The sequence below is a fragment of the Caretta caretta genome, chromosome 13 (assembly GCF_965140235.1).
Source record: "Caretta caretta isolate rCarCar2 chromosome 13, rCarCar1.hap1, whole genome shotgun sequence".
Lineage (NCBI taxonomy): Eukaryota > Metazoa > Chordata > Testudines > Cheloniidae > Caretta > Caretta caretta.
The window spans coordinates 15,444,167-15,505,114 of NC_134218.1; the positions used below are offsets into that span (position 1 = coordinate 15,444,167).

Sequence of the window (60,948 nt, forward strand, 5' to 3'; positions counted from 1 at the left end):
TCCTGTTAAGAAACCTGTATTTGCATATCAGCTTCTCCCTTTATCTTAGCTGAGTTATATCAGCCTAGTAACTTGAACAATGAAAGAACCTGAAGCAATTATGTGACATCCTATTTGATATATTTCAGCGTGGTTGCCCTGTTAGTTTGTATCAGCAAAAACAAGGAGGAGTCCTTGTGGCACTTTAGAGACTAACAAATTTATTCACCCCTTCTTGTCAACTGTTGGGAATGCGCCACATCCACCCTAATTGAATTGGCCTCTTCAGCACTGACCCCCCCCTCCCACTTGGTACGGCAACTCCCATCTTTTCATGTGCTGTATATTTGTATCTGCCTACTGTATTTTCCACTCTATGCATCTGATGAAGTGAAAGCATGAAAGCTTATGCCCAAATAAATGTGTTAGTCTATAACGTGCCACAAGGACTCCTCCTTGTTTTTCCTATTTGATATAGTTCTCTTTCCTCCACAAGAAGAAAAAAAGAGCCTGGATCTCTTGGGGGAATCTGCTTGCTGAATGTCACATGGAAGAAATAAATCCTAAAACAGTAAGGAAGTAGTGACTTCCCTAAAGTCACCCAAACATCATGTTCTGAGTTGAGAATACTGGGGTTAGTGTATTGGTTCTCCTATATGGCATGATCAATTCAGCACAACTGGTGGTTTCAATTAGAGTGAACTTCCGAAGAGCAACGTAATGAATTCTCTAATCTGCTGGCAATGGGTGACTTTAAAGAGATGTGTGAGGCAGATGAACATGTCTCAGATTATTTTTATCAACATTTGAATGAGAAGTTGAATTATAGGCACAGCAAACACTTATGGACACACATAGCACAGCTGCAAATCTATACAAGTGAACACTAGCTATTTAGAATTCCAGAAATATGAAAGGTTTCAGAGTACCAGCCGTGTTAGTCTGTATTCGCAAAAAGAAAAGGAGGACTTGTGGCACCTTAGACACTAACCAATTTATTTGAGCGTAAGCTTTCGTGAGCTACAGCTCACTTCATCGGATGCATAAAATCATGAAAGTATGAAAGATTTCCCCCTCCACAGAACCTTGCCCTGAACTTAATTCCTTCTCATGAGGACGAAGGGAATAATTTAGAAAAGACTAATCAATGTACGAATGTTCCTCAGGGAATGTCCTGTACAGCCGTCCAACACAACGTGACATTGTTAAATACTAATGTAAGATCAAGAAAATATAGCAAGTAGGTAAATTTTCAGTGATAGCTTCTCTACACTCCATATGAAAAACAATCACAATGATCCTTTATGCCCCACCTAATGGAAAAATACTGATACAAATAGTCCTAAGATTTTGCATTTCCAGTCAAATGCTCCCAACTACTTACGTTCTTGTCTAGAACCCATAGCCAGCAGCCCAGTAAATTAAAGTTTTGTCTGATTCCTTTAGTGTATGTGTGTGTGTATATATTCTTTAAAACATTCTCTGAGGATGTTCCCTGATTACAAAGTTAATTTAAAAGGACACTGTTGTGGTTATTAGGCCCAATATTTGATTTGACCAACCATATGTGTTTTTTTCTTATATTTGTTTACAAAGTCTGTGCAATTTTTTATGTTTTTTTTTTCTTTCAAACCAAACAAAAGTTTTTCTCAATGCCATCAGCAGCTCAGGCTTCATGAGACGCCCTGCAAAACATACCTGGTGTTCATACGTAATGGAAGGAAAGCAAATCAGAAAGAGAACAGATTTCTTTCTCGCACTTCCAAAAGGGGTTATCTTAATAAAGCAACCGAATAAACAGGATATTTTTAAAAGTTACGTAAAACACTTTGACCATAAGCCTTTCAAATAAACAAACATTAACACAGCATTTGTCAGCAGACTATAGAGCGTTGATTGATGTTTACAGAAGTTCCCACACTTCTGATCTCCTTCTCCCACATATACAGACTACTTCCATATCTGCTCCACCCCCTCTGAATATAACAGTCAAGCCCTGACATCCAGACATGTCCACTGTAATTAGCATGTGCTCAATTTGTCAGTTATTCAGTCAATTATTCAGTCAATAACTTGTTAGATGTGTGCACGCGAAGAGTGTGGCTGGATAAACTTATTTATTTATTTAGCCATAAACAACTTCAGTGTTAGCTACATAGCTATGCAGAAATTAATTGCTATGGCATAATGAAAACTAAACATGGTGCCGTTTTCAAGTTCTTAATAGACATTGCCTCATGGAACAGAATCAGACCAACCCTACTGCGTATCTAGCATTTCTGGCCTAGGAAATGACAAAGATAAGTGCTGATGGAGAGTGAAAGACATATATATATGATCTGAATATTTTACTAAAAGAGAGATCCTACAATCCTTCCATCACATATCAGCTAAGTAGCCCCACTGAAATCATTAGGGCTGATTGTTGAGTAGAGAACCGTTCAGTGTGAGCAGTGGTACCCCCAAATAAGAAAGAAATGATCTCTGCCTAGAGTGGGAAATACCACAACCTCAACTGCAAATTTACCTACCCTGATGGTAGATGCTGATTTAAAAAAAAAAAAAAAGACTTTAACATGACAAAAAAGAGAAGTAACTAAAATGATTAGATTATTTTATAGACAGATAAAAGAGAATCCTAATAAAGCATCACATCTCTGGTGCCTTCAGCAAGGTGTGTCTCTCTGGTTGTGGCTTCACTGCACAGTTCACCCAGGCTCTTACCTGTATTTTAGCCCAACTCAGCCACCTCCCACCATCCACATGGAAAACCCTCTGACCTGGGTTTGGAAGTGCTTTAAATCCAGGGTAGTTTACACAGCTGGGGGCATACGTTAGAACCCAGGCTCCAGATTACCTTGGGCAAGCTTTGCAGTGGGGATCCAGACAAAATCACTTGAGTTTGATAATCCTCCAGTCCCTTTCCCACAGTTCTCCCCCTAAGGACAGACAAGTTCTCTCACAATAGAACAGGAAAGAATCCTAGAGCAGTTCAGTACAAAGAACTATGGGATATGTCCCCAGACACACATGGGTGAGTACAGAGTGAGGAAACAGTAACGCAGATAGGGCTTTGCTGAGGGGTTACTTGCACTTGGGCTAAGCTAACTTAGGTGCTCAGAACCAGGCGCCAATCTCCTGGCTTAACAGGTTCTGAGCACCTAAGTTAAGTGTATTTTAAATGTACCCTTCAATGCCCAGTACCTATTGGAGCAGGTTTGGTTTTGTTTGTTTGTTTGCATTTTCATTTACATTTTGACAAACCTCTCCCCCTCCCCCCATGGACTCTTCCTTCCCCATCCCCCTTTCTTTTCCAGTTTTTGAAGCAGCAAGAGCTGACAGAAATTTTTCCATTTTTGAAAAATGTTGTCAACAGCCTGGAATTTTGAAAAAACAGTAAAAATTATGAAAATTATTCTTGATGATTTTACTGGGCTTTTTTGTTTTTGTTTGTTTGTTTTCCAACTACCTCTAGTATCTAGGTATCAGCACAAGATGAGGATTCATATACAGTTTGTGTGTCCATTTTGCATGTGTAATTGTGCATCTTGCTTAAATTGTATAGGCAAATCAGTTATTTCTGCACAGAAGACATATAACTACACACTCAGGTGCATAAATTGAGTCTTTAGCCATTGAAAATCAGGCCCATGTGTTTTGGTTTTTCTTTTTGACACTTTTATCCTTCTTTTTCCCCCGTCAGTCTCAAAATAGAAAAAAGAGGAAAAACAAAACCATTTTAAAACACCACATTTTGGTAAAAACAAATTCACACACACACAATCTGTTCTTTTCAAAAACTTCAAAATGTAAGTGTTTTTTTAATTTTTTGTGTGTGATTTTTTGTTTGTTTGTTTGTTTTACAACTAGGCCATTCTGGAGTCTTTCTGGAAACTAAAGAAAGATGTCAGCTCAGCATACTCCTTTAGCAATTCCTGTATAGTTCCCTATTTGTCTATGTATCTAAGCAATCATCGTTGCAAAGTTCCCACTGACTTCAACGGGAAGAAGGGTCAAGCCCACAGTTGGAGGAGCATGCCTGGATAGGGATTTAATTTCACAACAGCAAAACTTAAATATTCTTTTCATGCATTGGAATGTGTGTCATGCTTCCCAGCCCAAAGCCATAAACTGGTCATCTGCAACAAATCTCAGGTCAATTTCATGCAGAATAAAAAAAGGAGAAACTAGGGAGCTGCTGTTGTAGCGGTATTGCTCAAAAGCTTGTCTCTTTCACCTATAGAAGTTGGTCCTGTAAAAGATATTACCTCACCCATATTGTCTCTCTAAACTGGGGAGCTGTCCAGCAAGAGGATAAAACAAAACAAAATAAAAGGGCCAGATTTTCAGAAAATCCAGATTTAGACACCTGAAACTAAATCCACAGCTGCTATAAATTGGCATAGTTCCAGTGAAGTCAATAAGTGGAGCTGTGCTAGCTTATCCCAGCTGAGGATCTAGACCTGTTTGTATCCATGCCCTGTAAATATTACATATGCCGAGTTGTCAGCAATAAGAAGCTATTCAAGGGAAACCTCTACTTTTTCAAGCTGATGAGACACCTTCCTCCTTTTATAGATACGTGCACACGCACACCCCCTCTCAATATTTGCTGTGAACAAATATATTATTTCAATGCCCTACATTCCATAAAAGTGAGACACTGGATGTTACCATTAACTTCAGATGAGGGTTATGGAAAGCACCCCTTGAAAATCAGCCTCCACGCAGCTCAAGTTGACAACCCAGGAAGGGCAGCCCTCAGCCCAAATACCTGCAGAGCAGTTTTAAAGCCCAGCAGCCCCAGCCTGAGTCAGCTGACACAGGCCAGTCATGGGTGATTAGTTGCAGAGTAGACATACCCCAAATTAGGAATCATTTTCAAAAATATAGTCCCTGACCGTTCTGTGTCTCAATTTCCCCATTTGTAAAATAAGGATAGCAGTACTTTCCAAACAGCATGTGAGGATTCATTGAGGCTATTGGCTGGGTCATGCACTTAAAATTAGGGCATTGGAAAATGATTAAATAATAGTTTCAATAGTGTCTTCACGAGCATCAAAGCTTCTTCCAAAAAAGCATAGGTGATCATAGGAATCATAGGAAGTGATCATAGGAATCACTTTACTTCACCTTCTACTGATATGTAGCTCTATTCAGGGCTAGAGGCCAACATGGCAGCCACTGTAGTTGTGCTGTAAAAGAAGCAAACTAAGGGATAGATAGAACTGATTGATCAGTGTGTGTGTGTATATATATATATATATTTTGTCCATCGCTAGGTACTTGAGCACATGCCTATCTTTAAACATGAGTTGTCCCAGGACTACTCACATGCTTAAAGTTAGGCACATGCTCAAGTACTTTGTTGCATCAGGTCCTAAACCTCCATATTATTTATCTGTATGTGTTCTACTTTACATTCTAGTTGTAAAATAAATTGTAATCATATATACTCACAACTAATTAAAAACAGTATTATCCATATTTTTCCTATAGTAGGAAGATATGTTGTACAATTACAGAGAATGACTAACCATACTCCCCACTCAACTTGATAATTAATAGGAATAGAAGAGAAAGCCTTGTATTCTGAGTGCTGATCAGGCGGCAATGGCACGCCAAACATCTGAAGGAAAAACAGTTTGTTAATTGCTGTCTAGACAGTTTATTGCTGCAATAAGATCAAAACACAGAATACTGAGGTTTGTGGTATGAATCATGCAGACTAAACAATTGTTTTATTGCATTTACAGAGTACTTGATTTATAACACAGTCAGATTGGTAATAAAATTCTTCCATCGTTTATACTGAATAATTTCACCCCTTTTTGCGTTTCCCTGTTATAATTCCATCTCACCATCTTTTAAAATGTGTTTTCTCTGTCATGTATAAACAGTTTCTTATCTTGCACCTCCTTTATACCATCACTAAACATACAGTGCTCAACCAAGCCGTAATCAGGTGATGATAGTGTATATTATGCACCAAAGAATAGGCTTATTGGAACGAACTCTGTAACCGAGTACATGTAGAGGAAATTTAGGACGGTGCCACATGGTAAATATCCTCCTGTGCATTCCACATTACAAATTTATCATACATGCCATTGAGTTATTTTCTTACCTTTTTGCCGTGCAGATCTTTTACTGAGAAGTTTGACTCCTCCTTCATCTTTGGGTGTCTTCCAAAGGCAGAGGTTTAAAGGGAGTTTCTTTGTGGACTCAGTGATTTCTAGGATATTGAAAGTTTCTATTGCCTTTTCTGAATTCTGAACTCAGGCTAGTTGAACTCATGTGGATGAAATGGGAGCTACCTGAACATCTACCCCAAAATGCCAGCTTTTTCTGAGGACCAAGAAAATCTGGTTGACTTTTTATTTTTTTAAATAAACTTTTGTGGCTTTCTCTTCAATTCTTGGTTTCAGCCAGTGCTGGAAATGCCAAAACACATGGGTAAAAAAAAAAAAAAAAGAGAGAGAGAGAGGGAGGGAATAATGGGCCAAAACAAAAAGCCTCCGGCTTTAGAGAATTCTGATTAGAGATCAAAACTTTATGGCTGACCATTCATTCAGTTATGGCCAAACCAAAACCGCAAAGCAGAAGAATTCCAGATCTGGAGGATTTTGAAACCAGATCCAATTTCATTACGTGGAAGTTGACATTCTGGCTCTATTGAAATCATTTGGAGTTTTTCTATTGACTTCAATGAAGTCAGGATTTCACTCAGGAAATTTAGCATAAATATGTTCCTATTGTAAATCTGACCCAAAGAGAGAAAAAGAAGTACTGGATTTCTCATTAAAAAGCTTGTTCCATATGATGTCCAGCCAGAACTCTAACCAAACAAAAAAATAGTTTGGATAAGTTCAGCTCAGCATCAAAATGGAATTGATAAATCTTTTGCAGGTTAACCCTCATCCCCCTTGACATCAGGAAAATTATACATAGCAAGGGCCTGATCCAGAGAAGCACTTACTCACATACATTATTCAAAATTCAAGTGTAGTCCCATTGCAGTACCTGACTTCAACGAAACTATCCATGTATAAAGTTATGCAGATGCTTAAGTGCATGCATTGGGCACAGTATTACACAGTTGTGTGGCTCACTTCAGTATGGAGTTCAGACAAAGCCATCTTGCATCCTCACAATGGTACTACACACAGCTGTGCAATATTTGACTTCTTTGTGCGAAAGAATAGATGAAACACATCCCGCTGGCACCAGTGTCAGTAGTGACCCTAAAGCAAATGGAAACTTGATTGGAGATGCAACCTTTGAAGCCTTAAAGGCTTTTAAAATTAGGAAATAGTTATGCGTGTTTTATTAAGGCAAGTTTCACTGGATAATAAATTGGTGGTGGCTGCAAATATGCCCATTTCATTGGGAAACAGCTTTCAGCATTCATCTTTTTGGCAAAATAGTAATCATGAATCATGTTTCCTTAATAACCTTCAGCTTGTCGAATCGCAAACTACTTCTATACATCACCACTAAAATTCAGCCACCTCTGGGGCAGATGGCACAAGACAGCCACTATTCAGGGATCCCTTAATCTTACTCAGCTCTCAAAACTCTTAAAAGTTCCATCAACTAGACAAGCACTACACAGGGCAGCAAATCCAATGGCTAATAATCCCAGAGAGAGAGAGAGAGACCATGAAATTTCCCTCTGACTCAAATATGTAAGATCCTGTGTTATTGGTATTTTTAATGTATTCATTGACCCATGATACTGTGAGCATTTTAAAGATGTCAAGGCCGATGCTCAGCAGTTGGTTTCTATAGAGCTACACCAATTCACACCAGCTAAGCATCTGGTCCTTCATCTCTGTCCTGATGTCTAACTTTGGGCTATGTGATCCTATCATGTAATTTAAAAACTGCAGAATGTTGGGGGTTGTTTACAGATTTGCACATTTCTTAGACTGTTCCATTGTATGTTAAATTATATTGGACTCATTCCTGATCCCTTTTACAAAAGGCCATTGTTTGGTTATTTATCTACATATAGCTAGCCTACTTGACACTGGAATGGCACTGCCTCTCAGGAGGATGCCATGTGGAATTATACTTGTACCGTGTAAAGAGTGGAGTGTTTAAGAGTGAGGATTATTTTCCAGAGTTTCCATTTGGGCTGAATTTTTAGTGATACTGATCCAGATACAAAGATGGAACAGGAGTCGTTTCGGATTTCAGCTAGAACAGGAGTTTTAATGTTAGGAGTGATTTCAGAAATTGTTGCTGGATTTATTCACTGTTAATCATTATTGTTTATTAATGGCCTGATCCAATGCTAATTGACGTAAATGAAAAGACTCTTGTTTACTTCAATGGGGCTGGACCAGGCCTTAAAGGATACGTCCTGCGAGAGGCTGAGCACTTGGGCCATTCCACTTACACATGTGATTAACTTTAAGCATGTGAGTTGTCCCATCACGGCTTCAGTGTGTCCACTTGATGTGCTTAAAGATAAAACATGATTAAGTGCTAATTCCTAAGTGCCTACAGTGTGCTCATCACAGAACAAGATACAGTTCCTGCTCTTTGGAGCCTAAATATAAAAGCCGTATTGAGGCATCAAAGTCACCACCGGAAGTCTGTGGATGAGGAGTTGCTCCATACCAGGACAGTGTCCAGCAGTATTATGCAAGGAGCTGGTATCATGTCTAATAAGGGAGCAGTTTGTTTATGCCTGGAAGTGAGACATTCTTGGACTTAGCCATACAAATTTGTGCTTCCCTAGAGCTCAAGGTTTATGTATATTTCGTTCTTTCTTCATGTAAGAGGGAGAAAAAAAGCTGTAACTTTATCTGATTGTTATTGGTTATTAGCAAACTTACATTTAAATTGAAATGCTGAAGGACATGTATTGGACTTGATTCTGATCTCACTTGAATCAATGCAAATAAGATGACAGGTTTCAGAGGAACAGCCGTGTTAGTCTGTATTTGCAAAAAGAAAAGGAGTACTTGTGGCACCTTAGAGACTAACCAATTTATTTGAGCATGAGCTTTCGTGAGCTGTAGCTCACGAAAGCTCATGCTCAAATAAATTGGTTAGTCTCTAAGGTGCCACAAGTACTCCTTTTCTTTTTGCAAATAAGATGTGGCTTGACACAATTACATAGAGTTAAACTAGCACAAGGGGGATCAGACTCAAGCTCCTTGTCCTAGTTTCTGTCACATAAACACCAAACTGTTGTAAATAACTAATTTCCAAACTGTTTATTATCCAGGGGAAGTAGCAAAACAGTTGTATCATCCAACACATCCTAAGAATGGCTTCTCATTTTAAGAGCAAATAAAACTAAATGGCACTGACTTGTTAGTGATGCAGCTTGTGGAACTGAGCAGAAACACACAAAAAAGAACTTAGTTGGACTGGGGCCCCAAGACAAACAGGGGAAGGGGTGGAAGAAAGACTGGACAAGAGTAAAGCTACCACATCTCACACAGATATTCCTGTTTACTATTAACATGGAAATTGACTCTGCTCATTAGGTGGCAAAGCATCACTTTGCTTTCATTGGAGATGCCACTGCCGTGTTATTGGATTGAGAATGGTTTCCACAGCTGTTGCTGCACCCACCCTCAGTCAACATTCTCACAGGAATAATGTAACACCTATCCACAGACAGAAAACACAGCACAGCAACAATTTAAAAAACAACATCTGAGTTAACTACTGTGTTGAGGAAACAAACTCTTTAAAAATTAAATAAATAAATTAAATAAAAGACCCGTATTCTAATGTGTTTATGCCATTTGTTGTCCTGAAGACTTTACTGATGTGGGAATGACATTAATTCAGATCTGAAAAAGATGCTGAGTAGTACTGGGAAGGAATACGGACTATTTTTATCCGTGGTGTAACTTAATTGAAATCAGTGTCCTACATTTTCAAAAGTGACTATTGATTTTGGACGCACAATCTCATGATGCTTTAAAGAGGCATGATTTTTCAGAAGATGGAGTATGCACCGCTTCCAGAAAACCAGGTCCCTTTACCATGTCTCCTGTTGGGCAAACAAAAAATTAGGCACCTGAAATCACCACTGGTCACTTTTTTGAAAATTTAGGACAGTGGAGTTACAAGTATGAACATGAGCTGAGACTTTAAACATATGTCACATAATGTATTTGATGGGATTCAGATGGAAGGTTTGGATAGTTTGAGTAATCAAGCAATCCACAGTACAGACGTCTGCTGGTCTAGCTATGTTGGTCAGGGGTGTGAAGAAATTCCTGATAGCTGTGCCATCAGAAATCCCTCATGTAGATTCAGTTAAACTAGCAAAGCTGTGTTTTTACGGATAAAAGCTTTTGCTATATTAATTATATATTAAGTTTTGCTGGTATAGCTGTGTCCAGACTAGGAGTGGTTTGATGGTACAGTATACTAGTATTCCTAGACCAGTAAAAGAGCTCCTTGTGGCCCTTCTTATAGCTATACTAGGAAACACTCCTAGCGTAGCTGCAATTTATACTGACAAAAAAAAGCCCTTTTGCTGTTATTGCTTATACCAGTTCCCCCGCAGCCCTTTTTTTTTTTTTTTTTTTTTGCATCTGCACTAGGGCTTTTGCCAGTATAGCCATGTTGGCAAAATATCTGACCATACCGGCTATGGTGAATTTTAGTCCACGTTATTTATTTTAATCTCTTTTGGGTCCAATATACTAGATATTGATGGTGGCACTTTTTTAGTTATTCTTGCAATTTCCCTCCAAATATTAGAAACACTAATTCAATCCTATAAAATGCACAAATAAGTTCCTCTTTACCATATGTTTTTCACATCACACAGGAAATATATTAGTGTGATGGATACCATGAACATATAATTAGCGCTTAATACAACAAACTAGATAACTCCCATTTTCCAACCAGGCTCCAAAACTTCGTGTGCATTTTAAATCTATTGCTGTGCTTAATCTGGACAAGCACCTTTGAATTCAATAATTATTGTTCAGTATGCCTCGTATATGTTGGATGTGGTAATAGATTTAGGCTGAGAATTTCAAAAATTGGAGCCTAAAGTTAGGCATTTAAATCCATATTTAGGCATCTGCCAGATCTGAAGTGCTGAGCACCCGATAGCTCAAACTGACGTCTGCAGGAAAATGTGCCAGAGGAAAAGCTGAGTAAAAAATTAGGATTTAATCCTGTAGGTACTAAGCACATTGGGCCAGATTTTCAAAGTGCCTAAATTTAGGTGCCTAAAGATGCAGATAAGTGCATAGTGGAATTTTCAAAAGCGTCTAATCAGGTTGGCACCTATTTCTTGATTTCAGTAGGAGTTAGGTGCCTAATCTTCTTAGACATTTTTGAAATCCCATGTCTATCTGCATCTTTGAATATCTAGCCCTTTGTTCCTGAACCAGCAAAATTCTTAAATACATGCTTAACTTTAATCCGATGAGCAGTCCCATTGTAATGGCCTAGCTTCTCGCTATTTTTCAATTGTTCTTCCCAGTGCCTCTGTATATATTTAGATATTTTAGGTGCTGAAGAATCTGCTTAGGAAGGGGTTGTGATAGTAGAAAACATGTCCACTTTATTTTTATTTGCAGCTAGTCCAGTTACAGAGACTGATCTCTTGCAATATGTTGTTGTGTTCTAATTAAAAAGCAACATGCCAGCCAGCATGGCTGCGTTTTCACAGAATGCACTATCTGAACAATGGCTGCTAGGGGAAGCAAAGGCAGGCTATTTATTCTCCTATTACAGACCATTTCTATGTTTATACCATCTTGTTTAACTTACGCTTAATGCACATCCTACGACATACCCATCCTCAGAAATGTTTATGAAAATTCTTTATAAGCAAAATATTTTACTTCCATTGAGTACATTCAGATACAGAACAGTCTCATTTCTGTAGGCTAGTTTAAATGCACTCTGGCTATCCCCCACTATGTATCTTTTTTTTAAATTCAGCCCACCCACATTACGATAGTATGACCCAACAGTATGGATTCTCCACCAGTCTTGTTTTGTTATTCCTGACATAGTTGCAAGCAGTAATTATCCTGCAAAAGGTTAAATACTTGTTAGGACTCCCAGAAGATAAATTATTAGCCCTAAATTTTTGTTTATTCGTTTTTTGTTTTTAATTTCCTGTACTTGTTAGGGAGTGATCCTGTAGCCCTTACTCACACAGATGGTCCCATAGGCCTAATCCGACATTTTCCTGCTAATTGTGTAGTCACTTGTGTAAAGTGGGTGCAAAGTCTTACAAAGCAGAAGAATACCATTTTACTCTCACTCTGTACTCAATCTGCAGAGGTATAAATGGCTGCACGGGATGCTGGACAGTGGGGAATCAGGCCCATAGACTTTAAAGGGGCTGCTCAAGTGAGTAAGGGTTAGAAAACTAGTGTCTTGATCTTAAAAGGTGCTGAGTGTTTACAGCTGCCTTTGACTCAGCACTGCAGAAAATCGGGTCGCAGGTTTTTGTATGGGGATTGGTTTCTTTATGCTGTAATCTCACTACAGTGGGAATTAAGATAGTTTACGATTGAACGGGGATGAATAAGGGCTTCTCTAATAGGGAATGAGCCCGGAATAGCTGATGTGGAATAGCTGTTCCACACTAGTTCCCTTGTGGATGAATTTATTCTGCACTGAGTGCCTTTGTGTGGTTAACTTAATGCACTTTGGAAGGAACTCTTAATGCAGACTGTGGCCTGGTCTACACTACAGGGTTAGGTCAACAGATGCTGCCCTGCGTCGATCTAGCCGTGAAAGAGTCTTCACTTAAATTTGGCTCCTGCCGACGTAAGTGCCTCTCTACACCGATTTAGTAACACCACCTCCTTGAGTGGCGGAGAGTCAGAGTCAATGTAATTAGGCCGACACAATGTCAGTGTAGATGCTGCGTTGTTTACGTTGACAGTTACTGGCTTTCAGGAGCCATCCCACAATGCCCCACACTGATGATACAAGTGCTCCTGGTGAGTATGCATACCTCCGACACAAGAAGCCAAGTGTGTACATGCTCAAGGGATTTAATAACTGCAGTGACTGTGTGCCGATGTAAGTTAGGTCAACATAATTTTATAGTGTAGATATGGCCTAAGAGTGTCTACATGGGAAGCTATTGTGAAATTGTTATTGCACTTTAAATGTACACTCTACTTTATTTCACAATAGTTTTACTGCGTAGAAAACCCCTAAAATGGGATATAATTAAAGTATGTAAAAGAGCGAATTATGCAGATGAAGTAGTTCAGGTGCTTTAGAGTAGCAGCCGTGTTAGTCTGTATTCGCAAAAAGAAAAGGAGGACTTGTGGCACCTTAGAGACTAACCAATTTATTTGAGCTCACTTCATCGGATGCATTCACGAAAGCTTATGCTCAAATAAATTTGTTAGTCTCTAAGGTGCCACAAATACTCCTTTTCTTTCAGGTGCTTTAGTTTTTCCTGTCTCGTAACACAAGAATAATGGGACATTCAGTGATTAAAATATATATATATATTTTTCATATAGTGCATAACTACACTGTGGAACTCATTGCCACATGAAGTTGTCAAGGTTATGAAAGTAGCAAGTTTCAGAAAGGGGTTGGATATTTATATGGACAGCAGGAATATGAAGTTATAATTGTTATTGGTAACAAAAATGTTGGAAGGAATATTAAACCCAATGCTTTAGAGTTTTAAGTCAATTTCTAATTATTAGATATCTGGATCTGACCTAATGGGCTGATTATACCACAGCTGCCTTTGCAAGGTTCTTACACCTTCTTATACTTTTCACCCATCATCTTACACCTTTTACTAACCATCTTACACCTTCTGGCTACCATCAGAGACAGGATATTAGATTAGAATCTAATGATTAGATGGACATCAGGTGTGATCCAGTATGGTAATTTTTATGTTCCTAGAATCAAAGAAGATAGTAAGGTTGGAAGCGCAGATATTACAGTGATTAATACAGTATATTTTTGTTCTCTGCTTATATAGCATCTCACACAATGGGATCCTGGTCCATGACTAGGGGTCATAAACGATATTGTAATACCAATAATAAACAATAATAAATGCCTAGATAGCTCATCCAGGCCAACGGAGGATTGTTCCCTAGAGCATGTGACTCTTCCCTACGGTATTATCTCCATAATGTGTATGGTATCAGGTCCTTAATGCCCTGTTAATCAGAATTCTGGTAGGTGTGGCGGGGGTCTTTATGCAGCTGCTGCAATGTTAAACTCACCCATCTCCTATGTTGTTTATGTTTACTGTGTTCTGCAAAATCTGTGTAAAAATATTTTACATGCTTTTAAAACTCATGAATATAATGAATATAAGGCAATCTAGCAAATTAGTTTGATGTCAGGAGGCCCAACTTGGATCCACATAGTGTAGCTGAGGCATCTATCTACCAATGAAGAATCTGTCACTTTGTGCCAATAGATCATGGTGGCATGCCATTCTCTTAGGGGGTTAGAATGCCTTTTTTAAATGATTATTGTTCAGTCATTACTTCACTTCCTGGCATCATCTCCTTTGAGATTTTCTTTTCCCTTTTTTTAATTCCCCCTGCAAGCTGTGCCAGTGCAAACGGGTGTGTATCTATGTGCAATATGCTTTATTTACCAGTTGTGAATGTCAGACTTAAACCAGAACTTGTGGAGACTTTGAGAGGCATGTTTCCAGTCAGGCTGAAGCTGAACTCTGATTTTCTGAACCCCTTGTCCACATACACCATTGATTGTGCCCTCAAAACTGGATATGCGCTTGGTTTGCGTATGCAAATCCCATATTTACGTGAGCAACCTGCAGTAATACCGACCCCAAATGTTCAAAAATCATGAGTCAGGTCCCTCCTTAAAATCACAAAATTGGCTTAAAAATCATGCAATTTCACAAACAATCCATTTTGGGTTCTTTTTATGTTTACTTAATGGGATTTTGAGCCTTTAGGGTGCACTCAGATCACATTTTCAAGCATTTTTTTGCAACCAGAAGTGCTACAAGCTTACAAAAAACAACAACTGACATTCTTATTTGTCTTCAGGTGCTGGGGCCTTAAGTCAAATGTCAAATACCATGACACTCGCAACAAAATAGCAGGAGTTGGCAACAGAAATGTAAGGAGCTGCTCAGCATGCACATGCAAGTGAAGTGGCTGGGTGTGCCAAATGGGTGCTCATCCACTCCGTAGATCCGGTCAGCTGCCCACGCAACTGTGGACTTCTATAATCAGGACCCGCTGTTGAAAATCTGGGCCCAAATAGTGCTAAGGAATTAAGATGATTTTTTTTCCATTCTCTTATATTCATTTGCTCCTATTGTTTTGATTGTGAACACCTTGAGGCAGGGACCTTTTTTTTTTTCCCCTGTTTTGATGCAGAACTGTGTACACTGACTGCTCCAAATAACCAGCAGAAAAATAATGAGGATGACTGTGTGAAAACTGAAGGAGTACTTGTGGCACCTTAGAGACTAACCAATTTATTTGAGCATAAGCTTTTGTGAGCTACAGCTCACTTCATCGAAAGCTTATGCTCACATAAATTCACATAAATTGGTTAGTCTCTAAGGTGCCACAAGTACTCCTTTTCTTTTTGCGAATACAGACTAACACAGCTGTTACTCTGAAACCTGTGTGAAAACTGATTATTGTTGATGGCATTACTTGTACTGAAAGCTTCATTAGCATTCAAAATCCAAGTCATTCAGCCTGATTTCACCATTACTCATATTCAGCTCAGACAAATGCTTACTTGTAAAGCATGTCTAGGAGAATCAGCATTCAATATTTTGTATATAGTGAGTAGGTGGATGTGCCATTTCTGGATTGGATTTTTTCTATCATTATGTCATTTTGAGGTAACATCCTGCAAAATGATGACACATGACCAAATCCTTCAGCCCTCAGGCAATAACCTTACTTCCTTTGTGACATGGCTGTAGGGCTGAATTTTGTTTTTAAGTTAACTTCAGAAAGTCTCCAAAGACCAAGTTCTCTCTAAGCTTTCACCCTGCTCAAAATCAAAGATGATTTCTCAGCCATTTAAAATCTGCACGAAGACCTGTGGCTTGGACTCAAATTACAACTTGAAAAGGTTTGCTTGGAACAAAGTCCTCAAATGTATTTAGTATATAAAAAATGATTTTCTAAAAAAACATACAAGATGTTCTATTTCACCTAATTCTCTGTATTGATCTCTGGATCATCATCTTCCTCTTCCTTTTTTTCTTCTTTTAATGCATTTCTATTTCTTATACACACACACATACACAAAGCTGTTTCTTTTACAAAACAGACACAAAGAAGTTTTCCTTCCCAATCAGTAATTTCGTTTTCTTTTGTAATTGTAAAAAGAAACCTCTGAAAAATCAATATATCATTGCCAAGTCATACACAAACAGGGAATGGAGCAAGCTTAGTAAATACAGGAAATTGCAATTTTTTCACCCTCTTTGGTCAGTCTTTCGCATACTCAAGGTGACTTCCAATCTCTTCCACTCTTCTGGTTTTTCAAGCAAAATAAAAGTTTTGAACTCAGGCATGGGAAAAAAAAAAGTTAGAGAAGCAAGTTGTAGAAGTCAAGATCCCTGCTGTCCTAAATTACAACCTAAACAACCCCCATCCCCAAAGTGATTGGCTCCTCAAGGTAATCTGACCTCTCTTAATTAACTACCCAAGAGATAAAGGTTGCTCATGCTAAAGCCATCACAGCAAAGCAGGCTTGAGAATTGGAAAAACATTGAGGAAAAGGTTAACTTTTCAGCTACAGATTGATTTTTGGCTACTTTTACTCTTATGATGTGCAAATTTGAGAGAATTTGCGCTTCTAAACCTAACAAGATGGGGCCTTTTTGTAGCATCTGGAGTCCATTGAATAATCACTTTAATTAAAACGAGTAAGAGGTCACGGAAGGGGTGAGCTTGCAGGGGCTGGGGCCCATCTTCTCTTTTTGCAGGCACAAGTGTCATCTACAAAATTTGCATGGAGGTTTTTGAACCTTAAAAAATGAACTGTGGGTACAAATGATATCTGGGGGTTTCTAACTACCTGATTTTGGTGGAGCCCCGGTTTCTTCCAGTGGCAAGGCAACCTCCTCCCTCTGGCTCCTCCTCACCAGGGAAATGAATCGTTTTTCTTGTAATGATTTGTTGCATCTGATGCCCCATCCGTCATGTGCTCACTGTTTGTTTAAACTATAAGTTCTTTGGGGCAGGGACCTTGGGTAGAATCTTGGCACTACTGAAGACAAAGGTGAAAGTCCCATTAACTGCAATGGGGGCAGAATTTTGTCCCTTGTCTCCTTATTTGTGTGAAAAGAATTTCACGTATTTCAGGCAGAGTGTGTATATCAAATAACAATGGGCCTAATCCTCAGTGCCTTACTCCAGTTGAATTCAGTGTGTATCTGTCCGGATAAGGACAGCATAAACTCCAAGTAAGGAATTTAAGATTTGGTCCATTAATAAAAATAATAATAATTAAAAATTATTAGTATTTGTTAGTCATATACTTTAGCTATTGAATGGACATTGAGTGCATGACTTTAATGAGAGCATTCAGTAACTTGGAACAAAATTACTATTTAGCCTACTATATATTGTCACATACTGTTACCGCAAACATATATTTGATTGTCTAATTTCATTTAATTTGATCTCTAGTTGCTCCTGTATCGCAAGAACAACTGGATGCATTAGGTGATTTGTTCATGTTGTCATTCCGGGAACCTACATAAACATTATGATTTAGAAAAAATAAATAAATCAGGAGCCAGTTATTTCTGGAGGGTCAAGTTACCTTTAAACTCAGGTAACATTAAGAGCTAAATGATCAGCAAAGGGGCGTGGGGAGTTATAGGCATGCAGCTCCCAGTGTTATCTTCTAATAATTGGAATTCCAGCAAGGTGGGACCTCCTTTTTTTGCTAAAGTTGTTTTTTGCTGAAGATAATCAGGATTTTGCGTGTCTTGACAGAATGGCTCAAGGAGCTACAGATTTGCTTTGGCCACCCTATTTGGTCTCGGGTGTTTTTGTAGTTAAACACTTCCTCCTGGATGATCCTGAGCTGTAATGTTCAGCTAGGAATTTGTGAAGTCGTGGTTTTGGGTTGGCCCATTACAGGGCAAGCTCCAGATACAGATGCAAACTTCCACAACGTTTCTGAGGCTCTAGGCTTCAGATACATCAGTGCTTTACAGGGAATTCTGAACTGTGCCGAGCACATTTCTGAAGCTCTCAGGCTCACTACCTATTGACCCTTCCTCCTTGTTCATTGCCAGCAAAAAAGTGTTTGTTAGAGTCACAATGAAAAAGAATCATTAAATATAGTTTGGAAAAAAAATGGAAATTCAGATTTTTTTCAGTGCCAGAAGCCGATTCAACCAGGTCAATGAATTGTTCCTGCTTTTGGCTGCACTGTTAATGCAGCATGAGGCAGGTATAAGACATGATGGAAGGCATTTCAGCAGTGGCGTTTGGCCCTCAGAAGGTGGTGGCCGGTCTTGGCAAGGAGATCATGTAGGCTGGATGCTGACATGGCACAGTGGAGACAGATGATGCTGGTTGCAATCTCTGTGGATTCCCCCATCAGATGCAGAACCACAAGCATGGAGTGGTGGGACTAAATCAACATGCAGAGCTGGAATGACCAGCAGTGGCTCCAGAACTTCTGCATGCAGAAGGCCAGTTTCCTAGACTTGTGTGAGGAGCTTAGTTGCAGCAACCCTCCAGCTCCAGGACATGCAGATGGGAGAGGCCATATCAGTCCAGAAGTAGGTTGCTATTTCCATCTGGAAGTTGGGTACCCCATGCTACTACAGATCAGTGGCTAATCGGTGTAGCATTGGCAAATCAACTGTTGGTGCTGTGGTAGAGTTTTGTCAGGCAATTTTTGTGGTTTACCCACCGGTGGTGGATATTGGTAACATTCCTGGCTTTGAGAGAATGGGGTTCCTGAACTGCACTGGACCTATCAATGGCACACATATGCCCCTTGTCTGCCCACCACAAGGAACACATGACTATGTCAATCGAAAAGGATTTTGGTCAACCACAAAGGCAGGTTCATGAACGCCAACGTGAGTTGCACCAGTAGGGTGCATGACTCAGAGCATTCAGGAGATACTGGTATTGACCTATTTGGACAAGAAGAGACGTACTTCCTCCAAATAATATGGTTATTAATGGAGTATCTGCCCACTGTTTTTTAGAGGACCCAGCCTAACCTCTACCTCTCTGACTGAGGAAGCCTGGCAGAAAAATAAAGAGCACCAGGCAGAAGAATAAAGTTTTGGATAAAATTTAATTACACACTGAGCAGCTACATGATGGTAGTAGAATGCTCATTTGACTGCTGAAGGCAAGATGGCACTGTCTACAAACCTGTTTGGATGGCAATGTGCCCAATGCCATTCATATTAATGGGACGGGCTGTGCACTGCCCAACATTTATGAAGATAAGGGGGAGAGCTTTTGCCAGGAGTGGCCTCAAGATTTTGCAGGCTAGGCACAGGCAACCAGGAAGTGCAGTCATCAGTGGGGCTAGGTCTAGGAGAACAAGGAATGCCTTCTGTGTACACATCCTTGCCTTGCAGAGGTTCTGCATGGGGAAATGTGATGCTGTGCAGTGTTGTGGTGCTCATACCATTTTATCAATTTGTCATTGCTTTTATGTGACCTATTAAAAGCTTTGGATAAAACTTCCTGCCTCTTCCTTGTTTCCCAAGCATCCACAACCAATGTAGTATACAACCAAAGAAATGTTATTAAAATTTTTGCAAGGAATAAAAGCATACTGTATTAAGAGCCAAGGTAAAGTGTGAAACACTAATAGAATTGAAAAGTGCGATGTGCTGTGAAAACTGCCAGAGACACCAATCAGTGCAGTCTCACTGGTAATGGTATGCACAGCATCAGTGTACCTGTTCTCCTTACCCCACGCAGTTACAGGATCGAGTGAATAAGGAAGTTCCATTCCAGTAGTGTATGGACTGACTCATAGCCCACCCCACCCCAGAAATGTCCAATGGCTGCATGGGTTGCAGATTGTGGTAGCATGGAGGGGAATCCACTGGTGCAGGTGCTGCTGTGACAGGTTTGCATCCTGCTGTCCATCAGGGAGAGCATCCACTCAAGCAGCTGCTTCTGTTGCTGCCAGTCCTGCTCCCTCATCCTCCAGTTGTGTTCTGGTACTCCACCACCTGTCTCTCCTCTTCTGGTTCCACCCCAGTTGCTCCTTCTGGAATCCAAGGTGCCGATCCAACTTGTACCCAAAGTCATTAAGCATTTCTTGCAGCAGGTTGTTCTGATCTTTTTTCTTTTCCCCCACCAGACCTGAGTGGCTGCCTCAACCCAGCAGAGATGGCAGACAAGGCAATGAAAAAGAATATTATATATTTGTACATGGGGGTGGGGGGAATGTATCTCCTCTTTTACATTCTGCATCACAGCAAGGTCACAATTGGAAATTTGTATCTACTTGGTGTACGCCTTCATATCATCTTTACATGTTCACCTGTTCAGAAGCAGCTGCATCTTAGGTTACCAGCCCACAGAGACTATGATAAGTATTTCATATTTCATTTATTTTTAATCAACTGAGAAATGTTTGGGTCTGGTTGGTAGGGGTTCAGGGCCATCACTATTTCAGTCCGTGGGAGATTTGGAGGATGTTCATCTGCTAGAGATCCCAGATTGGAAGATGGAACAATTTTTCCAGGCTTCTGGTAGAAAACCATCTATGCCAAGTTGATATTTGATTGCCTGATAACTAATTTAGCGAATGTCTGCCTGGAGAGGGCTAGTAAGCTACAAGGCATCCAAAGTTTGCTTTGTCTAGGAATCTCACTGGCCCTGTTGAATTTCTCCTGTATGAAAAATTTGCATAAATCAGAAAGTATGTTACTCAGCCCAATTCTCCCATTTTCTTCTTCCCTGAGAGCCTTTAACCTTTGCAGAACTGCTCACCTTGCATCAGCTTGTTTATACTAGGGAGCTTTTGAGGTTACATTAATTTACACTGGGCAATGGGGAGGGCCAAGAACGCAAAAGGTGCAAAAGTGACTTAAAGCCACTTTTGTGTCCCCTCCTTTACTCCACCAGCCAGAATGGAGAATCTGGGCCATTACTTGGATAATATTGAGATCGTTACGTAAAATAGCGTTAAAATAGGAATAAACATTTTTGAAGGCTTGTGTGTGTGTGTGTGTGTGTGTGTGACAGCTGGTCACTTAAGGGAACCATAGATTTGTTTTTCAGACCATTCTATATATTTTTCCTTCTTACGTTACGCAACATGCTATTTTTCTGATAAGCCTGTTTATGGTGTGACCTACTTAGCAAGATCACTGGTGGCTCCAGTCTCACAGCATTCTAAAGAGTAAAGGCCACAAACAGGAAAAGATATTATATGAAAAAAATTTTTTCAAGCTTTTGTCCTTTACATGCTGAAAGGTGTCAAGCACTGAACCGATTCTTTACGCCACCCAGTACTGAGAGTATTGTTCAACCAACTGCCCTTTTCAAATGTAAATGCATACAAAAGCTATGTCAGCAAAAGGAATTCTTGGCTTAAACTGTGGCTCTCAGCTTATGTCGCACAATAAAACATGAGACCTATTAGTCCATACTAAAGACTTGTAAACGCATTTTAAAACTCTTTTTCAAACACAGTTACTGCCTAATATGGCTGTATCCTGGTTTCAGCTCACACCCAGCCTGGTTAAAACCATGTTACAATGGTATTAAGAAACTATGCTATTCATTTGCTAAGAGGGGAGTCTATAGTGTAGATTCTGATGGTGGAATTGTCTAAAAGGATCCCTTCCCTGTCTGCATGAGACTTTAACCAAGGCTAGCTGCAACCATGTTGGGAAACAAGGTCAGGATTTTCAAAAGAGACTAGTGTTTTTCAGCACTCATCTTCTGAAAACCTGTCTCTTTCAAGGAGTCTCAAGTTGGGAATCCAAAAAGAATTAGGTCCTTTCTATAATTTAAATGTGAGATGGTCAGGGAACTTGATGACAACTCCGTTGTCCCTTAATCTAGTTGCAAGCATAGCTGGACTTTAACTGTACATAACTAAGCTAAAGTTCAAGGTGTTGAATTTTATTTCCTCCCCCCTAAAATTTTCCATCATTCCTAGCAATGGTGCAAGCACTAGCATAGACAAGGTGTCATCAGCCAACAATATTTTTACAAGTATGTCATCTAGATTTGCTTTGAGCAGCTGGCTAAAATAGCTGCAGCTGCCAGAATCTTGTCTATTTATTTGTATTGTGGTATCACCTACAGGTTCCAATCAGGTTCCAATCAGGTTCCCACTGTCCTGGGCACTGTACATATATAGAGAGAAAATAAAATTCTCTCCCCCAAACAATTTACAATCTAAGTAGTTAATGAGACAATAATTGGATACAAGAGATAGATAAGGGAGCACATTGTGACAGTCAGACCGTTATGATTAGTGCAATAAGAAGCAGTCACAGCATGCTAATTGCCTAACCTTTGTCAAGTATTTTGTAGGCATAACGGCAGAGAGAGATTCAAAAATGGATAATGTGGCAGCTTTGCAGACAGAGCTGTTACTAACCCCTATGGAGCTGCACCCAGTGAAAATGTAGAAAATAGACCACTGCAGCCACAGTCATTGTAGGATGCTAAGAGCCTCAACTCCTTGTGATACTAGCTGATCAACCATCTTTCAAACTTGGCTGTGGCCCAGAGAGATTCTAACACAGGGCAGTCTGCCAGTGTGGATTGTGCTAGATCTGAACAGCCACGCTTTAGACGGGTAAAGCAGAGGCTTTGAAATCTGCTTTAACACTGTTTGGCACCATCAGCAGTAGCTGATCAAACAGCATCAGGGCCCAGTTTAGCCAAAACTGTATATAAACCATGTCTAAAACCAGATTTTTAAATTCAATTGTCAGGCTCTTTTAGACTAGGCCTATAGTACCAACTGTGCTACACATTCAGTTATGTCCCAGTTCCAACACATTTCTCCACCAACACTATTTTGCAGTGTAGATGGGACATAACCTTGCTTTTAGAATTGTGTGGAAGTCAGATTTTGGCTGGCACTGAGCTGTGCATGAATCGTGTGGGGAGACATCCATGTTTTAACGAGGTCCCCAAACATGAAATCACTTGTAGTGTAGATGAGACTTTAGATAGCTTAAGGACGAGTAGTTTAAAATTTCTTTGTAGAGAAAAATGGACAGTTTTTTTTTTTTTTTACTGCAAATGTATTAACCTTTGGAGAATGTACACTCATGTCAGCAGAAACATCTCTCAAAGCATCTTTTTTGCTAGCCATCTGGAAAACACCAGTGCTGTATGGATAAAAGAACTCTGTTTCTTGCTAACCAGAAACAATTCTTCTATTACTCATGTTAGACTCCTCTCTTTCACATTACTTTTTACTCAATGACTCCTATGCTACATAATGTTACTATAAATCACAGAAATGCTGATTGGTCACATAGAGCATTCATCCATCCCAGCAAGTATGAATTAGCCAGACCTGAACCATACAGGCTTTTCAAGCTCTTCCAAGTCATATTACACCTTACAAGTAATTTTCATTCTTTAGGCTGAACTGCTGAGCCTTGTCTACGTTGGCCAAAATGGGCTCATAATTCACTGCTATTGCGGGGGTAGCAACAGGGCAAGCTGTACTGCCGACAATGCTCAGGTAGGCTCAAGTTGAAGCACCTTAGCACTAAAATATCTGACTTAGGACTTGTCGGTATGGAGAAATTTACTGGTAGAACCATACTGTGTTAACTATACTGCTCTAGCTATAAAAATAAGAGTGCCCACTTGGGGAGTTGTAGCAGTTTAACTGTAGTGCTATCATTATATTTCCCTGTGAAAGCAAGCTTCAAGGATTATTTTAGTTGAACTATGATACTAAATACTATTAGGAGAAGGAACCAGGTTTGTCTTAGTCTCCATTGACCACTAATTTGTGTTCAGCATTATGTTATCTAACAAATAGTTCACAATCACATTCAAACATGGTACATCTTTGCAGTGTAGACAAGGCCTTTCAGTCAAAGCCCCTTAGGGTATGTCTACACTGCAACTAAAAACCCGCAGCTTGCCTGTGCCAGCTGATTCAGGCTCACTGAGCTCGGACTGAGGGGCTCTCTAACTGTGGTGTAGATGTTTGGGCTTGGGCTGGAGCCCAGGCTCTTGGACCCTGTGAGGTGAGAGGGTCCCAGAGCTTGGCAGCAGTTTCAGCCCCAATGTCTACACCACAAATAAACAGTCCTTTACCCCAAGCCTCATGAGCCCAATTCAGGTTGCAGGTGTCTAACTAGTTTTATTCCTACTTCTTTAACAGACTTCCTCTGTGAATTTGGATGACTCCTATAACCCTCTGTCCCTACATTTCCTCACCTATAAAATGGGGATAACAGTTAGTTATCTGTTATGGGGGATAGTGAAGCTTCATTAATTGGGGCCCAATCCTGTAAAGTGTAATGTACATCATGGGAACAGACTTTCTCACAAAGTTCCCAAGGCTTCCTGCCAGGTTCCAGTTGGTCCTGTAATACTATAAAGCCAGCCTTATTTGTGGCATGCTAGCATTTTTCCTCCAATCTCACTAGTAACTTCAAAAAGAAAAGGAGTACTTGTGGCACCTTAGAGACTAACCAATTTATTTGAGCATGAGCTTTCGTGAGCTCACGAAAGCTCATGCTCAAATAAATTGGTTAGTCTCTAAGGTGCCACAAGTACTCCTTTTCTTTTTGCGAATACAGACTAACACGGCTGTTACTCTGAAACTAGTAACTTCGAAATTAAGAAAGAGGTGCTGGAGAATAATGGAGGCGGAAAAAGATGTTAACCAGATTTTTTTTTTTTAAACAAACTCACGTAAAGGTTTGGTTAGAGTTGAGTTTTAACTTTCTCTAAATCACATCACCCATCTGATACAAGATATTGCTCTACGTGACTTTTCATGCTCTAAGAAATAAAGCTGATAATGTTTACTCTTGCCTAGATGAAACACTTGAGCATTTTAACAAACATCCACAGATTTGTTTGTTTACCTGCCTAGCCCACATGCTTGTCATTCCTCTTGGCTGTGGAGCCAGTTGGAGTGTCTTTCAAAATATTACAATCCCTATGCTGCTCTTTCGTTTACTTACAAGGAAACCCTAGAAAGATCACCTAAGTTACCCTTTCCTGTCTTAGACGTCGTGGGTCAAATTCATCCCATGTGTAACTGCACAGACATGACCCAGAATAAACATAGTCTGCTAGTTGCATTCATAAAAATAATATTTTAGAGAAGTTGTTTGCTTTGAATACAGCAGAGATTGGTAAGAAAAGAGCTAAGAGGATAACTAGGCATTTTAGCCAACAGTGTAACTTACCCTTGAAACCCTATGGTTCTTTGATTCTATATCATCCATCTATAGTAGCTCTCCCCAGTTTCCCATGTTTACCTCCATGTCCCTAATGGAATTCTGAAGATCACCCCATTTTAGACCCCTTCCTTGCCTCTCAAGTGGCTGAATCCTGTGGTCGTCAATTTGTTGGCTAAGCAGAGTGGAACATGACTCCCACAGGAGCCACGTCAACCACACTTCTAAATTGTAACTGCAGGATGATGTGATCCCTCTGCACACACCCGTTTATGAAGCAGGGGTGGACGTGAAATCTGGGGCTCTTGCATAACAGTGCAGTGCTCTGATTACCAAGCAACTGAGCCATCTCTTATCAAAAAGCTTTAATCAATGAAATCAGAGCTGCTCACATTTAACAACAACTAGTTATAAATCGATAGTGCTTATGGCAGTGGCAGTCAGAAAAGCTAACAGAATGTTACAAACCATTAGGAAAAGGGTAGACAGTAAGACAGAAAATATCAGAATGCCACTATCTAAATCCATCATACACCCTCACCTTGAATACTGTGTGCAGCGCTGGTCATCCCATCTCAAAAAAAAAAAAAATAGTAGAAATGGGAAAGGTACACAGAAGGGCAACAAATATGATTAGGGGTATGGAACTGCTTCCATACGAGAAGAGATTAAAAAGACTGGGACTGTTCCATTTAGAAAAAAGACGATGGGGGGGAGATGATAGATGTCTGTAAAATGAATGATGTGCAGAAAGTGAATAAGGAAGCGTTATTGACCCCTTCACATAACACAGGAACCCAGGGTCACCCAATGAAATTAATAGGCAGCAGGTTTATAACAAATATCAGGACATACTTCTTCATGCAACACACAGTCAATCTGTGGAACTTGTTGCCAGGGGATGTTGTGAAGGCCAGAAGTATAACTGGATTCAAAAAACAATTAGATTAGTTCATGGACAGTAAGTCAGGAATGCAGCCCCATGCTCTAGGTGTCCCTAAACCTCTGACTGCCAAAAAGCTGGGTCTGGACAACAAGGGATGAATTGCCCTGTTCTGTTCATTCACTCTGAAGCATCTGGCACCGTCCACTGTCAGAGACATACTGGATTAAATGGAGCATTGGTCTGACTCAGTATGGTCATTCTTATGTACTTGAATGACTAGGTTACATCAGCTGTGTTACATTTATTAGGTGACATGGGAAGAATATGGAGTATAGTTAACACTAAATATTTAGCAGCTCTTTATTCGTTGACTTGTTAAATATTTTACATCTGAAATATTTTAGTCTTGGATTTTCAAAAGTGCCTAAGATAGTTAGGTGTCTAGATACCCTTGATTTAGGCTCCTTTTGAAAATCCCAACCTGAACCTTTTAGAGCCAGGGTGTAGAAACTATAAGAGATTAATTCAGAGGGGAGTCTTAGGCCATATCTGCATGGGAGCGCTTTTAGCGGTGTAGGAATACCAGAATACTATAGCAGCAGAGCACTGGTTAGTAAAACACACCTCCGCCATGAGTGAAACCAGCTATATTGGTAAAAATGCAGTTTTGCCAATATAGCTCCGTCTATACTAAGGGCTTGTCTACACTTACTGGGGGATCGACGAGCGGCGATCAATGCATCGGCGGCCGATTTATTGGGTCTAGTGACGACCTACTAAATCAACCACAGCTTGCTCTCCCATCGACTCCGGTACTCCACCGGATCGAGAGGAGTAGGGAGAGTCAATGGCAGAGCGTCTCCCATCGACATCGCATAGTGTGGACCCTGCGGTAAGTAGGTCTAAGCTACATTGATTTGAGTTACTCTATTCGTGTAACTCAAATTATATAGCTGAGATCGAATTTCCCCTGTAGTGTAGACAAGGCCTATGGTGCACAACTTTGCTGGTCAGGGATCACACCTCTTCAACCCCCAACTGACATAGCTACACCAACAGAAGTCTGTAATGTAGACTTGGCCTAAACTTGTTTAACTTAGGCCCTATTTATACACAACAGTTGAATCATTTTAACTATCTTGGTTGAAGTGGTACCAACTCCCAAGTGTGAACACAGTGAAATAGGTATAACTAGTTCCATAGGAAAGGGGAATAAGTTATACTGCTATAAGGCAGTACCTTTATACCAATATAATTGCATTCACACTAGGGATTGTACTGAAATTGGTAAAAAAAAAAAAATCACACCCCCTAGCCTACATAATTATACTAGTGCAAAATTGGATGTGTATGCCTTCTTCTAGTGTCCTCCTTATATAAGTTACATCCAGCTGGACTTTCATCCATTCCCTTAGGGCTTATTTACATGGGAATGTTATACAGGTATAAGATAAGGTATTAATTTAAACTGATATGGTTATAACCCCCTTGAGAACACTCTCATTCTGGCCTTTTTCAGTGTAGTTGAGCTAAACAAAAAAACAATAATATTCCTATACCAGAATAAGAGTGTTTACGTGGGGGGTTATACTGGTATAATCATGTTGGTTTAACTACACTGGTATAATTATACCGGTATAACAGGTAAAACATTCCTGTGTATACAATCCTTTAGATTCAGTTAGATTTCGATTCCTTTAGAGCTACATGTATTTACCAGTATGTAATTTACCCTACTCACTAACCACTTCTGAAATTGAACCTCTGTGGGTATGCCTATACTACACAGTTAGCCTGGGCTAATGCCAGGGTTTTAGCCTTAACCCCCTCCTGTCTATACAGTAAAACCTCTGACCAGGGCTTGGGGGTACATTTAAGTCCAGGCTAGCTTACCCATCTGGGGTTGGGGGGTTAGAAACTAGATTCCATTTTAACTTGGGGTGGAACCCACCCATTTTTCAGTGCGGGGCAAGCTAAATCTCAAGACTTAATCTTGTGCAACTGGCTCAGGGCTGAACATAATTTATCCTTGTTTACACTGACTACAAAGTCATGGTTAGCATCATGTCAGCTAACTTGAGTCTTCCCAGCCATGTTCAAAAAAGGGTAACATAACATTGTGAAGTGGAAGTAAGCCCAAGGACTCTGGACTGGAGTCATTTACCTAGCAAGTAAGTTGCAGCAATGTATATGTTGCCATGCTAGGGAGAGGAAGGTAGCAGGAAAAGTAAAAACAGGAAGATATAGGTGCTGGGGGTGCTGAACCCCCCGGCTTGAAGTGGTTTCTACCATATATAGGGTTTACAGTTTGGTTCAAAGGGTCTCAGCACCCCCACTATACAAATTGTTCCGGCACCCCTGCAGGAAGATGTCAGTAGATGTAAACTATTTTACTCTCCAGGACCCTCAAAGTACAGATTACACCCGTGTCTGTGTAGATTACTCCCTTATGGACTATCTACATCAGGGAAAATGTGCATTAGTATAGTGAAACGGATATGGCTTCACTGGTACAAACCTCTAATGTAAACATGCTGCACTGATGTATAATGGGACTAACACTAGTGCAACTTACCCCAATAAATTTTTTCATGAAAATGTTGTTTCCTATTTATCATTATTATTTTATTTTATTATTGAACTTCAAGATTTCAACAAAAAATATTTTTTAACCATTTTCTACTCAGCAAGGAGCAGAACTGTTCATAGTAGAACAGCAGAGAATACAGGACAATATTTATTTATAGTGGTGGAAATATATTTTTCCCATGAGGTCGTCGGTTTGGGACACTTGTCAGGTTTGCCTGTGTCCTGATCAATTTCATTTTTAGGTGGCCTATTAGGACCATAATAATTTCCTGCTTAGACGAATCCTGTGAATCATCTAGTTTAGTATCCTGTCTCTGGCAGTGTTAACTTGTAGCAGTGAGTTCCACATGGTCATCATGCATTGTGTAAAAAAGCTTCCTTTTATCGGTTTTCAATGTGGAATTAGGCTGCAATCTTGGAAGTGCGCCTACCAGGAATGGCTCTTCAGCATTGCTGGTGATAAAATATTGATTACCTCTGAACTTTTCTAGAGAATAAATGTCATGTCAAAAAAAGAAGCCTTGTAGTTTTCAGATGGAGAAACTGTAATCATGGTAATCCAGATGATAATACAAATTCCAAATAATGTGCCTTTTGCATCTGATGGAATCACTCGATTGATCCTATTTAAAATTATAAGTAGGTGGGAGCCCCTTGAAGAAAAGGCATCATGAGACCAGCTTTCACGAATAACACCATCTGTCTTCTAGTCCTTCTTGAATTGTTAGCATCCTGGTGTGTTCTGCTCCCAATCTTGATCTCTTCTCCTGAATTCCAGTTGCCAATAGACCTCAGACCCAGCCTTCTTACTTTTCAGTATAAATTAATATTTCATTATATGCTTGCCTTTCTTCCAGCAAGGTTTGGTCATATTGGGTGAAATCCTGGCATCACTGAAGTCAATGGCAAAACTCATTGACTTCAGTGGACGAAGGATTTCACCCATTATTTTTTAAAAAGCTTATAACAAACCCTTTCCTATAAGTTGCCTATCTTAAACAGTGGACTGACTACAAATGGTTGCCTTTCATTCCCAGTTTGGTACATAAAATAGTGTGTTTAATAGATTGTTATTTGGCTCAGTGATGTTATGTGTAATGTCACCTCTATGTAGCGAACAAAAAATGTCAGTTATACTGAACATATATCAAATGTATAGGGAGAAAAAAACTCACCAGTGTAAATATGTAATCTATCTATCTATCTAAATCTTGTTTAACAATCTATTTTATCTGGACACACTTTGCAAACTAAGAGCATTTCAAACTGTTAGTTAAAAATATAAAATTGGCTGAAACTAAAGCTTCTGTTTGTACAACTATACAGGACTGGAATAAATGCTCCACAAAGATTCTTTCTGATCAGAATAACTTGAAATCTGAGTTAATCTCTTTTGTTATATATTAGTATATATGGTGTTTCTGATAAGTGATTTTATACTTATGTTATTATACAGAGAATCTGAGATCCTGTTGTGTCAGGATCAGGATGGTATACAGCAATTATTTATTTGTCAGGGAGACATCACACAAAATAACCCTGCTGCTCACCCTAAAAATCAAAATCTGTTCCCTGATTCTACATGTTCACTAACTCCCCACAGGGTGAAAGAATGGTGGAATGGAGTGATGCAAGAGCCTTTGGAGTGTGTAATAGGCTCCGCCTTCGGAAGCTACAATGTGTGGAACACCCTACTTCGGTGGTTTTCATTATCATTTGCTAAATGCTAGACAAGATCCCAGTAAGAGGCACTGTAAGAAAAACCTAAGATAATAAATAGATAATTAGATCATCATGATGCACTGTGTACCTTGGTCTGCTGAGTCAAAATCTTTGTCCCCCCCACACACTCCACTTTCTAGAAATGTCACAAAGAGTTCACTGGTGTACAGTAGGTCATATTTTTGGTGAATAAATTTTGAATAATAAACCCTTGAATATAATAAATGCTATATTGTATTACTAAAAGATGTTTTGAAATAAACCATTTGCTAGTGTTATTGTAAAGGAACTATTAAAATGAGACTAATGTTGTACAATGGTCTTTAATAATTTTTCTCGTATCTTTATATATCATTGTTTCTTATATATTGCCTCTCCTATCTATACATTGTATGGCGTTTATCACCACAGTATCTGAGACCCATCTCGTCAAAGGGATTTAGGTACCTTAATTCCTTTGAGAACATTGACCTGAGCCCCTCACAATCATTAATGGATTTTTATCTTCACAATGTCCCTGCAAGGTAAGGAAGTACCATCTCTGTTTTACAGGTAGGAAACTGAGGCGCAGAATTGATTGAATTGAGCTACAGCTCACTTCGTCGGATGCATTTCCACAGTATGCATCCGATGAAGTGAGCTGTAGCTCACGAAAGCTCATGTTCAAATAAATTGGTTAGTCTCTAAGGTGCCACAAGTCCTCCTTTTCTTTTTGCTAAGCTTCTAGTCATGCAAGGAGTTCTGCATCAGAAACTTCTACCCCTGTGCAGATGCCTGTTGCCACGGACAGTGGGGGTCAGACTGGGCACAGCCAACCTCCACTCATGAGAACACTTTGCAGGATCAGTAGCTAAGGCTCCAATTTACTTCTATGGGGCTCCAACCCTGTGACCCAAATCCACACATAGAGACATTGACTTCAGAGGGACTCTAAATGGTTCCAGCAGGTCTACTGGTGTGAATCTGTTTGCAAGACCAGTGCCTCTCTTAAGATGTGATGTAATAAGTGGCAGAAATAAACAGCAGAGAGATTATACTTGGGCAAATGCATGTCCTTTAAAAGAAGTTTTTGTTCTTTGTTGGTAGTTTTTCAAATTCCAAGGTTTTTTTTATTTTTGTTATCTACTCTACTTTTTGCAGTATTGTATTTATTTAATAATTATTCTCACTGACCCATTTTTGGTGAGCCTCCCAGAAGAAAGCGAGTCTTGAATAAGGTATTTGGAAGAAAATAAAGCAATGTGCCAGTAGTTTACATACACAACATTATTCTGTATCCTGGGTTTTACTTTTTTTAATCCTCCCCTCCGACGCCTCATACCATCCCCACCATGCACCATATTGTCCTCCAATTTATCCAGTTGGGCAATCACATGATCATGCTCTTTTGCTTTCCCCATCATATCTAAGGACAAACGGAAGAATTAGCCCTCCACATTGCATTGTTTCAAGGTTCTGCTTTACTTAAAAAATAATCTTTAAACCACGCATAGAAAATAAAAAGGACAGGTGAGATAACAAAGGTTTTGTCCCCCGGATAGCCCAGAAAATCGGGCTGCCAGATTGTTTGTTTACTCTCAAAGATGGATTCATGCTCCTCTTTCACCCCCCCTCCCGCCCCTTAAAGGAAATATGATCCAATCAGGTAGTAGGAAATGATGAGACTGGCTCCCCCAGAGCTATGTTCGGAGCACACGCTTTTGTCACATGCATGGGACAGAGCAGCAGTGGGAAAACTACAATGCCCAGCGTTCCCCTCTGCTCCCTGATCAATGGACCTTATTTGAATAATCTGTGAGCCTTTGGACTCAGGCCAATCAGCTGTCAGGGACCCATGATAAATCGCAATGCATTATTGATAATCATAATTACTCTGACATGCGCATTCCGCCCAAGGGGGGTAATTTCCCAACTCTAGGAATTTGTTGTGAAGAAAATAATTGCTACTATTTTGCTCCCGATGCTTGTGCACCATGTCGAGACGCAAGCAGGCGAAACCCCAGCACATCAACTCCGAGGAGGAGCCGCCCCCAGATGCTGCAAGTGGTAAGGCGCAAAGTAAGAGACGGAGGCTTGCCAATTACCAACTTTAATAGATGTGCAAAGAAATCAGCCAGGGAATAAGGGGTTTTGTGTGGGTGCGTGTGTGGCTTTTCCCGTCCCCTCCCCCCACCCCACACGCAGGGGATTCGGCTCGAGATCATGACCCCACACTGACCACTCGTTGTTTGTACCATTTATTCCCATAATCTGCCCCCCCCAAATTAAAAAACCCCAACCCCTCATTTATCTTCAATCATTGTTCGACTGATATCGGGCCTGATCCTTCTTTTTCTTCTGAAATCGCAACGGGATTCCCCCCCCCCCCCGCCCCTTAAAACTGTCCGGTGGGTCTGCCCAGAGCTCCAGCCCCATGGTTGCTCCTTGCTGACCACTCGGATCGCAGCCGAAATCTCTCTGTGTGTTGCCCTGCCGTCCCTGTTGGGTGTGTGTGAAAGCCTTTCCTCCCCATCCCCCTTAAAGTTTAACGTGTGCTGGCTCTAGACGGGAATCCGGGCTCTCTACCTTGTCTCATGCCAGGGAAGCAGGATGCGATCTGCTACGTGCCTTGATACAGCCAGTTTTGTTGTAGCCTAATGCAAGGTGAACCCCCAAACCCTACCCAGCCGGAAAAGATTTTTTTGGGGGGTGGGGGTGGGGAGAGACAGAAAGGAGTTGCAAACCATCTCTTTAGCGCAGGCATAGGGAAAGGCTTTAGTTTTGTTTCTCTGGATCTATTTATTTTATGGTTCTTTTGGTGGGGATTTCTTAAAAACAAACAAACAAAAAAAAACCCTGCTTTGGCTAGTTTGGTTGGAGATCACAATCGCCCTGGACCTTTTGTAGCCTGACCTCCAGCCATCTTTGATTTCCGACTTCCTAAAATAACTCCGGTGAGCTAACGTGGTGTGTGTGTGTGTGCGTGTGTTTTGTATTTGAGTGGGGTGGGACTTTTAATATCGGGAACCACTATTAGATGCTCTGGATCGTTGTATTTTAGAGGAAGGGAAAATTACGTTTGCAATGAAGTTATCCCTGATCTTTGGGAGCGGGGTGCGCAGAGGGGGAAATCGGGGGTGGATGGGTGGGAGTGGAATTGATCACCTAGCATAAGTGCTGTTAGTTAGAAACGAATTGAGCAGAGTTGTAATTCCTGGATCCTGTTTGAAAGTTTCATCGAGACTATGCAGCTTCTTCTCATATGTTCCCAGGGTTTTTCTGTTGGTGCATCGCTAAATTGGGGAGAATTTGTAGCACTTGTAGACGACTGCATGGGCCGATTCCTTTACTGTTAATTGTCAGTTTAAATTTCAACCTACTCTTTTTAAAAAAAAATCGGTGCGGATCTAATGCCACTCATCGCATAATTCCTATTGACCTACTGGATATCAACCTCTGCAACTACTTGGGGTTGGTATTATTAGAACTGAATTTGCCTGGTTATGTAGATCAGTGAATTTCTCTGGTCTCAATTAGGAATCGTCAGTTTCAGTCCCGTCCCCAAGAGAGATGAAGGTGGGATTTGTAAATAGTTCCGATTATTTTATTATTATTAAAGCACCAGCTGCCTCGAGATATTTGGGATGGGGGGGGTCCGCAGGATTTTACTAACCCTAAACAACCTGGACTCTGTAATTCTGTGGGTCGGCTCTTCTGTCTTTAAAGGTCAAATATTCAAATAACTCCCCAAATTCAGTGCTTGATCACTTTTTCCGCATAGGTAGAAATGATCAGTAACAATGTATGTAACAGGAGCCGCCTATTCCCAAACCGCAGGAGATTCGGATTCTTATTTCTCCCCCCCCCCCCTTCTTTCTTTGAGCCGAAATGTCCAATTGTTGGGTCCGGTTAATGGTGACTTAAGAAACAGCAAGCTGGCCAGAAGGCAATAAATCCCATGTTTAATGCATGACTGTTTTCCTTTGTGCATATGGTTAGGCTGGGGGGATGGAGGTGATGTTTCCACATGTAAATCTCTGCCCACTGCTGGAGAGTCACCTCCGGGGGCTGTGCTGAAACAAAAGGGTTAATAACTCTCCTGAAGCTGCAGTTACTCCAGAGGGGGTGGGGGAGGGAGAAGAGAAGGGTTTTTCTCATCCTTTCGAGTAACAGGTATTATCAGGGTTTTTTAATGATTTTGCAAGGTCTCGAAGGACAGCAATTTAAAGCACCATCTCTGGAACTTGCCTGGTGGGTGTGCATGTCTGTCAGTCTATTAAATACCCAGAGTGGGGTGGAGTGTGTTTGGTTTTTGTTTTTTTTTTTTTTTTAATCCTAACTTTTTTGCTTTGGCTACATTACCTTAGGTTCGATGGGCATTTGGGGGGGTGGGGGGCTTGTCAATCTGTAACAGACAAAATTAGCCCGGTATCCACAATCTAGCGCATTGCTTGACTTTAATTTATTGTGGAACTTGAATTGTTTTCTTGCGCCACCCAGGGGTCACTGGCAGTACTAGGGGATCTGTAAAGAAAACTTTGAACATCCCCCCCCCCCCCCAAGGTCTTTTGAAGTTGGATGGTAGCTTCCCCTTCGCCCATAGACGCATAACATGGTGTTCAGAGCTGCAGATGACGGCTCCTGCTCTTGAAGGACTTGTGGACAGACGGGTTGCCCCTTCCCCCAGTGCCCCGCCCAAACTTTGTATTATTCAGAAGCCCTGCTGGTGAATCTCTGAGCAGATTTCCCTCTGTTCTTAACCTTCCTCCCACCCCCGCAGAATGGGGCTAGTGTGCCGCCCATCCTGAGCCAGAGCTACCTGACTGTTGTTGCTCTTTCTCCACTCCTACAATACCAGCTTGGAACAAAGTTATAGAAACCGTTGCAGAAATCTCTCCGCTACTGTTTGTGATAACGATCAGAAGAAGTGGGTGGGAGTTAAACCATCTCTACGAACCCCTTAGCTAAATAAAACAGCCTTGACGTGATACCAAAAAATAAAATAAAATCTGGACTCAGGATTAACCATAATTTATCTCCTACTCTTCAGAAGAATCTAGATATTCTCCGACCTAGGTGTGTCCATAAATACCAAGGGATGAAGCTCCATGACAAAGTTAAAATTCCTGCCAGATTGCCGGAGAAATGATCAAATATATGCATAATGGCAATAATAAAATCAAGCCCTTATCTCGCTCTTTTGCAAGAGAACATTTGCAAAGCAATTTGAGACCCACCTCTGAGAACAATGCAGTGTGCCAGAAAATGGTTTTGCTAACCTGGTGATCGATTAACAGGTCAAAAAAATCGGCAGGTGGTCACTTGAGAATAATACTACACAGTGGGAAATTAGCATTTTCACAAAAGGGTTTAAACTGCCCATTGTACTGGATTACAGCCATTAAAATGTAGGATTCTGAAAATGCAGTATACGACTCTTAATAATAAAAAAAATCTTTCCAGGCTAAGAACTGAAGTTGTATACTGTATGTGGGCATCCATTCACATTGGGATCCCCACAATTGAGTTCTGTAATAATTCTCAAAATATATTTTCTCAGCTCATGCTGCTATAAAGGAGGTATTCTTAGTTGTAGCTTCTCAAAACAATGGGTTTCATGCAGTAAACTGTGTTAATGAGCCCTTAGAGATGTGAGCCACTGATTCCAGAACTTCTGGTGCAAACATGATTTATGCTGCAAAAGTTGTCCATTGAGTCGGTGTGAGGTGAAGCCAGATAGCGCTCGGAGACGGGTCAGGTTATATTTGATGGAAATATTCAGTGCGGCCCAACTTGAGAATTCAACACGCCTGCCGTGGCCCGTTGCTGCGGTTTAAATTAACAGCTAGTTAGTGCTGTTTGAATCTACCAGAGCTCTAGGTGGGTTCAGTCACCATTACTGCATCCAGGGCTGACGGTGTGCCGGGGCTGGCTAATCTGTGCAGAGCTGTAAATTCTAGCCATTGGGGGAAGCATGCAAGGCAGGCTGACTGACTGGAAGGGGGGAAATGTCTGTCTTGTTTTTTCCCTTTTACGTAAGTGAAACGTTATATTGGTTGTCCTGATCAAGTCCTCTTGCTAAACCCTGCAGCATGTGACGTTTTGACAGAGCTGCTGCTCTAACCTTTGCCTCCTCCTGCCTGCTGTGGGTGGTAAGTTGATGTCAAGCTTACAATTAGGACTCTCATGCAATTGACCTTGGCAGCGGGGTTTGCGCCGTTTAGCTTGGTCTTAAACACTGTTCTCGTGTTAAGTGTGGTCTCGGGCCGCCTTGTTTATGGGCGAAGGACGGGCTGGTGGAAGTAATTGAGCGCTGAGGAAGAAACCGTGGTGGGTCAGGTAGAGCAAAAGACTTTCCTCCATTCTGGGGTGTTGCAGCCAGGCAGGTTTCATTGACTTTTGGAGTCCTCTGTTCTGCTCTTTGCAACACCGAGTTATTTAATTTTCCCAGTGTGGAGTGACTCTGTCTGTCCTGAACTTAGGTTCCGAAATGTTCTTCGCTCCGCAAACCCAAGAACTCGGGTTTACCTGCAGCGTGTAATCCAAAATGTTGGTAGCTTTTCTAGCCTATTTTAACCACTGCACTTTTCGACCTCCGTTTTTAAATTAGCATAGTTTTGGGGGCAGATGGTAACCTACTTATTTACATGTCCTTAGGGAATGATTAATTTGTTCCAGCCACCAATAACGAATGAATTTTAGTTGCATGTTTGTCGCGACTGCTGTTTTAAATTGCAATCTCTTGTTCTGGAGAAAGTAGACGGTTTTTGTAATTTTTGATCGAGCTAACCTGCCTTCCCGGCTCCAGAAATGGATATTGTTTTCAGTGTAATACATGAGTGCCCTCCACTGTTCGGCCTTTTAAGCTCAGTTGTTAATAGCAGCATCAGAACATGTGTTTGCTAAAGCTTTCAGTTTTGAGCCTCAGCAGGTAACTGCAGACATTTTAAAGCGGTTTGTCATGGCATTCAGTAACTTTGTTTTTAAAGCCCTTTGAAACTACACCAGAAGGTTAATCATGCAAGGACATGGAATTTAGAGATCTAGTCCTAAGACTTTTAAGAGTTGCAATCTCTGTTTTTACAAAATCCTTCTTTTATGTGAGGATAGCTAGAGTCTTAAATTTGTCTAAATGATTTGGCACCTTTAGATTTTCAAAGCAATTTCTGTGAAACTTTAATATATTCTGGGTTAACCTAATTAGTACTCTTAAAGGTTTGTTAACAAGGTTAGATTAAAACCTTGGAAGACAATTCACAACCTATAAACTAAAAGTATTATAAGGCACAAGAAGTCTCTTGTCTGGTTATTCTTGGGTAGGAAACTGGTATTGACTGACTTCTGCAGTGGGAGATTTAATTACATTGTCTTCAATCATTATTGGAAACTTCAAATGTTTTAAAATAAACCACCTGCATTTCTTAAAATTGGGGAGGGGGCCAAACTTATTTACTAAAGCAGATGGGTCTTGGTAGTTAGCTGTTTTGACACGTTTATTCAGTCCTATTTTTCTTCAACGTGCTTGTGAGGGTTTGTTTTTTGTTTTTTTTTCCCCTGAAAGGCTTAAAATAGCACACTTTGAGTTTGTTGCAGACATTGCTAGACTTGAGAACAAAGTGTCTAGTCTAATTTTTTTAAATGCTGGTTGAGCCCTTCAAAACTAGAAATTACTGAACTGATTATTTAAAATTAATTTTTGAAAGCAAGGAAGAAAAGGAGTGTATGATTATGCTAACAGTCACTATTGGGAAAGTGAGAATAGATAAACTGATGAAATTTCTGTAAAAATGAAGAAACCTCACTGGGTATTAACTTCAGTTACTGTGAAGTAGACACTTTAAAATTTGGTGTGTGGGTGTGTTTTGTTTTTTTGTTTTGTTTCATGGTCTCTGACCAACCACCCTCCTCTCCTCTTTCTTCTTTCCAATAGCTCTCCACTAAATCAAATTAAATCAGGTAAAAGGTGTGGGGTATTTTATTAATTGTCTTTAGGAAACTGTTTTTAAAAACTTAAAATTGAGTCTAAAGATTTCATCAGACCTTATTGTAAATTACCACCTTATCCTACACAATAGTGGACTCTTCTCCCCCCCCCCCATCCTTTTGGCAGTGATTGAATCTAAAACCCCTGCTGGGTTTACTGCATTCTTCTAACTTATTGGATAACTAGATGCTGAGAGATAACATTCCTGAAATTCGAAGGTGGGGAGGGGGGGATAGAAAACAGTAGAGGTTCAATCCCTGTGAAGTATTTTTGAGCGGGTTAACTTAAGTGCATGAGTAACTGTTCTAACAGAACTCCCTTGCTACTTGACAAATACTGTTACAGTATTTGGACAGAGTTCTCCACAGATGTAGACATGCATGGTGAACTTTCTTTGCACAGAAGTAACCTTACATTTTAAGACTGTTAAGTATGTGTCACTGATAACTGTTTCTAGGGTGGGTTGGTAGAGCAAGGCATGTTTTGGTAAATGAGGTGGCCTGATTGCAATCACTGGAGTGTTCCTACAAGACTGGGAAGAGGAGGTGGCAGCTAGAAATCAAAACAAGGATCTCTGGTGACTTTTTTTTTTAATTTTTTTATTTATTTTAAGAGCAGATTCCCCCTCCCCCCCCCGGCCCCTGTCTCTGTCTAGGATCTCAAATGTTTGTGGTGGTGGTATAGCCATGTCAATTCCAGGATAAAAGAGAGAAGATGGGGGAGGCTATATCTTTTAATGGACCAACTTCTGTTGGTGAGAGAGAAGCTCATCACTCTTTGTCTTTCTCTGATCTCAGTACCTATAGTACCCAACTGTTTTACCACTATTGAATGCACGATTGTCACTCTGTCCTCAGAACACACAATACTTTCAAAAGACAAGCCTGGGGGCTTAAATTCATAACTTTGCTAAATATTAAACATGGACTGAATAGAGACTGAATTTATGGTTTATTACAATCTATAATCCACTAACACCCCACCACCCCTCCAGTCATAGGGAGGAACGGGTTTAATGGGCCACTTTACCATAAATGGTCCCTTGAAATGTGTTAACTACTTATGCTAAACAGTCTTACACCTTACATCACTGGAGCGGTGCACACTGGCAACGCTTTAGCTAAGGTGGCTTATATGGTTGCAGCACAGCACTGGGAGAGAGCTCTCCCAGCACTCGGTTGGTTTTTTTTTTTTTTTTTTAAATCACTCCCATGAGGGGCGTATACAGCACTGAAACTTGCAGCGCTCAGGGGTGTGTTGTAAATTGCCAGTGTAGACAAGCCCTATTATGCTGACCTCCTGTTGGCTCAGTTAATCCACCTCACCCAAAAGGCAGTAGCTATGTTGGTTGGTGGTCTCCTGGCATACAGTAACTCCTCACTTAATCATCCTGGTTAACATTGTTTTGTTATTAGGTTGCTGATCTATTTAAAGTCGCATTATGTTCCATTATAAGATTGTTTGGCTTGCCCCGCTCCACCTAGCGTTCCAGCCAGGGAGCGGGGTCAGGGCATGGGGGCTTGCCCCAGTCCGCCTAGCGTTCTAGCCGGGGGACAGGGAAGCCCCCGACCCCACTCCCCCGAAGGAGCGTGCCAGGCAGGCGGAATGGGTTAAGCCTCTGCAGCCCGACCCCACTACACCCCTGCCTCAACCAAGCTTCACAAACATCATTGGTGAGTACAGTATTAAATTGTTTAAAATTATTTACAATTTGTACTGTATATGTACATAATCTTTTGTCTGGTGGAACAAAAATCTCCCTGGAACCTAACCCCCCACCGTCTACATTAATTCTTATGGGGAAATTTGATTAGCTTAACATCATTTCACTTAAAGTAGTATTTTTCAGGAACATAACTACAGTGTTACTGTAGTACTGTGTACACTGGGAGTTAGGTTGGTCTAACTATGGTTTTATCTACACTGGCAAGTGAAAGACAAATTTCATGCTGTTCAATGGTGTCTTTTAAAAAACACCCATACACCCCCAAAAGACACAAGTTTTGCTGACAACAAGTGCTGGTAGGGACTGCTCTCCCGTGGACACCACCACTCGTTGGGGTGGCAGTTTTGTGGGTGGGAGAGCGCTCTCCCACTGACAAACAGCAGGTAGGCTGTGCGCCTTTTAACGGCACGGCTGTAGCAGCACAGCTGTGTCGCTAAAAGTTGCGCCGTGTAGACGTAGTAGACATAGCCTTATGTCTCTCGGGGGTGGATTTTTCACACCCCTGAGTGATTGTTGTTGAGCTCTCCCAGTGCCGCACCGCAACCACACAAGGCAAGCAGCGCTTTAGCATTGCCAGTGTAGATTAGCCCTAAGCTTACCAGACCTGGAGAAGAGCTTTACGTGAGCTCAAAAGCTGGTGTCTCTCACCAACATATATTGGTCCAAAAAAGACATTACCTCACCCAAGTTGCCAATATTGATTCATTTATATTCAACCCTCTGCCCTGTGAGGCACAAAAGTATCCTCCATTTCACAATTGGGAGGAGATCTGGAGGCGGGGAGGAAGGCTGTGTCTCACTATCTTTCCCAGGGTTACCCAGGAGTCTATACTGGGAATGACAGGTTTCAGAGGAACAGCCGTGTTAGTCTGTATTCGCAAAAAGAAAAGGAGTACTTGTGGCACCTTAGAGACTAACCAATTTATTTGAGCATGAGCTTTCGTGAGCTACAGCTCACTTCATCAGATGCATACCGTGGAAACTGCTGCAGTTTCCACGGTATGCATCTGATGAAGTGAGCTGTAGCTCACGAAAGCTCATGCTCAAATAAATTGGTTAGTCTCTAAGGTGCCACAAGTACTCCTTTTCTTTATACTGGGAATTGAATTCAGATCTTCTCAGACCCAGTGAATGTGAGATTGTCAAAAATAGGGAAACAAATGAGCAATATGGGACCACATGAGTGTATCGGAGGGAAGTTAACTAGGGCTGGCCAGAAACCAAGATCTCCCATTTCGTGAAAAATTTTGTGATCTCAACATTTTTGTTCCACCTTTTTGGAATATGTGTGAGGGGGTTTACAGATTAGGTCCATAGCTTCTCCTTTTTTACCATTTTAATTTCAATTGATACAAGGCACTCATCTGCCAAAACAAGTCTACTATCAATACAAGGGGGACGCTACCATTCACATTTATCTTTCTAATCCAGTCAAGTTAAATCAGAGTCCCCCTCAAAGTTATACTGTTTTTTTTGCAGGCAGAACAAAAACCTCACTGCCTTAATCCCAAATTTGCAAGTGTTTGGAACAAAGGCTGTGGTGGTTTAACCTGCAGCTTGGTGGGTTACATATTGGATGGGAGTGAGATTGTTCTTGTGAAACTTTGAGCCTAAAAAGCCTTTTGAGTCAGTGTGCACCTTAGTTCCAGGAAGGACAGTGGGGTTTTTTCTATTTTTTTTTGTTTGTTTGTTTAAAAAAAAAATCTCAATTTTACTCTCCCTCATCATTGATAAGGGTAGAACTAAATTTATGGAGTTCTAAAATGTCCATGTTTGACTTCAGTTGGTCGCTTTCTGTTGACCAAGTCCTGAATCAAGTTGGGCCTTAAATTTTTAGGAGACTGAAATTTCCGAGTGAAATTTTTTTCAGTGAAAAATGGATTTTTAGCTACAGTGGTTTATTTCTTATTTCTTTGGAGAGCTGATTGTATATTTTGGGTGCAGCACTGAGAGTTGGTCACTATGATCTAGCACTTTACCTTTTGCTTAGGGGACTGCCTGGCTATTTATCCCTAGGTTTAAAAAACAATTTGGTAGAGTTGCTGGGGGTGTGGAGAGGAAATGCTTTGTGGTGGTTTGTATTTTTCTCTTTTTGCGGGAGGCTCTGTTTTGTGTGTTTCAGGGCAGGTCTACACTTAATGCTGCATCAGTGGAGCTGTACCGCTTAAGTGAAGACACTCCTATACCAACAGGAACTCCTCCCTCTCAGCGTCCACTCCCCAAGAGGCAGTAGCTGCTTCTCCTGTTAACATAGTGCTGTCTAGATGGGGGATTAGGTTGGTATAACTGTGTCGCTCAGGGGTGCAGATTTTTCACACCCCTACAGGACATTATTATACCAATGTAGGTCTGCAGTATACACCTTGCCTCTGTGTTTGATGTGCAGTTCTGCTAATCTGAAATATAGGGCTGGAAGGCACCCAAGAGGTCACCATCTAGTCCATACTCCCCTTCAGGCCCCTTACACTGAGGCGCATATTACTTCAGTTGCTCTTATACAGGCCTTGTTTTGGTAGCTATTGTAAGGCAGAGATTATATCTCTCTCCACTATAATGTTACTGTGAATTTTTCTTAACCTGACCTAGCTTAAGGAAACTCCTTCAAAGCCTTTCATTCTCTGGGCAACTACAGATTTCAACCCTAAACACTTTCTTGCGTTTTCATTGCTGATAAAAGCGTGTGTGTGTGAGAGAGAGAGAGAGAGAGAGAGAGTGTATGACTGACTCTCTGTTACTCTAGCCAAATGTCAAGGTTTGGCGCATCCTCCCCCATGAAATTATTCTGGCCCAAACTATATACACTCGCCTGAGTTGTAGGTGTAAAACTGTCTGTCCATGTAAATCCCCCCCTTGCACACACAAGATGCACGTTGTGCAGCCTGGTAACCTATGTCTCTGATATAGGGGCTGTAATTATTTTGCAGTTGAACGCTTTTTAAAGTAAGCTGGAAAATTAAGCTTATCAATGATCTGTGATAATCGTGACCACTTACTCTATAGTCTAGTTACTAAAATGCAGCATCCAATACTACTGAAATAACTCCAGTCCCTGGGTTATTGGCATTATTGGACCGGATCTTGTGAGGTGCTGACACCCTGAACTCCTACTGAAGCCATACAGTGTCAGGCCTCTACACCATTGACCTATAAAGATGAAACTCAAACAAAGTGCCTCTGTGATCAAAGGGTCACACAGTGTGTGGCCAGAGGGCACTTTATGGTTTCCTGGTAGAAGATAGAATGTCTCCAGTGCTGTGTGTATAGGTTGGTGGCAGGAAAGGGGAACTTGTTAACGAATAAAATAGGGCTGCAGCCTTCTGAGGTGAAAACACAACTGATGGAAGTATACGATTACTGTGGGATTTCTTGTTAAAGTTGGGATAATAAATGTGACATAACTCATCAATGGTGAGTTGATGAGTGGCTCCTGGGTGTCCGCTGACCTAAGGCGCTTAAGGCTCTAAATCAGGGTCATTTGGATGAGTGTTAACACCTTTTTCAGACCAAGGTAAAATTTTCCCCTCAAATCTTTCTGCAGAATTTTTAAAAGTCTGTGTAGTTTGGGGGGGGGGGGGACGGACCAGAAAAGTCTGGAAAAACAGGAAAATTCCTCTTCAGCTTTTGGCACATTGAAGGGGGAAGTGATTACACCTGGGTTTTTGTCTAATTTACAAAACATAATCTTTCTGCTTCCTGCACCCCACAGACTGTCTCTGACAGGCGAGTGCTGTTACATAAATTCCAAAGTGAGTGTAGTTCACAGTGGAGTGCTATCTTGCAACCCACCTTGTACAGAGACAAGGTGGGAAAAGAGCTCCATGTAGCTCAAAAGCTTGTCTCTCTCACCAACAGAAGTTTGTCCAATACAAGATATTACCTTCCCACCTAATATCCTGGGATCAACACAGCTACAACTACAATGCATATACCAAATATCCTGAAAGTTGTCGTAAAAGTCAAAAGAATTTGGTGACACTGAACACCCACCTTGTCTCTCCAATGTTCTGAGACCAACGTAGTTCCAACAACACTGCAAATCCATCCTGTAGTGAGTTGTCCACTCTCAATACTCTAAGTGTTAAATTATTATACTACTTCCCCTTTCTATTAAGGTTTGGCCACCCCTGGCCTACACTCTGATCCTCCTGAAGATTATAATATGCTGCTCAAAGTCGGAGAGCCTGCTCCGGGCTTCTGCCGGTTTGGCAACCTCTGGTATATGCTAAAATAGTGTGTGTGTGTGTATATATCTATATATAATATGTGCTCTTTCTTAGAACAAGATGAAGCTTTAAAGTTGTTCCACGTGAATGTTAAAAATGTAGGCTTTATTAGCCCTTTCCCTTAAAAGTAGCATTAAATTAAACAAACTAGTATTCACACAAAGGTTTGTCTTGTGTTTATACAGTCTGATTTGCTTGAAAGGAAGTGTTTCCTTTCAAAAAGTCTCATTATTATAAGAGCTGTAATCTACTTAACATGATTAGTTCTCCATTGATTTCTAGTATATGGACTATAACACCAGGTTTATTCGTTCTATCAACCCTTTTCATAAAATACCTCGTATACTGTAATATGGGAGAATAATTGCAGCTTCATTGTTTCTATCTGCAGTGGTTATGTGCTTCAATGGAATCTTCATAAAATGGAAGGCAGTTACGATGTATGTTAATTCTAGTGATTCACAGCTTCATATGGCTTTGCTAGAATTTGGCCATTGACCCTCTAAATAACATAATTTATGAATTTTAAATACAAAGTAAACAATCGTGCATGCACTCCATTACTTTCTTGCCTTGAGTTGTTTAAAAAACAACTCATCCAAGCACTCTTAGTTAGAGCACCCATTTCTATTTTTACATGTGTAAAGAGACTTCTAGTGACCTAGTTTCCCCCATTTGAATTAGGAGGTAACATCGCTCCTCTTTCCGTCACAAGGCGGACAGTGGGAAAGTATACCACTTTCACAGACAAACGACGTAATGTGACCTTGAGCAAGCTACAAAGTGAATCAGTAGCAGAGCTTGGGATAGGACTTGGGAATCCCATCTCCGAGGTTTGCATTTGGTCCATGTGTCTAAGCTCCCATTATCTTGCATTTATAGCTTTTCAATTCTTGGCTTACTTACAGCCTTAACCTGGAAAAAACTTACCCATGTGCTAGATGTATGTATACATAGGGAATACTTGACTTTTTTTTTTTCTCCCCCCTCCTTAGGGAGTCCACAAAACGCCCCAGGTGATGGAGATGGTGAAATGAGTTCCAAAAGGTGCCGAACAGAAGAAACCAATATCTGTGAGAAATGTTGTGCAGAGTTCTTTGATCTCTCTGAATTCCTTGAGCATAAGAAAAATTGCACTAAAAATCCACCTGTCCTAATCATGAATGATAGTGAAGGAACAATACCCCCTGAAGACTTCCCTGGAGCCTCTACAGAGAGCTTTCCAAATGATCGACAGGATAGCCAGCCAGCCAAGGACAGTCAGTCAAAGAGTTGCACTGGTTCTGTGGAGAAGAGAGAGGGGAAAGTTGATACTGAAGCAGTGGGAGGAATGTATCTAAAAACAGAACCTCCTGTTACTCCTGCAACTCATGGGCTACGCTATTTACCAAAATCCAAAGTACCAAACACTAATGTGACTTTGCAGACAATACGTGGCACTAAAGTGGCTGTGAATCAACGTACCTCTGATGCTATCTCTTCCTCAGCAGCCAGTTTTAATGCTATTCCAATGATCCTTGAACAGCTCGTGTGCTTGCAGCAGCAGCAACTCCAGCAAATTCAGCTCACGGAGCAAATCCGTATTCAAATTGCCATGATGGCTCCTCATGCCCTACATCCTTCAATAGTAGCTGCTACTGATCCACTAAAAGCTTTGGGTGCTCAGATGTCTCAGCAGCTGTCTGCTGCTGTTGCTTTAATTGGACAAAAAGCTGGAAGCCAAAGCCTATCACTGGAATCCTTGAAGCATGGAAAACTACCTCATTCTAATATGGTCATTCCAACTGCTGGCTCAGTAGCCAGTGGGCTTTCTTCTTCCTTCTCCCTGAAACCTGAAGCAAACAGAAGCCTCCCAAGTTCTATGTCTCGTTTTCCAAACCCTTTACTACCTCAATCATCCAGCTCTGTCATCTTCCAAAACCCACTCTCGGCAGTTTCTTCAGTGATTGATCCCTCAAAGAAAGGGAAAGGGAAGCCCCCCAATATCAGCGTGTCTGAAAGCAAACCAAACACTGAAGAACCTTTCTTTAAACATAAGTGCAAGTTCTGCGGCAAGGTCTTTGGCAACGATAGTGCTTTGCAGATACACCTCCGCTCCCACACTGGCGAAAGACCCTACAAGTGTAACATTTGTGGTAACAGATTTACAACCAAAGGAAACCTTAAAGTGCATTTTCAGCGTCATAAAGATAAGTACCCTCACATTAAAATGAATCCCTATCCAGTACCTGAGCATTTGGACAATGTGCCCACCAGCAGTGGAATCCCATATGGAATGTCTGTACCACTGGATGAGTCTAACCTAATTGTGGACAGCAAGCCTATTCTGGCATCACTACCTACCTCAGTAGGTACTGGCTTGCCTCAGAATATCTCCAGTCTAGCATGCATCAAGGAGTCTCTTGCCAGCACATTTTCAAGTGACATGCAGCCAAGGCCTTCTCCAGAAAGCGAAGGTGGTTCTTCCTCATCAGGAGCAGCGAGTCACGAGTCTGGAACTGAGCAGAGCCTGAGCTCACCGCAAGCTAGCTGCAGTGTGAGTGTCTTCCATGTAAGCGGAGCAAGTGAGCAAGGTTCAGAAACATCTAAGCTACAGCAATTGGTTGAGAATATTGACAAGTCCACCACAGACCCCAATGAGTGCCTCATCTGTCACAGAGTGCTGAGCTGCCAGAGTTCACTCAAAATGCATTACCGTACTCACACTGGAGAGAGGCCATTCAAGTGTAAAATTTGTGGCCGTGCCTTCTCAACAAAAGGTAACCTTAAGACTCATTATGGTGTCCACCGGGCAAACACCCCCCTAAAGATGCAACATTCCTGTCCAATTTGTCAGAAGAAGTTTACAAATGCAGTTGTATTGCAGCAGCATATTCGCATGCATATGGGGGGACAAATTCCCAATACACCTATGCCGGAAAACACTTGTGATAATACTGATGTGGATCCTACTGTGACTGAGAAGAATGGAGACCTGACTCGCCCAGGTGAGAACATGGAAAACGTAGAAGAGATGGAAGAAGACCTAGACTCTCAGGATGGCCCTAGCAACTCTTTGAAACCACCAATTCCATATGATGCACAGTCAGAATCTCCAGGCACAGCATTTTCTGGGATTGCAGCTCTGGAGAACCAAATGAAAATGGTAAATTCAGCTTTGAACTTGCAACGGCAAAGCAGCCTGAAGTCTAGCGACAATGGTTCAGCAGAAAGTGATGGCATGACGAATGATTCTTCCTCTGTGGCAGGTGATCCAGATTATCAAAATGGCAGGAGTCCTGCCGCCTCTGAATCTGCTTCATTCCAGGCATTGTCCCCAGCCAATAGCCAATCTGAAAGCATTAGGTCAAAGTCACCAGGTTTCAACAGTCAAGAAGATGCTGGCATGGGAAATAAAGCTGAGGGCCCTGAAAACCATCTTGCAGAGATGGAAGGGGCTGGCGCTTTGGATCTAACTTATGGCAATATTGGTCGAAAGGTCATCAAAGAAGAACCTGGGTTACACTTCCCAAATGGAGAGTATGGTGAGTTATGACCAGTAGCTGCACTCCCCACAACTAACAAAACCATCTGGAGGGGAGCTCCTCAGAGGACCACTGGGAGTAAGACTCCCCCCCCCCCCCCCCATCCTGCTGGTTTGGTTCCTTTTCAAAAGGCACATGGTGCTTGTTGCTCTGCAAGCCACTGAAAATCTTCCTAGTTTCAAATTCCCATTTGAAGGTAAAGTCTCTCTCACACACACACACGTTTTCAAGTTGTAACCTCCTGCTGTCTAGTGATCACACACACACTCATCCCATTTACTGCAATGGGAGTTGTGCTCAGTATCTTGCATTTTGTCCTAAAGTTATTAATTAGCTCTCTAAACCAGATACTTCAGTGTTGATAAACCATGGAACAGACTGTTCAGCACTAGTATATGAAGTGTAAACCTAGCATCGCGAATGCTGTGTCTGAGCTTTTTGGATCAGGGAGAAAGTTGTTAAATCCTGAATGCAAAGGGACATATTTGAAGAACCCCATCTCCCTCTTGCCTCAAACAGATCTACAACCCATTAGCACCAGTGTGCCTGCAAATTACAGCTTGCATGTGCATTGAGTGTTGGGCTTGTGCACCTTCAAAAATCTGGACCCAATATCTTGCTTCCAAAGCTTAAACAGAGCTGAAATGTGTAGTGGGGGTAGCCTAATGTGTGTGTTCTTTCTCTTCAGGTCACAGCAGCATTCATGCTGCTTTTGTCAGGGCACCACCAGCCCTCATAAAAGTGGAAATGCCTAGTGAGCGTCCTATTAGCACTAGCCATTTTATTGGCCCACCAACTTTATCACCTGGTGTTCCCCCTCTCCTGGTGCCACGGCCTAAGCTTTGCCGTCCAGCTAAACAGCACATCTGCACTACGTGTGGGAAGAACTTCTCCTCTGCAAGTGCTCTTCAGATTCATGAACGGACCCATACTGGTGAAAAGCCATTTGCATGCACCATCTGTGGGAGAGCCTTTACCACAAAAGGAAACCTGAAGGTAAGCAATTCTTAAGGGGGCTGAGGTGTGCTGATGCCTGCCTTTGGAATCACCTTCACTAAGAGTCTCTTAAACAACCTCGCTAAAATGCTTCTATTCCTCCTAATCATAATCGTCCACACTTTAAAGATGGCCACTAATAATTTCTCTTGGCCCTCTGGGTGGTCATTTAAGACAGAGTTTACTATAGTCTCTCAATATGCAAGGATCATACAGCTCTCTAGTAGGCCTTGAGATCAGCCTAAATCTACTTTAAAAAACAAAAACAAAAACCCTGTAGGGGAAGAACTGTAACTTTTAACTGCAACTTATAACTGCTTTGTTTAGAAACCCTGCCTCCAAATGCTCCTGAACCATGGTGTGGGTGTGGGATCTGAATTTAGTAGCCGAAGCCCATATCTAGGTGATACCTCAGCATGCAGGGAAAAACCCTGTTTAAAAAACCAAAACTGTATTTGATCTGATTCTTTCAAACCCACACTTGAGTCCCCTGTTGAAATGGCTGTCACTGGAGCAAAGTTCTGCAACAAACAATGTTCAGGGATTTCAGTTAAGCACAAAAAATTGCCCATCGTGCTCCTGTTTATCAGATTAATCCATTTATCTTTTAAGGAACACTTAGCTTCCCCACCCACACTATGGTTTGACACTGTAGAGCTTCAAGATTCTTCCTCTTTAACAGCCTTTGCATAAGCACTCTATAAGGAGTGGAGGAGGAGGAGAGAAAAGAGATGCTCAAACTTAGAAAACAAAATGAAGACTGGGGCACGGATAGCTGCTTGTTTGTAGGTGGGTGGTCTTTCAGGAGGTTCTGTGTTTGTGCAGTAATATGCTATTTGTGTTTTCCAACTACACAGGAGTGTTTTAGCTGCCAAAATTCTATTCCTGCTAAACTTTTTGTAAAACCATTTCTATAAGTCCTTGCCTTGCCAATATTCCCTGTAGCCTATTCTTAAGAACCAATGTATCTTAAATTGTGTAGAGGAAAAAATAAACTCTTCCCATGCACTAAGTAACTGACTACTTCTGTTCTTGCTTTCCCTCTTTTTGTTCTACTTCAGGTGAAAGTAAACAAGAACATGTAGGGCATATAAGCCATTCTACAGTAACAAAGATCTAAACAAAGATTTTGCTGTAGTTTGAGTACAGAACTACATAAACATTCCTCTGAATGTTTGGCTTTACTTTATCTTGAGGCTCAGATACCCTAGTGCTGGTGAGGTATAAGAACTTGGATAGACTAGAACAGGAGCTAAGAATTATGATAGCTCTCATCTTCTAACTTCTCCTACCCCCTCTTCTGCAAGGTCCATGTTGGAACTCACATGTGGAATAACTCTGCCAGGCGTGGAAGAAGATTATCCATTGATAATCCCATGGCTCTGTTGGGGAATGATCCAAAGAAGGTATCTGAAATGTTTCCAAAGGATATAGTGCCTCCTTCAGTGAACATTGATCCCACAGTATGGAACCAGTATGCAGCAGTACTCAGCAATGGCTTGGCAATGAAGACTAATGAGATTTCAGTGATCCAGAGTGGTGGCATACCTTCCCTTCCAGTCACCATTGGGGGTGGCTCTGCAATAAATACTGCAACAGTCTCCAAGACAGATGGGACCCAGTCTGGAATTAGCTCGGATATGGAGAAGGCTGGTGGTGCTGCTGCAGACAATGTGCCAAAACACCAGTTCCCTCACTTCATGGAGGAGAACAAAATTGCTGTTAGTTAGAAAAACTCTTTGTGAAGGTGAAATGCAGAAAGAGCAAATATATTTACAAACATATATTTTTAAGAGATTCCATCTCAACCTCCTATTTTCCTATTGACATGCAAATGATTTTATGGTTGTCTTTGTAAGAGTTGCCCACAGTACAATCATGATGTTGCTTTGCAAAAGTAGTAATAATAATAAAAAAAAAAAAAATCCTCTTATTTGGAAAGATGCGGGTCTTGCAAAGTATTCCTTGTTACTTGTGACTTTAATGTGTACAGCCTTACAGAAGTTTCACAACTTGAAATTCCAAAGATTGTAACATTTGCCTCTGTTTAAACTGAAATCTTTGGGAGTTTGGAACACAGTAGAAACAACCTACTGTTCATGGAAAAACTTTGTATTTACAGACGACACGAAAACTTACTATGCGGGTAAATATTCTAGAATGTCTGCCACCCTTTTAGAAATAGTCTTTGTGTGGGGTTTTTGTTTTTTGTTTTGTTTTTTTTTTAATGTACTTTTTACTATATGGCTACAGATTTTTTTTATTTTTATTTGCCTCCGAAGCTGTAAAAAGATCTTTTACTGGCTTTTTTCCCCCTTTGATCATTGCTCCTAATAACTGAATACTCTTGTATTGTTGACTGCTGCTTATTTAATACTTGGACAGTCCCTTAAGAATAGTGCCAAAACTACTCCTTCCAAAGATGTGCAGTTTCTCCTAAAATATTATTTGTACCAAAAGCCCTGAAGAAGCATGGGTAGGTATGTATATACTTTTCCTCTCTTCCCCCTCCCCCCTTTCTCCTCTAGAAAGAGAAGGTCAGGTCTGAAAGCTCTGCAAGGAATCTCAGATGACTGTTGCATCTAAGCTTTGGAACTGGTTTCCTTTAGCAAGAGGAACGTTTTTTGTTTGTTTTTTTTTAAATTTTGAGTTATTTAGGAGATCAGTTTGTGTAAACCTGTATTTAAATACAAAAGTACTCACACCTAAGTTTAATGTTTTGTGGGTTTTTTTGGATGGCATTCCCACTTTGGTCATTAAGTTTCTTGGTGATTAGTGCACTTGCATTACATCACAAAACCATGGTGACCCATGTGTATTGTATGAAGGTTATTGGGATAGCCCTCTGGATTCTAAGTTATCTACCTCATTTTTTTTTCTTTGTAGATGTAGTGTCTATTTTTCTATAAATGACCACTGTAATGAACTGAGATTCAAGCAGATGCTTCCATGCACTATATGAAACCAAAACCTGATGTATTAGTGGAAGCACCTGAAGACTTCGTGGACTTATTTTTCACTCTTCTTACATTTGCTGGATCTGTGTAGGTAACAAAATCTAAAGCTAGATTGAAGAACAACTAAGCATTTGGTATTAAAGGACTGAATGATGGAAAGAAGTCTGATTTCTGACTGCAGGAAATCCTTTGAGTCCAGTCTCAATTGTGGAAGGCCCCCCCCCCCCCCTCCAAAATGCAGATCACCAAAAGTTTGTGTAATGTTGTTGCACCTGATTCTTGTTTATGATCTATTTTTGCCATGTTGTGCCTTTCCTGCTGGACTTGTAAGTAAGAACACAACAGTACCTGTTTACACTGTAAAATGGATATTGTTACGTCGAACATGCCAAAGGCATCCCAAGTGTCACGTTTCTGCATTGTGAATGTATGACTTAAGAATTCTGTAGTTTTGAGTATCTGATGCATTTCTGTTGATGTTTTGAGAATAAATTTGGGATGGCTTTTTCGCACTTCATGCTTACATTTTTCTGGTAAAGTACTTTTGTCCCCTTTGAAATTCCAGTACGCCTAGTAATACCTTTGCCTCCACAGAGGTTTTTTTTGGTATTCGCATGCTACATGTTGGAGTTTAGTTTAGTTAATAGGGGAAACACTAGTATGTGCATGAATATTGATTTGAACTCTTAGCAACAGGTATATTGCAATTGGGCTACAAAGGGAAAAGAGAACTAGGTCACAGTCACTGACACACCTATCCACAGTTTTATGGGTGTCTAGGGCAGGGATGGGTGGGTGTGTTTTGCAGATGTACAGCCATATCTTTCTCTGCCAAGCAGATCTCTGGCTCGGTAAGTGGACTGGTTAATTCTGGCTCCCAATTTCTGAGGTCAGAACATGGCTGCCCAGAAGCTAAGGTGCGTGAGTAGGTTGCCCCTTTGTAACCTCTAGAGATGCTTGTTGTTCAGGTCTGGTTGGGTAGGGCTTTTTTGTTTTTGTTTTGTTTTTTTTTTGGCGCACCACTGATTGGGTGAATAAGATGTGTTCATGCAGCCATTTTCTATTCTAGCCAGCAAAATGGGTAGGGCTTCTCCAGCCACCAGGAGCTTGTCGTCACTGTCCTTAATGGACCCTATACTAATAGAAAATAAGTGATTCTTGGCCACATGCCCTGACATGCCAACCAGCTCAAACAGGAATTCTCTTGGGAAGTTCTAGGGTGTGTAATTATGCAGAAGGTCAGACTAGATGATCATAGTTGTCCCTTCTAGCCTTGGAATCTCTGGCCCCCTACAACAGACCGCAAAGAGTAGGGCCTGGATCTGACATACTATTGCCACAGGCATGTCCTGTCTGAGACAGGAACAGCTCTGGGCATCTGCAGGCAGATTATGGTCCCTCTTGCACCATCTGGATGATGCAAGAGGACCATGACATAGCTTGAGGAACTTGCTCCATAGAACTTGGCTGCTGTGCTCCTTCACCAAAGGTGTCTCTTATACTCAGTTCTAGAGAAGGAACTCCTCCTTTCTAAATTCCAAACTTTAAACTCTCCTTTACAGGAAATCATGATTGATTTATTTTTTTTACATACACTAATGTGTAATCTAAGTTTAACATCACTGTTTAGCATAACACAATTCATAAAAGTGCCTAGTTTTTTCACCTCTGCATTGTAATGCAGACTGTCTCTCTCTTCCACTTACTTACTCTACTGATATGGAGTAACTTCTTTCCTTCTCTTCACCAGCTTGTACACTTAGAATCTAAAAACTAAGGCCAGAAAGGACCACTGTGGTCATCTAGTCTGACACACGTAACCCAGGCCCTAGAACTCTCCCAAGATAAGTCTTTGGATGTTTTTCTAAAACATGCTCTATCTTTATTTTAAAGTTGTCAGTGATGGAGAATCCACTGTGACCCTTAATAAATTGTTCCAATGGTTAATTAGTCTCACTAGTAAATATTTATACCTTATTTCTACTCTGCATTTGTCTAGCTTCAACATCCAGCTATTGGATCCAGCTCTCTCTCTGCTAGAGAGAGGAGTCCATTATTAAATATTTGTTCGACATCTAGGTACTTAAACTATAATTAAATTACCCCTTAACCTTCTCTTTAATCTAAATAGCTCCAGCTCCTTGAGTATCACTATGACAAGCCACGGTTTGGCTACTGCTACCCCTGCCTTAGCCACATATGGCTCTTTTACCATTAAAGTGGGGCTCGTGTAGCCCTCCGTGCTTCTCCCCCTCCGTCCCTTCACCTACCAGACTTGGGGGGAGAGAGCTCAGGACCTGTGCCTTGCAGCGGAGTGGGGGGGTAGGGACTTCTGCCCAATGGGGAGGAGGGTCGTGGGGCACGCTGGCTGGGGTTGGGGGCTTCAGCAGCAGCAGGGCTGAAGACCCTGAGTAGGCACACCCTGGTTCTTGAACTTCTGAAGATTGTCATATGCAGCACAGAGGGGTTAGTAAATTTGGCCATCCCTGCTATATGGCTTTTTTCCTTTAATTCTCATGGCTCTTCTCTGAATCTCTCCAGTTTATCAACATCCTTGAATTGTGGGCAAAAGAGCTGGACACGGTATTTCAGTGCCAGTTGCACCAGTGCCAAATGCAGAGGTGAAATAACCTGTGTACTCCTATTCAAGATTCCCTTGTTTGTGCATCCCAGGATTGTATGTATTCTCTTGGCTACGGCATCGGCTTGAGAGCTCATGTTCAGCTGATGATCCACCACAATCCCCAAATCTTTCTCAGAGTCATTACTTCCCAGGACAGGGTCACCCATCCTGTAATTAGGGCCTATATTCTTTGTTCCCAGATGTGTGCATTTATATTTCACCCATATCAAAATGCACACTGTTTGCATGCACTCAGTTTACCAAGCAAGCTAGATCACTTCAAAGTAGTGACCCATGCTTTTCATTATTTACCACTCACCAATTTGTGTCACCTGGAGACCTTATCAGTGTTGATTGTTTTCTCCTCCAGGTCATTCCATGTGGGACATGGAAGGTAGCATAGCATTAGGGGCTGCTCTAGTTCAAGGCAAACTGGGCAGGTGGCTGGGGCAAACCTGAGTGAGTGGTGCTGCGCTTGGGTATTTTCCACCCCACCCTCCCCTCTACACCATCTCCAGGGGTGCATCTCTTACGACACAGTCAAAATGGGTGTCAAGATCTATGCTTGAGTTTTTGAAGACAGTTGTTACTAATGTTCCAGCATTTGTCTTCATCAACGACTGACTACAGTCTGCAAAGTCTACTGGTGGGGGAAGGAGGATGCACTTACATCCCCCCAGCGTGTAGGCAGCTAGCACTGCTCAGAACATTTTCAATTAAATGAAGTATGCTGTTTTTTCCCAAAGCTGAAACAATTTGCAGAGATGTATCTGTCCCAGCAAAGACTTTGTTGGAAAGGAGTTGGAGGGAGAGACTCACAGCCTAGCATGTGGTGGTTAAAGCACTAGCCCACCATGTGGAAACCTGCTTCTAGTTACTGCCCTGCCTTATTCAAAGTGATCTGGGATGCAAAACTGCTCTGAATCAGGAAGGGCAGAGCCTTTCGCCTGCATCTGCCACAGCCTAGATTAGAGCCCTGACCACTAGGACAAGAACACTCCCAGGTTTTGATCGGTCAGTGGACATTTCAACACCTCTTAGTTTTTACAAAAACATTTGAAGTGTTTAGTTTTCCAATATGGCATGAAAACAAATTTTGAAAGTTGCTGCAAAATTGCAGTTGTTGTCCTCCAGCTAGCTGTAGTAGAGGCTGCTCTTGTAATAGCCAAATTATAAACCTTTCAATATTTTTTTGAGAGGGTAAACTTGATTCAGGTATTCTGTGTCTATCAGTTTATTACCAGGGCATCTCATTCATATTTCATGTAATACACCACACCTTTTAGGTTGAGAACAAGCTGGATCCCAAGACTATTCCTGTTGTGACAATGAGTAGCTTGGTACCCCTCCTGGTAAAATGTCAGTGACATTTAGGTCAAATCAAACACCTCTCCATGCTTAAAAGCTGCTTAGATAGCAGCTGCTGGAAGAAAGGAAGCAATAGTCAGATGGCAGAGGCAAGGACCTGGTCTTAATTATCAAAGAGCTACCCTAAATTAGGACTTAACTTGCTACATTGTACATCCATGCACGCTTCCATGGATAGTATGAAAGAGGCATCCTAAATTCAAAGGACTAGTTCTGTGCAGCTGAAGTGTGTGCATTCCACAATTATAGGGTGACCAGACAGCAACTGTGAAAAACCGGACCGGGGGGGGGGGCGGTAATAGGTGCCTATATAAGAAAAAGTCCCAAAAAACAGGACTGTCCCTTTAAAAACGGGACATCTGGTCTCCCTACACCAGCGGTCTCCAAACTTTATGAGACGAGGGCCATGTTAAAATTTTGAAGGGGCTTCACGAGCCAAAGCAACTGTGAAAGAAATTAAATATATGCAAAATCATTAAAAAAACACTATACTGTGTCAGTGTTGCATTAAATTCTAAATCAGGTATAAAAGTTAATTGATGCAGGTACTGTAAGTTGGCTCCCCTTTTTGGGTCTGCTCTGCCCTGTGCCTGCTCTGCTGAAGAAAATGACAAAGGATTGAAAGTTTGGCTGTACTTTGGTAAGAGAAGCTCCAGGTTCCCATTGTTGGTTGGGACTATTTGGTTCTATTAGGGCTGTAGTTAAAATTTAACCATTATGAAATGGTTAAATTCCATCTTCTTTACTCCATTTATTGGAGATGTAATTAAGCATCTGGCTTGTATTTTTACTCTAAGGCAGGGGTATGTGCCTGCTTGGCTGCAGCAACGACTCTCCCCTAAGTTTGCTCCCCTTTTGGGGGGACACTGGCTCCCGGGGGCACTCACAGCTTTGCACAGCTCAGCTGAGCTACTCCCCTCCCCCCTCGCGTGAGCTGCTGCCAGCGGCCCCTCCCCCTGCCTGCTCCGGGTGCCTGCTCAGCTGTTCGCTTCTCCCCTGTTGGTTGGAGGGCCAGACAAATGGAAGCCCCGGGCCGGATCCAGCCTGTGGGCCGTAGTTTGGAGACCCCTGCCCTACACAATTAGTTATATGGCACCAGAAGTCCCTGCCCCAAAGACATTACAATCAAATGAAAACAGACAGCAGCAAGGAGAGATGTCAAAACAAGCAAGGGAAAGCAGATCACTGAGTCTCTTTTCAGTTCTTTTTAAATGCTTTCTCTTATTTGAAAAAAAAAAGGGGGGGGAGTCTTGCTGGAGTGGAGTGAACTCAGCTACAGCAAGTGATTCATGTAACATTTCAGAAGAAAAGGTTGTATTGTAATCTACAGGTGGAATAGAACTGTGTTGGTTCTGGCTACAATTGTTGCAAGGGTCTCATCTATACTAAAGTGTCAGTGACCCACTTATAATACTGTCCCATGGCTCAGTTACAATATAGTTCCAATTTGTGCACAGATGGGATCTTAACTATGCTCTGCAGCGGGGCTACTGCAGCTAGGGTGACCAGACAGCAAGTGTGAAAAATCGGGATGGGGTGGAGGAGTAAAAGGTGTCTATATAAGAAAAAAGCCCAAATATCAGGACTGTCCCTTTAAAATTGGGACATCTGGTCACCCTAACTGCAGCAGACATGTCTGACCTTTTATCGTGACTACAATCAGATCTCATCTATATTGCAAGAGAGAATTAGCCTCTAAGAGGGGAGAGCAATGTTGTAACTGGGTGCCAGGTTGGCTACATTTGCAGAACAGGTGGGACCAGAAATTAACTCCAATCTACAGTGCTGAAAAATATGTGCTCTAAGCAATTTTCAGACTCACTGTAATGGAACTTATTGAAGAGGTAACTTTTAGTTTTAAAGTAACATTTCCTTTTTATTATTTATATGCTCATGCAGCTTGGGAGGAATATCACTGCTGCCAACAGTTATGTCAGTGTACGTGGAGAGGGACTGGGGCCAGTAAGTGCACTGTCTCTGTTGATTAGACACTCTGATTGCCCGAAGCACCATTCTGTACTTCTTGTAATTGCTCACCTTTCCACTGCAGCTACTTAGTGGATTTGTCCTAGCTGTTACTAATATAGAAGCAGCAGATTTACTCGTAGGAGTCAAGCCAAGGATTGAATCATTCTCCTAGAAGCCAGTAAAAGTTTGGCCCTACCACTAAGATGTTCCTATAGGCCAGATTTTCCAGGCTATTTAGGTGCCTAAAGATGCAGATTTTCAAGAGTTCCTAACTTCTCTAACTACCTTAAATTCCCCTAAGTTTCTATCTGTATTTACAAAAAGAAAAGGAGTACTTGTGGCACCTTAGAGACTAACCAATTTATTTGAGCATAAGCTTTCGTGAGCTACAGCTCACTTCATCGGATGCATACTGTGGAAAATACAGAAGATGTTTTTATACACACAGACACCCATTTTTTCATGGTCTGTGTGTATAAAAACATCTTCTGTATTTTCCACAGTATGCATCCGATGAAGTGAGCTGTAGCTCACGAAAGCTTATGCTCAAATATATTGGTTAGTTTCTAAGGTGCCACAAGTACTCCTTTTCTTTTTGCGAATACAGACTAACACGGCTGTTACTCTGAAACCTATCTGTATTTAGGCACCTAAATGACTGGAAAAAAAATCATGTCCCATGTACAAACCGGCATGATTTGCATAAAAAGTACATCACCAAACTCAGAGGTGATCAGACTATGGTCCATGAAGCACTTACACATGTTCAGTAGTTGAAAAAGGAAAAAATAAATTGCAAAGATTTACATTTTTCTTTGTTTCTCAGGGTTTGAAATAGCCCCATTGTTTAAGGGTTTCTTTTAAATGCTGGGTGTTTGTACCAAAACTTTAAATGTTAGTAACCACTTTGATAGTTTCACTAAAAGCTTCCATAAGTCATAAAAGTTTGCAAAAAAAAAAAAGTTTTCAAGTCAGGTTTTTTGTAACTAACATTTTTGATTTTGAAAAAAGGCCATTTTTAAAAATAAAAAGCTTTTTGTTCAGAAAGTGTCAACTAGTTCCACTCAACACAGCTGGAAACATACCTAGGGCCTGCTTTTTAGAGGTGCAGGGTTAACTCCAGTTTAATTCTACCAACTTCTATAGAGGTTGTCACTCTTTATGGAAATAATCCTCATAGTACTGAGTGGGCTCAGTAGAGCTGATAGCCTTTAAAAGTAGCTGTAAATGAGGAGGGAGGAGCCAGCCTGGGCCTGTCACTACATAGCAGTAGAAGAGAAATCAGGAACTGCCTTTGCTTACCAGAACCACCTGAGACTAGAGCTACAGAGTGGAGAGGTGCTAGTGAGGTACTTCAGCTTGCAAAAGGGAAGGGAAGGGAAGTGAAGGGAAGTGAAACCTGTGAGGGTGAGATTAAATGAAATGACAGAGTAAAAACAGACCCAGATTTATATTTTCCAGAAGGCAAAACACTTGCTGCACTGAAGTTAGTTTAAAATCTATTATTAATAGTTTCCATGAAATAGCATTGTGCTTGCCCACATGGATGTAATGTATTTGGAAGCAGGAGGGGAGGTGGCCATGTGATAATCTCCCTATTGTGATATGACCGATATGATAAAGTTTGAGAGCCCCCCAATATAAACAAAGGCCACATTGGGCCTGAAAGCTTCAATGTTATCACTCACTTGTGGGGCCCATAAATGTTATCACCATGGTGCTGAACATTTCTGAATCTCTGCTAAATTTCAAACAAGGTTTCTAGCTGCCTGCATTATACCTATCCTCCCCATGCAGGCTGGCTCACTGTGGTGAGTGCTCTCCATGTTGCCCCACGTGGGTGGGCAAATCCGGACTCGAGCATGTTTGACACCATCCCACATTCATCACTGACCTAGAAAAGACTCTCTCTGGCTGCACTCCCACAGCAGGAGGGGAAATATAATTGCTGAAGCACAGAAAAGAGCTGTTGATCACAGACACCCGCTTATTTTCATATTTTCTATTCTCAACACTTAAGATAAATTGTATAAACTGCTGCTCTGCTTCCATTTTTGGAAATGCCATTGATATTTGTGCAGCAAATCCTGGGTGAAGGATATTGACTCTGCCCTGGGAGAATCCCGCTGTTCAGTTACTAATGTGGCTGGGAGTCAGAGGGAGGATGCCCTGGCAAATTTAATGTGCCCTATCTATTCATGTTCTCTTATTGGCCTCCCTTGCTGTCAGGCTCTGCATTGTTATGATTAGCTTTTCTGATGTATTCCATTTCACAACTCCACAGGAAAATCCTTCACATTAGAAATGTCCCCTCAATGACAATGGCTGTACCTAATTCTGGAATCTGTTTAGCAACTCTTTATTCAGGGAAAACCAACCAATCTCCAGAGGTTTGTGCAATAAAACCAGCAATAGTGTGTCCATAAAGCAAATTAAATACTAATACAATTACACCTAACAGCATGATGCCTATTTTGGGGTGGGGAGGTTGAGGAAGAGAAGTCAAGTCTAGCTAACAAAACAAACCCTGCCACTCTAGCCCATTATGTACAATAAGCACAATAGAACAAGTTATTTAACCTGCATGCTATTATAGTGTATTGTGTTTTTCCTGATTAACTGAATAATCTGCTTGTTCAATTGTTTTACTATTCAGTATTAAAATCTGCATAGTAGCATGGTTAAAGCTGAATTTCAACTTCCATTATAGCACTTCCCAAATTTTCAAAAACCAGACAGCTTAGGGTGGTGCAGAGCAACATAAGTCTCCCCCATTCTGTTCTTGCTAATATGGTGAGATTTGAGTTGCATGCAAATATTTTTATTTTCCTAAAGCGAGACTTAGCTTTCAAAAGCCTAGGAATTGATGCACTATAGAGAGATGGAATTAAATTGTCCATATAATATATAATTCCAATTGAATTTTCATGTCATCCTCCTTTTCAGTTGCTTATAGCTTCATCAAAAATTTTCTTTTTATTTGTGAATGAAACTGTGTGTGTGTGTGTTTGGTGCATCAATTGATTAGAAATGTGCATACACAATTCAGAAATCAATACAC

At 41.1% G+C, this 60,948-nt stretch overlaps 1 protein-coding gene across 1 annotated transcript; it reads left to right on the plus strand.

Annotated features, from left to right (window-relative positions):
* Positions 1 to 32,496: 32,496 nt before the first annotated feature.
* SALL4 (spalt like transcription factor 4) lies at positions 32,497 to 52,440 on the plus strand. The gene is made up of 4 exons (XM_075118765.1): positions 32,497 to 32,585; positions 45,447 to 47,975; positions 48,664 to 48,971; positions 50,279 to 52,440. Exons 1-4 carry the CDS (start codon positions 32,513 to 32,515, stop codon positions 50,699 to 50,701), a joined length of 3,333 nt encoding a protein of 1,110 aa, XP_074974866.1. The 5' UTR covers positions 32,497 to 32,512; the 3' UTR covers positions 50,702 to 52,440.
* Positions 52,441 to 60,948: the final 8,508 nt, after the last annotated feature.

Bases quoted from the DNA above. Each gene is read 5' to 3' on its own strand.
- SALL4 (XM_075118765.1), top strand. From the start codon at position 32,513: ATGTCGAGACGCAAGCAGGCGAAACCCCAGCACATCAACTCCGAGGAG. The intron at 32,586-45,446 runs GTAAGGCGCAAA...CCCCCTCCTTAG, and splicing joins GCCCCCAGATGCTGCAAGTG to GGAGTCCACAAAACGCCCCA. The intron at 47,976-48,663 runs GTGAGTTATGAC...CTTTCTCTTCAG, and splicing joins CTTCCCAAATGGAGAGTATG to GTCACAGCAGCATTCATGCT.